Raw genomic sequence first — 72,089 nt, 5'->3', positions numbered from 1 at the left:
ATTAATGACTGGTCTAATAGTAATAATTTAAATAACAAAAACCATGGTAAATTTTTTTTTTCTTCTTTTTCTTTTTCATTTCTTTCTCTTTTCACTATAACTAGGTTTAGAAGGAAAATCCTCACTATAAAGTCCTGAATGGCCAGTTCACAACTCTATTCGGAGTCATTTCTTTCTTACCGCTCATAATTCTCTAAATTATTTTGCTGTTTCAAAAGGAAGAATATACCAGCCATTACTTTAGGTCGTCACGTGAAAAAAAGGGTAAAATACAGTCGATAAACTCTTTTACAAATAAAGTTGCTAATGATTTCTTTTCAGATAACAAGATCGATCATAAATGCATTCATCATTTAAAGCTGTCCAAAATATGGGAGTTTTACAAAATATATAGTGTCATCCAGAGCAAAGGTGTCCATAGTGGTGGCTTCAGCCACATGTATACAATCATCAAATTCCTATACATCAGGTCTACCCACATAAAAACAAAAGAGTAAACCTAACAGTCAGTCCTAGATACACCCACCCTCAAAAAGTATACAAAACTAATCCAAAAAGCTGTCCACTAGGATGAAGAGCCTCCGCTGATCGCCATCTCCCTCGGGCCACTATCCTCCGTAGAGTCTGCCTCAGATGCCGACATGACTTCCTCGGGAGAATCCACCTCGAGAAGTGGATCCTCATCACCCTCTAGAAAGTCAAGGGCATCCACAGCAGGCTCAGGAGGTAGCTCCTCCAGGTCCTCCTCAGGGTCTTCCTCAGATGACGTTACCTCGATCACTTGAACGGGCTCCACTAGACGATATGGTGTAGGCGTGGGTAGTATCCACTCCACCGTGCGCTGAAGCGTCCGTGCAGGTTCATCTGGATGCACCAAAGAAGTTGCCGTGAATCGAATGGTGCCCCGAAATCGGCACCTCGTGTTGCCTTCGAGGGTCTCCCAAACTCCCTCTAGGCACTCCATCTCTACTCGATCACGGATTAGCTACGCCGCCATCACGATCTACAAGAAAGAAAAGAAAGGGGTAGACTCTTTCACAAGAATCTAACTGCGCTGCACACAATGCATCTCATAACCACTACATGACGTTAAAAGGAGTATCTTGAGGCTTTTCATCTCTGGTAATCGATTACACAACCTTGGTAATCGATTACCAGAGGCTAAACTTGAATTACACAGCCTCAGGACATGAAATATGCAATAATACACTGTGTAATCGATTACACATGCCTGGTAATCGATTACCAGTGACCCATTCCTCTGTGTAATCGATTACACAGGCTGGTAATCGATTACCAGAGGCTCCCTAAGTTTCCTGACTTCATTTTCAAGCCTGGTAATCGATTACACCCCTTGGTAATCGATTACCAGAGACCATCTTAGCCTCCTGTCCTCAATTTTAAGCCTTGTAATCGATTACCCACCCTTGGTAATCGATTACCAGAGGCCACAATCCACATATTACACAAAATTCACAGCTGGCCAGCCACCACAAGCCTCCTTGCTTTGTGGTCTTGTTTTCCTTTTATCTGTTGACTGCCAGGAGCTCGCCTGTTTAGGTACATCACAGGTTCTCACTGACCGACTATGCCCGGGTTGGGTCGGGATTGGTCAAGCTTGGTTTTGGGCAATAGCACCCCACCTGACGTCCCCAAGGTCTCCTGACCCCCGCGACATATCTCCAGGTACCACTCTGTGGTCAACAATAAAAGCAGGAAGTTTCATCCTTCAACACTTCCTCATCTCAAGCTTGTAGGATTATGGGGTACCCATCACATGTGGTACTAGGTGGCGGTCGGGCGATGGTGCACAACAAGTTTTCCACATCCACAATGCGCGCATAAACCCACCATCCCCTGTTGCCCACCTCCAACTGAGCTCACGTACTCCCACGTAGCCCATATCCTCGTTTCTCTCAACACCGGGTCCCCATCAATCCTCTCAAGCTTCCACAACATCCAAGCAAAACAACATTCAAACAGCACAAGCTATCACAGCCAAGCAAAAGCAGAGCAAAGGCAGAAAACTCTGCTCAAACACCAACCAAAATCACAGCTTTTCTCACGTAAAGACCACAGTAACAATTCCTTCGATCCAATTCGTTAACCGTTGGATCGACTCCAAAATTTTACTGGAAGTCTATAGTGCATAAGCCTACATTTTGACTGTTGGGATCTACTAGCAAACATCCAGAACTCATTCTGCACTAGACTTTCCACAGCCAACCACACACAAGCATTTTTCTGCACAAAGCCAAAATTCTGCTGCACCTATTTTGACAGCAAAATTCTGCATAAGTGCAGATTTCGAAAATCCCACTTCCTCTCATCCAATCTTGCCCAAATCAATTCCTACAAGTCCCAAATCATGTATCAATCATGTCTAAACCAAAGCCAAGCTTTAAAGCACAGCAACACAGAATCTAGGTGTCCAACACCCCTCAATTCAAAGGCTTTTCTAGGTTTGAAAGGTGAAATTTAGAATGAGGTAAATTTGAAGCAAACTCTCACCTCACACAAGTCCATAACATCAATCTAAACTTGCCCAAACTGGATTTATACCTAAAATTCCACCAAATCAAAATTTGACTCTTCAACACCCAATTTTGCCCTAGAAATGGCTCTTGGTTCACTTTGGTCATCTGTTTTTCTCTCTAGCTCAGCCTAACCTTTCTCACATGTCCTAAATGACATTTCAAGCTAGTATTAACTCACTTTAACCTCCATTTACCACAGAATTCAGACTTAGCCTTCCAACTCTCAAAGTCTCACTCTTTTTCCACTCATAACATCACATTCTCACTTTCTAACCCTAGGTTAGTTCTACCCTTCATCTCTAACAGTTTTCCATCAGCAATTTCAGCATATAAACATCACAAACATCATCACAAAAACCCTAAAACAGAATGGGTATGTCTAACTCATCCAAACATGGCAATTTCAACAAGTTTTCAGCAAATGCCTTCACAAATAATCATCACACAGCAGAAAACTAACAAAACCACCCATCATATCTCCCAAAACCCCATACCCACGAAATTTAAGAGAGAAAGAAGTCCACCCAAACCTGAAATTTCGAAGTCCCACTCGTAGCCACGCACTTCACGACTCCAAAAATGCTCTCCTTTCATGATTTGGGGCAGAAATGGTGGCCAAAGGTTGAAGCTTTGCTTGAAGCTTCAATGGAGAATGAAGAAGAAGAAAGCTACGTGAGAGAGGGAGAGAAAAGGCTTCTGAATTTCTGCTTTGGCTGAGTGAGGAGAGAGAAAAGCTTTTTGGTTTTAAATAAAAAGGGTTTTCCCTTTTTCCATTATTTTATTCAAGCTCTGCCACATGTCCCTATTTGATTGGAGCAAAAAGGGTCCACTTTCTCTTTTTGACTGTGACCCATACTCAGTCACAAAAGTGGGGAAAATCTGACCTCTGAAGCGCTAAAATCCTGCCTCGGTTTGCGTGCCGTTTCAATGGTTCCAGTTTCTCGCGTTTCTCTGCGTCCGTCGGGGCCAGTTTTCGAAAGTAAGCAATATATATATCAAAACGCTCAGAATAAAACCCCGAGCGTGGTTCAGAGGTTGGTTTCGTTAAATTCTAAGTCGCACGCAAAACGATGATTTTTAACTAATTAATTAAGAATTAACCCATAACCTCTCAGTTATGGATTTCTCTTCCTTAATTAGTCTAACCCGCGTATCTTGCCCCCACTATTCCTACTTCTACCAAGAACATATAGGCATAGACACTGAATAATACATATATATATAATCATTCAAAATACATCGTTTCCAAAAATTCCGGATAGAAATTTCCAGGATGTTACAGGTGGTCGCTAAAATCCGTCGCTACATGATTTCTACTACTACTCTGGTTTGCCGCAAGCAAAAAATGGTCGCTAAGTCCGTCGCAAAACACTATTCACAGCAAAACACCCAAAACTGAAACAGGGGAAACGCTTAATAGGAAAACTGAAACAGAACACACACTAAACAAAATACCAGAACACTAAACAACACTAACACACATACTAACACAATACTAACAATTAAACATAGAACACAAAAAAATTAAACACCCAACGCTAGCTATTATGAACCTTTGGACACTGCTCCCCGGAAACGGCACCAAATTTGATCGAGGCCGTACCCGAATCAAATAAACATGAAAATGCAGTAACTAGGAAGTGATCCTAGGTCGTTTCCCAACGAGCAATGACAAACCAAATGTTCATAATATACTTGCGTAGTAACAGTAACGATTGGGGGGGGTTTGTTTGTTTTGTGATTAAAGAGCAGAATAAGTAAACTGGAATATGAAACTACTAATATTAAAAACGGGTTGTTTCCTCTGATTCAGAAGCCATTCTCTTATCCTGGGTCATGGAGAATTTGTCCCTAACAGTTAACCACTTAATCCAACCCTATTTCAATTTACTAAGCGAAAATCAACTTAGGGTTGTCAATACGTGATTAGGCACCACATACACCAGTTAGCCCTTCGTCCATTAAGCATGAACACAAGAGGCAATTAATTGAACACGAAGCGTGCACTGATTAATGTTCACGAATTTGGGTTAACTGGTGAAGGGAAAACTGCCAGGAAACCACATTATAAACGAAACCTCAAAGAGAGCTGGGCTTTGTCCTCAAAAGGAAACAACACCAGAATATTTAGCCTTCCATAGATTCAAACAGAAAATGTAAATGAAACATGAAGCAGAAACGTAAACGAACAGAAATGTAAATGAACAGAAACGTAAATGGGATAGAAACGAAAATGAAAACAGAAATGTAAATGAAAGTAGAAGAAGAAACAAGAACGAAATTGTAATTAGAAGCAGAAAATGTAAAATTGCATTACGTGAATAGTAGCATCAAAGCAGAAAACGTAAAACCCTAAAACAAAAGCTCTGAATAATGAATAGCATAACAGAATAGCCTTGCACGAATCCCAAGGCTGCTATTTAAAAAGAGTCACTCAAAGTCACTAGGCCCTATTACAATACTCTGGCCCAAAGCGAAATAAACACTGAACAACATAAAATAAAATTGCGAAATTTCCTAATTAGAAATTAACTAAGGTAAGCGCTGCTTTATTTGCCCTCTTCAAGTCTACAACCAAAATCCGGATTAAGCCCAATGTTTCATTAATTCCTGAAATTAGATTAAAAACATCCAATTAGCTAAATGAGCCCAAATAATAAAACTGCCTAATTAATTTACAATTAAGACCAATCAGTAATTAAAATGGTGCAAAAAGGGTCTAGAAAATAGAAGAAAATGATGGCACATCAAGTATCAATTGAGGTTGAACCCCGCTAAGTGCACCTTCGGGGTCAAGTCAGGAAAATTACTGGGTTTCATCGTAAGTCAGAAAGGAATAGAAGTGGACCCCGAAAAGGTAAAAGCCATCCTTGAGATGCCAAAACCACGTCCCGAGAAGCAGGTCCGAGGTTTCCTGGGGCGTTTGAACTACATTGCCAGATTCATAGCACAGCTCACCACTATCTCTGAGCCACTGTTCAAGCTCTTAGGTAAGAACCAATCCATCCACTGGAATGAGGACTGTCAAGAGGCGTTTGGAAAGATCAAACAGTGCCTCATGAACCCTCCCGTTCTTATGCCGCCGGTGCTCGAGAGACTTCTCATCTTGTACATGACGATTTTGGACGAGTCAATGGGATGCATGCTGGGGCAACATGACGAGTCCGTGAAAAGAGAGTGAGTCGTCTACTACTTGAGTAAGAAGTTCACGACCTGTGAAATGAACTACTCGCTGCTAGAAAGGACATGTTGTGCTTTAGTCTGGGCGTCCTACCGTTTAAGACAATACATGCTGAGCCATACCACCTGGCTGATATCCAAGATGGACCCGGTCAAGTACATCTTTGAGAAGCCTGCTCTCACGGGGCAGATCACCCGGTGTCAGGTTTTGCTATCCGAGTTCGATATAGTCTATGTCACCCAAAAGGCGATAAAGGGAAGCGCCTTGGCGAACTATTTGGCTCAGCAGCCTCTCAATGATTATCAACCCATGCATCCCAAGTTCTCGGATGAGGACATCATGGCCTCATTTGAAGAGAAGCTAGACAAGGACAGGGACAAGTGGATCGTGTGGTTTGATGGGGCGTCAAACGTTCTAGGCCATGGCGTTGGGGCAACATTGGTCTCTTCGGACAATCAATGTATACCTTTCACGGCCATGTTGGGGTTCGACTGCACCAATAACATGGTTGAGTACGAAGCATGCGCTCTGGGCATCCAGGCAGCAATTGACTTCAACGTCAAGCTACTCAACGTGTACGGACACTCGGTGCTGGTGATTCACCAGCTGAGAGGAGAATGGGAGACTAGGGATCACAAACTGATGCCCTACTATGCCTATATCAAGGAATTGGCTGAGTTCTTTGATGAGATCTCCTTCCATCACGTTCCCCAAGAGGAAAATCAAATGGCGGATGCGCTTGCCACTTTAGCGTCCATGTTCCAGCTGCCACCGCACGGAGACCTACCGAACATTGAGTTCAGGTGTCGCGGCAGACCCGCACATTGTTGTTTGGTGGAAGAGGAGTGGGACGGTAAGCCTTGGTATTTCGATATCAAGCGATATGTTGAAAGCAAAGAGTACCCACCGGAGGCTTCCGACAACGACAAGAGGACATTAAGGAGATTGGCAGCCGGTTTCTTCTTGAGCGGAAGCATACTATACAAGAGAAACCATGACATGGTTTTGCTCCGATGCGTGAATGCTAAAGAAGCTGAGAGCATGCTGGGGGAGGTCCATGAGGGCTCTTTCGGTACGCATGCTAACGGGCACGCCATGGCTAGGAAGATCTTAAGGGCGGGCTACTATTGGCTCACCATGGAGAGCGATTGTTGTCTCCATGTGAGGAAGTCTCACAAGTGCCAGACGTTTGCGGACAATTTCAACGCTCCGCCCTTGCCTCTAAGTTTTTTGGCCGCACCATGGCCATTTTCCATGTGGGAAATAGATGTGATCAGGGCCATAGAGCCCAAAGTTGCAAATGAACGTCGTTTCATCCTAGTGGCGATCGATTACTTCACCAAGTGGGTCAAAGCTGCTTCGTATGCTAGCGTCACGAGGAGTGTGGTGGTCAGGTTCATCAAGAGGGAGATTATCTGCCGGTATGGTTTGCCGAGGAAGATTATCACGGACAACGACACCAACTTGAATAACAAGATGATGGGGGAAATGTGCGAGGAGTTTAAGATCACACACCACAATTCCACACCCTACAGGCCCAAGATGAATGGAGCAGTGGAGGCAGCCAACAAGAATATCAAGAAGATTATCCAGAAGATGACCATGTCATACAAGGATTGGCATGAGATGCTCCTGTTCGCGCTACATGGTTACCGAACCTTAGTGCGCACATCAACCGGAGCAACGTCGTTCTCATTGGTATACGGAATGGAGGTTGTGCTGCCATTGAGGTGGAAGTTCTGTCATTAAGAATCTTGGCAGAGTCTGGATTAAAGGAGTCGGAGTGGGCCCAAGCACGTTTCGATCAGCTTAATCTCATAGAAGGAAAGCGTCTGGCACCATGAGCCACGGGCCTTTATATCAGAAATGAGTAAAGAACGCTTTTGACAAGAAGGTACGCTCGCGCAGGTTCAGCGAAGGGAACCTGGTACCGAAGAAAGTCTCCCAAGCCCTGAAAGACAATAGGGGAAAGTGGGCCCCAAACTACGAAGGGCCTTTCGTCATAAAAAGGGCTTTCTCCGGAGGGCCCCTTATGCTCGCCAACATGGATGACGAGGAACTACCTTCACCCGTGAACTTCGACGTTGTCAAGCGATACTACGCTTAAGACCTGGGGCAATTAAGGAAGTCGCTGCATGTTTTTATTTTCTGTGGTTTCCCTCAGGGATTCCTGTCCTCTGTAATTTTCTCATCGCAGTCTTTTAAAGAACATAGGACCCGAGCCCTTTTCGCTCAGTCCATAGGGGTGCCCCAAGCACTTAATTAAGACTGAACCAGACAAGTTTTTGCTAAAGAATCATTGCGTTTGAAAATACTCATGCATACGCATGTACATGCATATTCTGTTATCTTGTGATCGGGATAGGATCGTTTTAAGCAATGGTCAAATACCGCCCCAAATCCAATATAGAGATGAATCGAGGTAAGTGGTAGCGTGACCATGATGTGCTACGCATGTTATTTCCTGCTTTCAGGTACTCGGGGACGGGCACGAATGGACGCTAGGCCCGTGATCAACAGATCGTTGTCTCGCATCCAGCTCCGGACGATCAAGAAGCGCTATCGGGAGGCAGCCTAGTATCCTTTAAATTCCTACCTATTATTATTGTTGTTTCTTTAAGATGCTGATCGGGTGCCTAACTTACCCTAAGGGTTTCGAGTAAGCGAACACCGACCCATAGAGAGCGCGTATTTTCTTCAAAAAAAAAAAAGCACAGGGTTAGCTCGCCAGGGCGAGCACCCCCTGCACGAGGTAGATGAAAAGGGGCTGGGGGTGAGTTTTCTTCACCTAAAACTCCCCCCCCCCCCTCACTCAAGAACCCCATTGCTCATAGAAACAGCAGGAATAGCAGCCCCCCAAGCTTCCATTGTTGGTTTTTTGCTTCCCATTTTGACTTTAATTCACTCCTTACAGGTAAGTGCACTCCCCCTTAATTCTTTGGCCCTCCATTGATGTGTTTTAGTGCCTTAGTTGTTCAATCTTTGCCAATTTCATGAGACAATGTATGCTTGGATTTACAATTGTTTGTCTGCATTGGAGGGTTGTGTGGGATGGCCTCAGGCCTAATGTGGGTTCTAAAATGGTTGGGCACATCACATTGCCCCCATCCCCTTTGTTCATCATACCTAAGTTGTGCCCACCAAGTGCTCGGTGAAATGCCTCAATGGAATTTGGGCATGATTTTGTGAACTTTAGTTTGTGGGACTGACTTGTGTATATGGAAAGCTTGTAGAGGTTAGGATTAAGTGCAAAAATAAGGACTTAGACCTAGGAATCCAAGCCTTTGGTTTTGAGTGCAAGAAAGCATGAAAATGAGAGCATGTTGGCTAGGATTCCCTTTTTAGGCCAACACTTGGTTTGGGCTATACTGTGACATCCTGGAAATTTCTACCCGGAATTTTGTAAGTGTTACATTTAAATAATTATATGTATTATTCAGTGTATATATATATTCTTGGTAGAAGTATGTACATTGGGGGAAAGATACGCGGGTTAGACTAATTAACAAAGAGTAATCCATAACTGGACAGTTATAGATTAATTCGCAATTAATTAGTCTAAAAATTATCATTTTGCGTGCGACTTAAAATTTAACAAAACCAACCTCTGGACCACGCTCAGGGTTTCATTCTGAGCGTTTTGATATATATACATATTGCCTACTTTCGAAACGGGCCTCGACGGGTGCAGAGAAATGCGAGGAACTGGAACCAGAGAGGCGGCACACAAACCGAGGCAGGATTTCAGCATCCCAAAGGTCAAATTTTCCTCTCCTTGTGGCTGAGTATGAAGTCACATCAAGAGAAAAAGGTGGGCCCCTTTTTGCTCCACTTAAAATGGGACAAGTGGCATTGCTTTATGAGAAAAAAAAGGGAAAAGAAAATCATCTTTTTTATAAAAGCCAAATTTCTCTCTCCTTCTTCAGAAATTTCAGCAGCTCTTCTTCTCCCTTCCACGTAGCTTTTTCTTCTTCCTTCTTCTCCACCATTGTTCTCCATTAAGGCTCCAAAATCCCTCCTCATTTCTACTCCAAATTGCAAGGAGAAGCCATTTTTGGAGTCGTGAAGCACACCTCTACGTTGTGGGGCTTCAAATTTCAGGTATAAGTGGACTTCTTCTCACATGAAATTCGTGGGTATTGGGTTTTGGGGAGATATGATGGGTAGTTCTACTAGGTTATTGCCTTAGGGTAGTTATTTGTGAAGGAATTTGTTGAAATCATGCTAAACTTGACATGTTTGATGTGAGTAAAGCTACCCATTCTGTTTTAGGGTTTTATGATGATGCTTTGTGATATTTGTATGCTGAAATTGTTGGTATAAAACTGGTAGAGATGATGGGGAGAGTTAACTTAGGGTTAAATGTGAGAATGGTAGTGATGTGAGTGGAAAAGTGTGAGATTTTGAGGGTTTGAAAAGTCCAATTTGGGGTTAGTGGAAATTGGAGTCTAAAGTGAGTTGATCCTAGTTTAGAATGTCTATTAGGACTTGTAGGAAAGCTTGGAAAGAGCAAATGAGAAAAGGGAATGACAAGTGTGAAAGAAAAGAGCCATTTCTAGGGTAAATTGGGTGTTGAGAGGCCAAATTTTGAATCGGTGGAGTTTTCACCTTAAAACCAGTTTGAGCAAGTCTAAATCAATGTTATAGACTTGATTGAGATGAGAGATTACCCCAAAATTAACCAATTCTCATTTTCACCTTTCAAACCTAGAAAATTCACTAAATTGGTGGGTTTTGGATACCTATATTTTGAATTGCCTTGGTCTGAAGCTTGTTTTTGGTTTAAATATGATTTATACATGATATAGGACTTGTAGGATCCAATTTGAGCAAAATTGGATGTGGGCAAGATGGATTTCGAAATCTGCCCTATTTTGCAGAAAAATGCTATTGAATTGTGCAACAAAATTTTTCAACATGTGCAGAAAATGCTTGTGCATTGCTAGTCATGGGAAGAGTAGTACATTTCGGGTTTCAGGCATTTCTAGCAGATCCCAACGGTCAAAATGTAGATTTATGTACCAGGAACCTCCAGTAAAATTTTCAAGGTGATCCAATGATTAACGAATCGGAACGAAGAGAATGTTACTTGGGTATATGAGTAAGGAAAGCTGTGGTATTTGAATGTGTTTTGGACAGAGTTTTCTGCCTCTACCCTATTTTCTTGATTTAGGGTAGTTTCATGATATTTTGAATTGAATTGCTTGGATATTATGGAAGCTTGGAGGGGTTGATGGGGACCCGGTGCTAAGAGGAACGAGGTTAAGGGCTATGTGGGAGTGCGTGAGCTCAGTTGAAAGGTGGGCAACTGGGGATGGTGTGTTTATGTTTGACTTGTGGAACTGGGAGAGTTGATTTGCACCATCGCCCGATCGCCACCTAGTACCACATATGACGGGTGCCCCATAATCCAACAAGCTTGATGTGAGAAAGCGTGGAAGAGTTAGTCTTCCTACTTTTGTTTGTTGACCACAAAGTGGTACCTGGAGATATGTCGCGGGGGTCAGGAGACCTTGGGGACGTCAGGTGGGGTGCTATTTCCCAAAACCAATCTTGACCAATCCCGACCCAACCCGGCCATAGTCAGTCAGTGAGAACCTTTGACGTACCTAAACAGGCGAGCTCCTGGCAATCAACCAATAAAAGAACAAAGTCCACAAAGCAAGGAGGCTTGTGTGGCGGCTGGCCAGCTATGTATCTTGGGTGGTATCTGAAATTTAGAGTCTGGTAATCGATTACCATTCGTGGGTAATCGAATACAAGGCTTAAAAATGGAGACAAGATGTTAAATGGCCTTTGGTAATTGATTACCAATGGTGTGTAATCGATTACACAGAGTAACAGGGCACTGGTAATCGATTACCAGTTGGGTGTAATCGTTTACACAGGGAGATAGGGCACTGGTAATCGATTACCATTTAGGTGTAATCGATTACATAGTGTAATTTGTAGATTTCCATGTGCAAAAGCTGTGTAATTCGTGTTTGGGCACTGGTAATCGATTACATACTTTGGTTATCGATTACCAGAGAGGAAATCCATTGAGAGAGACCTTTTGACTATGCGTAGCGATTATGGGACGCATTGTATTGTTACCTGTAGTTAGATTTCTTGTGAAAGAGTCTACCCTCTTCCTTTTATCTATTGTAGATCACGATGGCAGCGCAATTGATCCATGATCGCATGGTGATGGAGTGCCTAGAGGGTGTTTGGGAGAACTTTGAAGGCAATGAGAGGTGCTGATTCCGTGGCACGATTTGACTCACTGCTACTTCATTAGTACATCCGGAGGAACCCGCACGCACACTTCAGCAGCCTGTGGAGTGGATACTACCTACACCTACTCCATATCGACTAGTGGAGCCAGTTCAAGTAATAGAGGTGTCATCCTCTGAAGAGGATCTTGAAGAGGACCCAGAGGAGTTACCTCCTGAACTTGCTGTGGATGATCTTGACTTACCTGAGGATGATGAAGACCCACTCCCTGATGTTGATTTTCCAGAGGATATCATGTCAGCATCTGAGGCAGACTCTACAGAGGAGAGTGGCCCTGGAGGGACAGCGAATAGTCACGACTCTTCATCGTAGCAGACGGCTCCTTAGACTAGGCGTACAAACTTTTTGTGGGTGGGAGTATCTAGTTCAAACTGCTAGGTTTACTCTTTTGATTTTTGGGTGGGTAGTCCTATTGTATAGAGATTTTGATGATTGTATATATCGTGGCTGAAGCCACCACAGTTGATACCTTTGCTCTGGATGTCACTATGTATTTTGCAAACTCCCATATTTTGGACAGTTTTAGATGATGAATGTAAGTATGTTTAATGTTGTTATTTGAAAAGGAAGTGTTAACAAATTCTATTTGAAAAGAGTTTACCGACCGTATTTTATTATCTTTCACGTGACGACCTAAAGTGATGACTGGTATATTTTTGAAAGAGAAAAATTGTTTGGAGGTTATGAGTGATCAGAAAGAAATGAATCCGAATAGAGTTGTGAACTGGCCATTCAGGACTCTATAGTGATAATTTTTCTTCTGAATTTAATTACTGTGAAAAAGAGAGAGAAAAGAAAAAGAAAAAAAAATTCCCATGGTTTTCTGCTATTTAATTTATTACTATTAAACCAGTAATTATTTAGGGACGCCACATATACCATGATGATTTCTTTGTACCTAGATGGTGTGAAAATGTTGTTCACCATGTACATTGGTATATAGAATAGGTAGCCAAGTGCTTTGCAAGTGTGCATCTATGTTGAATATGACACGAAAATGATTCTCAAAATAGGAATATATGACATGAAATTGCCTTTCAAAAATATGAATTAGTAATACAAAAATTGCCTTTCCAATGAATGTGTAACATGAAATTGCTTTTCAAATGAGTGTAAATATGTGTGAACGTACATAGCATGAAGCTGCCTCTCAGGTGTATGACCATATATGTGAACATATAGCAAAAATGTCGTTCAGATGAAGTAGATAGGTGGCAAAAATGCTTTTCAAATATGTGTTTATGTTTAAATAAGTAGGCAAGGTGCCTTGCAAAATATATATATTGGATAGTTTTGCATGTAGCATAAGAAAATTCTTTGCAAACGAAAGTAGGTGCATCTCATAAAATGTCGTTCACCAAAGGAAAGATGTGTGTAAATGTATGTATGTCCCAGGAAAACCCCCGCGTTAATGTGTAAGTTTTTCTTTTAAAATTCACGTTGATATTCGCGTTTTGTTGGAAAGAACTGTACGCTATTTTTGCTTGATTTGGCTTTTGTTTTAATTGGTTTTCTTGAACTAACTTCCCGAATGTTATTTTTTTCGTAGGAAATGGCTTCGAAGAAACTCTCCACGAAGAGGTATAGAAGGGACGCCACTGGAGAAGGCTCCAGTGCCACCTCAGAGTTTGATAGTCACCGTTTCCGGAGTGCCGAGCACCAGCAGCGCTTCGAGGCCATCAAGGGATGGTCATTCCATAGGGAGAGGCGTGTCCAGCTCAGGGAAGACGAGTACCCTGACTTCCAGGGAGAGATAGCTTGCAGGCATTAGGCACGGCTAGTGACCCCTATGGCTAAATTCGACCCGGAGATAGTCATAGAATTTTATGCCAATGCCTGGCCCACTAAGGAGGGGGTTCGAGACATGCGCTCATGGGTGAGGGGTCACTGGGTCCCCTTTGATGCAGATGCCATCAGCCAGTTCTTGGGTGACCCGTCGATTTTGGAGGAAGACCAGCAGTGTGAATTCAGCTAGAGGAGGAGTCAGGCAGACGATTTCGATGAGGAAGCCATCGCCCAGCAGCTGTGCATATCGGGGCAGGATTTCGCCTGGACCGCAACAGGGAGGCGGGTGCAAATCATGCGCACCAGCATGACTACCTTGACCCAGATATGGATGACATTGCTGCTCAGCAATGTCTTGCCTAGCAACCACAACTCTGACCTCCCTCTATCTAAGTGCCAGTTGGTGTATGCCATCCTGACACGGATGAGCGTTCACGTGGCCCATCTGATTGCTAATGCCATTTATTTGTTTGCAGGAATGGCGCCTACTAGGCACCCTCTAGACCTAGAGAAGTCCAACAGGGCCCTGGGGTTTCCGGCTCTGATCACGGGCCTCTGCCAGTCCTACGGAGTTCCTATCACCCCCAGCAAGGTAATCCGACCACCGATCGCTTGAGTCTTCATCGAAAAGTACTGCATGCCTAGGCAGGCGCAGGGTGATGCACATCAGGATGCGGGTGCACCACCGCCACCTCAGCTGGCCGATTCGGCTGGGCCACTGGGCGTGGAGCGTATCTACAGCATTTGGTTCGCCAGCAGGCGGCCAACCACCGTGGATAGTTGCAGATACACGAGTGTCTCTACCGGTTCAGCCTCAGTCAGCAGGGGCAGGGTTCCGCCTCTTTTGTATGCCCTACCCCGTAGCAGTTTGGGGCTGAGGTCGCATGGCCTGGAGATTGGCCCGATGCCCAGGCAGGGGAGGAGCCTGCAGGATCCCCCGGTGAGGCGGATGAATCCCGTATGGATGAGGATATGATGACCTGGTCGGTTTCTTGGGAGGAAGCGAAGCCACATGACCAAGGTTGCTGCACATTTTTGTGATTAACATTACTGCTTTCAGTTATTGTTTTTGTTGTCATCTAACATTACTGCTTTCAGTTATTGTTTTTGTTTCCGCTATGATCTGGCATTATGACTCTCAGTTATTTTGTCACTATTTTTTTTATTGCGACTTACGATTGCATTCTTCTCCGTTTGCTTTGTGATTTGACGTACATAGGCCGTGTGTGCCCTCATCCGCACGACCTTTTCAGAAAGAGAAAATAAATAACTAAAAATAACTTAATAAATGAAAAATAAATTTGGTTAGCTAAAAAGCCAACATGTTTTTGAAAAGAAAATAACTTCCAGCTTTTCTTTGAACAAAAATTCACCGATCAAAACGAAGGGTTTTTTGTTGGAAATGTGTATACACCTGAAGGGTGAATGCTGTGAAAATTTTCCCGAACGCCCCAAATGGACTCAGATGAATGCGTGAATTGATAAAAGAACATGTTTTGGGAGCACTGGGTTGACTAAAACTGGAAAAAATAAATCCTAAGCCCTAGTGTCACATGACCATAAAAACTTAATGCTTGAGTGTTCGCATGGGTGCATGCATGATCAGTTTTGCGTAAAATTTCCTAATCATCAGTGTTGCATGTGTATCATGGAAATAATGTGGGACATCTCCTTTATCCCTGAACTGCTGACCAAACCAACACTCTGACATATATCATGTCCAGTTGTTCTACAAGCCTTGAGCCAAAATCCAAACTCACCATAAACCTTGATCCAAGGTGAAAATGCCCATCCTTGCCTTTGAAAGCAAAAAGGAAAGAAAAGAAAATTCCCGGTCAAAGATTGGAAGAAAGCAAAAAGAAAAAGAAAGAAAATTCCCGATCAAAGATCGGAAGAAAACAAAAGAAATATGCAAAAAGGTCTTTGGACATACAATATCTGAACAATACAGAGTTGTCACCACCAAATAAGGAAAGAAAGGAAACCACGACCCGAAGTGGTCATCTCCCTTTGATTGCCAACCAAAATCCTGTGCGCTAGCGACTTTCTCACCCCACACTAAACAAAAACAGAAAAGGAAAAGGCCCAAACACTCAGAGCCAAATTCCTCACCGAAACACCATTCCCAAAAAAGTCCTATTGATCCGTGATCACGCACGTAATGTTTGATTTGATAGGAAATGATTCGCAAAATTAAGTCATAACATATCAATGGTTCGGAATTAGGATAAAACTCTTACCTGTGTGAGATTGATACACTTCGAGTGATTTTCTTCTATTCTGTTGGACCTAGTGTTTCCTCTAAATGGTCGTTTAGGAACGAACGCTAACATCCGAAATCTCATTTTATGGTTATGAGAAAATTTCATCAGCATACTCTCCTTCCCCAATAGACACATTGTTTTTCATCAAAAAATAATATGTTGCTCTGATCAGTTGGAGGTTTTGTTTCTTTACTAAAGCATGTTCGCATTTTAGTGAATGAACACCGAGACTATTTAGTCTCACGAAAGAAAGAACTAGGTAGGTCTGAGTTCCTCATCACGAATTGAGGATAAGTAGGAGCAAAAACCTCGCTTTTGTCAACCACCCCACCTTTTGCTATCGTGACCTGTGAGTCCGATGACATGCGGAGATACACAAGTGATTATCCGCACAAATGATTTCTGTTGATCCTAACTCGTGAAGTTAGGTGGCAAGCGGAGATACCCAAGTGGTTATCCTTATAAACACTCTTTAGCTATCCGTCAGACTCAGAGTCTGGTAGCATGCAGAGACTAACCTCGTCTTCTGCACCCTTTGTCAATCGGGGGCCAATGAACCCGTTGACACGCGAAGACTTACGTCGTCTTCTGCGCCTTATGTCATCCTGACCCGTGAAGTCAGGTGACGTAAGGAGATACCCAAGCGGTTATCCGTACAAATGGTTTCTATCATCCTAACCCATGAAGTCAGGTGACGTGCGGAGATACCCAAGTGATTATCTGCACAAACAATTTCTGTTGATCCTAACCCGTGAAGTTAGGTGGCAGGCAAAGATACCTAAGTGGTTATCCGTATAAACATTCTTTCGCTATCTATCAAACTCAGAGTCCGGTAACATGCAGAGACTAACGTCATCTTCTGCACCCTTTGTCAATCGGGGGCCAACGAACCCGTTGACACGCGGAGACTTACGTCATCTTCCGCGCTTTCTGTCATCTTGACCCGTGAAGTCAGGTGGAGTACGGAGATACCCAAGCGATTATCCATACAAACGGTTTCTGTCATCCTGACCCGTGAAGTCAGGTGACGTACGGAGATACCCAAGCGGTTATCCGTACAAACGGTTTCTGTCATCATGACCCATGAAGTAAAGTGACATGCAGGGGTACCGTATGGTTATCCGCACCTTTCGTCAACCAGGGGCAAACCAGCCTGTTGACGCGTAGAGACTAACATCGTCTTCTGCACCTTTTGTCACCCTGACCCATGAAGTCAGGTGACATGCGGGGGTACCGTATAGTTATCCGCACCTTTCGTCAACCAGGGGCAAACGAGCCCGTTGACACGCAGAGACTAACATCGTCTTCTGCACCTTTTGTCACCCTGACCCATGAAGTCAGGTGACATGCAGGGGTACCGTATGGTTATCCGGAACTTTCATCAACCAGGGGCAAACGAGCCCGTTGACGCACAGAGACTAACATCGTCTTCTACACCTTTTTTCACCCTGACCCATGAAGTCAGGTGACATGCGGGGGTACCGTATGGTTATTCACACCTTTCGTCAACTAGGGGCAAACGAGCCCGTTGACACGCAGAGACTAACATCGTCTTCTGCACCTTTTGTCACCCTGACCCATGAATTCAGGTGACATGTAGGGGTACCGCTTGGTTATCTGCACCTTTCGTCAACCAGGGGCAAATGAGCCCATTGACGCGCAGAGACTAACGTCATCTTCTGCACCTTTTGTCACCCTGACCCATGAAGTCAGGTGACATGCGGGGGTACCGTATGGTTATCCGCACCTTTCGTCAACCAGGGGCAAACGAGCCCGTTGACGTGCAGAGACTAACATCGTCTTCTGCACCTTTTTTCACCCTGACCCATGTGTCATACCCTAATTTCATCCGGGGACTATTGTTTGATGGCGTGCAACCTTTGGTTGACCGCTTCGAGGTACTTGGCACCCTTTGTTGCACAATACGTGAAGTTCCGAGACATGCCGGAAATCAAAAGGAAGCATTGTTACGCAATCCATGAAATTTCGTAACATGCCCGAAATCAAAAGAAAGTATTGCTACGCAATCCGTGAGTTTCTGTAACATTCCGAAAGCTAAAAAAGGAGTAATTACATGACCCATAAGGTTCTGTAACCTTACGGAAAGAAAACAAGTATCGTTACGAAATTCATAAAGTTTCGTAACGTTACGGAAAAAGAATCACCAAAAAAAGCAGAGGGGGTGTATTTAGTAAAAAAAAGGGTGCAAATAGCAACCAGGCCCACTTGGGCCTTCCAGGATATTCCTCCACAAGGAGGTTGCTTCTGGAGGAAGCAACCTGGCTCGCCTGGACGAGCTGGGTGGCAAGCTCCTCCCCTATTTTCCTATAAATAGGGGGAGGAGTGACGGAGAAAGGGGTTCAGCCCTTCTGGTACTTCGTAATCACTTAAAATTAGTGAGGAAAATTGTTACCGTGAAGAAAATCCAAGCCGAGGCGCTTCCGTAACGTTTCTGTAACGTTTCCGTGGGTGATTTCGCGAAGATTTTCAACCGTTCTTTGTCGTTCGTCATTCGTTCTTCGTCGTTCTTCGGTCTTCAACCGGTAAGTTCCCGAAATCGAACTTTTCAATTCATTCTATGTACCCTTAGTGGTCCCCACTTGTTTCGCGTACTTTTATTCTCGTTTCATTTACTTTCTGTACCCCCTTTTGACGTGTTTTAGTCATTTACTTAAGTCATTTTCTCGCCTAATCAAAAAATAAAATAAATTTTCACCGATCATTTGATTTGTAATATCCGTTAATTTCTGTGAAAATGAAATCCAACCGTTCGGTCATGCCGTAACCACGTTGGAAACCAAAAAGAGGTAAAACAATAATATAATAATCAAAAAATATCTTTTAGTAAAATAAACTAAAAAAATCAATCAGACATTTCTCTTTGGGATTTCTCTTTCTTAATTGAATTGACTAATAACTAAAGTGAAACTAAGGCTAAAATCAACTCGCAAAGTCAAGCTCGTCCGCAAAAAAAATCACTAAAAAGGATTTTAAAGGTTCGATACCTCAGTTTTTCTCACCAAGTAAAAATGGGTCATTTTAAGGTCCAACGCCTTAAAAGGACCTTCTTCCAAGTAAAAAGAATCGCTTGATTCGCCCTTTAGAAAGAACTACGTAGGTCTGATTTCCTCTTCGATGGAGGGTACGTAGGAGTAAGAGCCCCGCTTTTGTCGACATCAAAAATAAAAAAGGAATAAAAGTTTAGATACACAATTTCACACAATTCTAATTTAAGGTTGTTGTCCTTTGGGACAAACGTGAGATGTGCTAATACATTCCTCAAACGTAAATACAACTCCCGAATCTGGAATATTCTTCATGACCGGTTTCCTTCGGTTTTCCCGACGTTTCCCACAAATAAACGTTGGTGGCGACTCCGCGCATTTTCCTCCTTTGGAAGATGCACCCGTGAGCCTCGCCTCGCTCACCCGCAAAAGGGTAGGTTGCGACAGTTGGCGACTCCACTGGGGATTATTTTGTGAGTTAGGCCTATTTTAGGAAATTATGGAATTGTGAAACTTTGTGTGTGCATTTTTTTTTTAATTGTGTAAATATGATAAATGTTGTCTTTTCCACATTTTTACACCGCATTCTAAGCACCCATGGGTTTGAGTAAAAAGGGGCCCTATACTCGGGTTCATGGAAATCTAAGGAGTGGAGGTGGATCTATGGTCATTCTAGGTCTCCGACTTGCTTTATAATAGTGAAACCTCGTCTAGATCTTTCTCTCTTTATAATGTGTTGTCACTGGTATTCCATACCGCTACAATATTATTATCTTGAGTGATGATACCTCTAGAAATAGCCATGTGAGATATGGATCGTTGGGAGTAGTTATTAGAGACCCCTAGATATTATCCTATAGGTCCCAAAAATAGGGGCACGGAGCAAACACGCTACGTGCCATTTTAAACACTGCCATGCATATAACCTAAATGTCATGTATGGCTTTGCTGTATGATTATTTGTGGATATTGCCATATTGTGTACATCCCCGTGTTATGCTTTTGCGTGTCTGCATCATGTCGTCACGCACGTGTTGTATGTTGGTCTCGTGTTTTGTCATGGGAAGCCGGAAAATCCATATCACCTTCTTAAACTGCACACATGGGCACTGCACCCCTGAATGCGCAAGTAAGAAGAGATAATTTTCCAGGCCCTTGTGTCTGTGAATGCATTCATATCATGCATCGCATAAGCATCTCTTCATGGCATCATAATGAACATATCGTTCCTGCATTTGTCCGTTATCGTATTGATCGAGGCCGTACCTGAATCAAATAAACATGAAAATGCAGTAACTAGGAAGTGATCCTAGGTCGTTTCCCAACGAGCAGTGACAAGCCAAATGTTCATAATATACTTGCAGTAACAGTAACGATGGGGGGGGGGGGGGGTTGGTTGTTTGGTAATTAAAGAGCAGAACAAATAAAATGGAATACAAAACTACTAATATTAAAAATGGGTTGTTTCCTCGGATTCAGAAGCCACTCTCTTATCCTGGGTTATGGAGAATTTGTCCCTAACAGTCAACCACTTAATCCAACCCTATTTCAATTTACTAAGCGAAAATCAACTTAGGGTTTTCAATACGTGATTAGGCACCACATACACCAGTTAGCCCTTCGTCTATTAAGCATGAACGCAAGTTAGGCTCAGAGGCAATTAATCGAACACGAAGCGTGCACTGATTAATATTCACGAAATTGGGATAACTGGTGAAGGAAAAACTGCCAGGAAACCACATTACAAACGAAACCTCAAAGAGAGTTGGGCTTCGTCCTCAAAAGGAAACAACACCAGAAAATCTAGCCTTCCATGGATTCAAACAGAAAACGCAAATGAAACATGAAGCAGAAACGTAAATGAACAAGAACGTAAATGAACAGAAACGTAAATGAAAGTAGAAGAAGAAGCAAGAATGAACTCGTAATTAGAAGCAGAAAATGGAAATTTGCATTAAGAACGGAAACTGTAACAAGGGCACAGAAAAACGTGAAAACCTAAAACCAAAGCTCTGAATAATGAAAATAACATAGCAGAATAGAATGCCCTGCACGAATCCCAAGGCAGCTATTTAAAAAGAGTCACTCAAAGTCACTGGGCCCTATTACAATACTCTGGCCCAAAACGAAATAAACACTGAACAACATAAAATAAAATTGCGAAATTTCCTAATTAGAAATTAACTAAGGTAAGCGCTGCTTTATTTGCCCTCTTCAAGTCCACAACCAAAATCCGGATTAAGCCCAATGTTTCATTAATTCCTGAAATTAGATTAAAAAAATCAAATTAGCTAAATGAGCCCAAATAATAAAACTGCCTAATTAATTGACAATTAAGACCAATCAATAATTAAAATGGTGCAAAAAGGGTTTAGAAAATAGAAGAAAATGATGGCACATCACGTATTCCAGCGTCACATTTTGCATGAGTCATTGCATCATCATGCATATGCATTCTACATACTTTTTGTTCTACAAACTGCATACCTTTTGTTTTCATGCATGATCCTTGCATTTTCCTCTGCAAAACAAAAACAAAAAAAAAGGGAAGCATGAAAATTCACGCTGCATTCTCAGTTGCATATGTTCGGTACCATGAGCCAACCATGTTGGGATCAAAAACCCATTTCACTTAAAAACAAAATGATTGAACATGGTACCTAATGCATGGTTAACTAAGAAAAAATGTTTCTTCGGGCATCTCAATCTCATAATTACATTTTCCATGCATAACATGCGTATTCCCGAATCTTTCATCCCTAAGAAATGTTGTTGAAGTATTGGCGATCAAAATTGCCATTCCCTAGGTTATGGGGTTGAACCAAGCTCGTGCTTTTACGAAAAGGTTCATCGAGTCAAGTTGAAGTATGGAAGTAGCCATCTTGCAAAAAAAAATTGGGGCAAAAGATGGATCGTGTTACATCGCTGCTTCGTCTACTGCCAAACACATTTAGGACTGTCGATGTCCCTGTTACTTCCAGTTTCACCTTGACAAAGATGTCATGGACCATGTTGAAAATCTAAATTGATTCAACCCTATATCCTACATAAAAATTCGCAATACTTCAACTGTGCATCATTCGCATACATCCATGTTGTTCATTGGTCGCATTGCTCATTGCATTCTTTCCTTGAAAAAAAAAACAAAAAAAAAATTAATCATTGTTATAAAAAAAAGAAAAAAAAAACAACATGCTTTACGGCGCCCTTGCCGAACCTGTGCTAGCGCAAAAGTAATGGGTGAAGTAGAGGAGGTGCAAGAGCAGATGGAGGCCGACATGGAGGCCATGAAAGAGCATATGGCCGCAATGATGGAGGCCATGATGAGCATGAAGAAGATAATGGAAGCCAATGTGGTTGCAGTTGCCGCTACCAATGTTGTTGCTAAGGTGAACCCGATGCCCCCATCTGATCTCAACCAAATGAATCATCCAACCTCAGATATGGTGGGCAAAGATTTGGGAAGTACGGACGACCCCATTGTCGCAACCTACCCTTCGGCGGGAGGGCGACGCGTGACTCGCGGGATGCGTGTTCCACGAAAGGAATACGCGCGGAGTCGCCACCAACGTTTATTTGAGGAAAACATCGAAAAAACCGGAAAAGACGCGATCTACGAACTTTTAAGTGAAAGGTTCGGGAGTTGTATTTACGCACGGGGAAGGTGTTAGCACCCCATACGTCCGTCCCAAGGGACAGCAGCCTTTAATCGAATGTGCAAACATGACTTTTGATTTTTAGTTCCCTTTTGTGTCCTTATATCCTTTATACCCTTTTTATATTTTTCTCTTTTTGTGGTCGACAAGGGTGTTTCCCTTTGCTCCTACGTATTCCTCAATTTGCGATGAGGAAATCAGACCTATGTAGTTCTTTCGGAACAAAGTGTTTGGTTAAGTTGTTTTTGTCTTTTTTGCAAAATATGTTTTTATTGAACAAAAGGTCATTTAAGGTGTTGAACCATTAAACGGTCTTTTGATTTTGAAAGGGGAGAAACGTTAAGGCGTTGGACCATTAACGATCTCTTGTTATTGAAAGGAGAGAAACGTTAAGGCATTGGACCATTAACGATCTCTTGTTTTTGAAAGGAGAGAAACGTTAAGGCATTGGACCATTAACGATCTCTTGGGGTGGTCGACAAAAGCGGGGCTTTTGCTCCTACGTATCCTCCATGAGGAACTCAGACCTACGTAGTTCTTTCTTATCAAGTGATTCTCTTTTTGCTTAAGAGGTGATCATTTTAAGGCGTTGGACCTAAAAAAATGACCCATTTTACTTAGTGAGAAATTGAAATGGCAAACTTCAAAAGCCTATTTTTGTGGACGAGCTTGACTAGGCGAGTTGATTTTAGCCTTAGTTTCACTTTAGTTATTAATCAATTCGATTAAGAATGAGAAATCCCAAAGAGAAAATGTCCGATTGATTTTCCGCTTTATTTGGCTAAAAGATGTTTTTTTTATTATTATATTATTTTTTACCTCTTTTTGATTTCCAACGTGGTTACGGCACGACCGAACGGTCGAAATTCATTTTAATCGAAGTTAACGGATAATACAATTCAAACGTTCGGTGGAAATTTATTTTATTTTTAAGTTAAGCGAGAAATGACTTAAGTAAAATGGCTTAAGCATGTCAAGAGGGGGTATAAAAAGTAAACAAAACGAGAATAAAAATGCACGAAACACAATGTGGACCACTACGGGTACATAGAATGAATCGAAAAGCTTGGTTCGAGGTACTTACCCGTTGAAGATCGAAGAACGATGAAGAACGTCGAAGAACGGTCGAAACCTTCGCGAAATTCTTCACGGAAAACGTTACGGAAACGTTTCGGAAGCGCCTCGGCTTAGATTTTCTTCACGGAAACAATTTTTCCAAGCAAATTCGAAAGAGAGAGAAGTGCCTAAGGGGCTGAACCCTTTTCTTCTTCACTTCCTCCCCTATTTATAGCAAAATAGGGGAGGTGGTTGCCGCCCAGCTCGCCCAGGCGAGCTCAGCTCGCCCAGGCGAGCCAGGTTGCTTCCTCCAGAAGCAACAGCCTTCTGGAGGAATATTCTGGAGGGCCCAAGTGGGCCTGGTTGCTATTTGCACCCCCATTTTTACTAAGCACACCCCCCTCTGCTTTTTTTGGTGATTCTTTTTTCGTAAAGTTATGGAAACTTACGAATTTCATAACGATACTTGTTTTCTTTCCGTAATGTTACGGAACCTTGCGGATTACATAATCATCCCCTTTTTGACTTACGGAATGTTACAGAACCTCACTTAATTGTGCAACGATGCTTCCATTTGATTTCCGGTGTGTCACGGAAACTTACGGATTGTGCATCAATATTTTTTTGGTTTTTCGGCATGTCCTGGAATTTCACAAATTGCCTAATGATGGGTACCAAGCACCTCACAAGGACCAAAGAAAGGTCGCATGTCATCAAGCAAAGGTCCCCGGACGAAATTAGGGTATGACACCCATGATGTGCAAATTCAAAACCAGCACGCCTTCCCGCCATATGGCTTGCCTCCCAACTATACACCACCCAATTTGGTGTACACTCCCAATAAGGATGTCAATAACTCCGCTCCCATACTCATTGAAAGCCGACAACCTCATCATGTACATGTCTCTCAACCCATGGGGGAGGCACATGAAATTCCCCACCACAATCTAGCCGACTTCGAGCCTTGCCTCGGATATGCCACTGAAGGACAAGCAGTTGTTGATATACCCCTACAAAACACATTGGAGGGCCCTCGGTATCACCTACAACTACACCTCTTGCATTCCACAACAAGTAAAAACCCTCGTGCTATGGCAGAAATGGGAAAGTTGGATCATCTAGAGGAGAGGCTCAGGGCCATTGAAGGAGGTGAAGATTATGCCTTTGCTAACCTAGAAGAGTTGTTCCTAGTACCCAATATCATCACCTCTCCCAAGTTCAAGGTGTTGGACTTTGACAAGTACAAGGGGACAACTTGACCTAAGAACCATCTAAAGATGTATTGTCAAAAGATGGGGGCATACGCAAATGATGAGGAATTGCTGATACATTCCTTCCAAGAAAGTCTTACTGGGGTAGCTGTTACCTGGTACACTAACTTGTAACCTTCCCGAGTCCATTCATGGAAGGACCTAATGGTCGCCTTCGTTAGGCCGTGTCAGTACAATTCTGATATGGCTCTAGATAGGATGCAACTATAGAACATGTGCAAAAAGGAGCATGGATCCTTCAAAGAATACGCCAAAAGGTGGTGGGATCTGGCAGCCCAAGTGGTACCCCCAATGATGGAAAAGGAGACGATAATTGTGATGGTAGACACATTATCGGTATTCTACTATGAAAAGATGGTGGGCTACACACCTTCAAAGCTTTGTGGATTTGGTCTTCGCCAGTGAAAGGATCGATGTGGGTCTGTAAAGAGGCAAATTTAGTCATCCTGCTTGGACGAATGAGAAAACTGGGGCAAATGAAGAGGGTGAGGATGAAGGAGAAACCCATGTTGTGACTGCCATTCCTATATGGCCGAGTTTCCCACCAACCCAACAATGCCATTACTCAGCCAATAACAACCCATCTCCTTACCCACCACCCAGTTATCCACAAAGGCCATCCCTAAATCAAACCACAAAACCCACCTACCACACGACCAATGCTAAACACCACTTTTAGCACGAACCGAAGCACCAACCAAAAGGGAATTTTGCAGCAAAAAGCCTGTAGAATTCACCCCAAATTTCGGTGTCATATGCTAAACTTGCTCTCATATCTACTCGATAATTCAATGGTAGCCATAACCCCTGCTAGGTTTCCTCAACCTCCATTTTTCCAAGGATACGACTTGAACGCAACATGTGCATATCATGGAGGGGCCCTGGGGCATTCCATTGAGTGCTGTATGACCCTAAAGCATAAGGTGCAAAGTCTAAATGATATGGGCTGGCTGAAATTTGAGGAGAGTCGCTTGTTGAATCCTTACACTAACAAGCAACACCACACATGGGGCAATTTTGAAAGCTATTGTTAGATGCCTCTAATGACTCATCAGGATCTTCAAGTTTATGCCATTATTGTAAACCATAGTTACAATGCTAAATAAAATGGATAAATCTGACATCATTGTCCCTCATCCTCTCGTAATTACATCTTTGCTTCCGCTGGAATGTAGGTGCGAGCCATTGGTTTGTTTGCTCGAGCGACATGCGCTCCTGAGTGCTGACTTCCAAGACCGTTCAATCAGAGATTACTCGTCTTGCACGTTGGTGGGGGTGCCGTAAAACAACGAGTAAAGTTCAAAACAAATAAGTTTAAAAAAATAAGAGTTCAAAAAGAAAAAAAAAAGCATTTGATTGACTGTGTTTTCAAGACGTTCATGTGACCTCATTTTATCATTCCGGAAAGTTTGTCTTTTTAGAGAGAAGTGAGTTATCAAGAATAGGATGTTGGAAAAATGGCCTCAGTTACCTTAAGAAAGAGGGGAGTTGAATTAAGATACAAAGACTATTCCCCAATTAAAATTTCACTCTCTCGTTTCGGATTAACAATGCACCCTTAACATGAATTACTCAAAAGACAATTCGAAATAAACTTCTTCAAAGCAAAAGATAAATAGCAATAAATAAAAGAAGTTTAAGGGAAGAGAGGAATGCAAACTTGATTTATACTGGTTCGGCCACTTCCCGTGCCTATGTCCAGTCCTCAAGCAACCCACTTGAGATTTTCCACTCTCTTTGTAAAACTCCTTTTACAAAGTTTGAACCACACAGGGACAACCCTTCCCTTGTGTTCAGGAATCCTCTACAACAAGAGACCCACGGTCTCTTAATCTCTTTTCAGAAATAAGAAGAAGAGAAGAAGAAATCTCTCTTAAAAGAGATAAATTGTACAAGGAAGATCAATCAAAATTCCTTATTGAATATGTAATTGGTTGACCAAGGAATCTTTTTGAGAGGATAAGACATTTCAGTTCATAAAAACTCTTAATCTTTTGAGAGGATAAAACTTTTTTGGCAATGAAAACTCTATTTAAATTCGTGTTTCCAAGTCACCTTTGATGGCCATTCATAAACCATTTGAATACATGTGACTCTTGGAAAATATTTTCTGAAAATCCCCTCTGGTAATTGATTACAAGACTTGTGTAATCGATTACAGGCTTTAAAATTTGAATTAAAACGTTCAATAAACTGCTGGTAATCAATTACCATCCATGTGTAATCAAGCGAACCTAGGGGCAGATTAGAAGTTCTCACCCAATAGGTTCCCTGCTACAAGGTCATAACGAAAGACAACGATTGGTACCTCAAAGCCCTACACTGGGGCAATGAGGGGCATCGTGCATGAGCCTCAAGCGAACCTAGGGGCAAATCAAAAGTTCTCACCCGTTAGTGTTTTTAAACAAAAAAAAGGGGGGGACAAACCCTGACATTTCAATGGATTGATTAAGCATCAAAAAGCTCCATTGTCGTCACTCCAAAATGGTCAAGTGACTAAATCAAACAGAACAAACACTCTGAGGGAGTTCCCGGAGAGATTTGCAAAGATAGGATAAGGTTTCCTCTTTCAAAAGGACAGTCAATCTGTGTTTTCCAAAAAATTTTAATCAAAATCAAAATCACAAAATAGGGAAAGAATGTCATGAACATTGTACAACTTTCCATGGCATTGCATTATTTCATATGAAGTCCGCATTTACCAAATTTCACGACAAAGGTTGCATGCATCTACATCCCTAAGAATCATGTTGACTGCATAAATTTCCTACATCTGATATCTAATTTTTCGAATTTGGGATGATCGGCCCTCTCAATGAGTTAATCTCATGCTTTCTCATAAGGGTGGACCCTTGGGTACTAGTACCCTCACCTTCGGAGGACTACACATCCTCCCCTCCAAAGGACTACATGTCCTCGCCTTTAGAGGACTATACGTCCTTGCCTTCATAGGGCTATATGCCCTTACCTTCAGAGGGCTACACGTCCTCCCTTTCAGAGGGCTACACGCCTTTGCCTTTAGAGGACTACGCGTCCTCTCCTTCAGAGGACTACACGTCCTCCCTTTTAGAGGACTGCACGTCCTCACCTTCAAAGGGCTGCACGCCCTCGCCTTCAAAGGGCGACATGTCCTCAACTTCGGAGGACTGCACGCCCTCGCCTTTGAAGGGCTACGCATTCTCATTTTCAGTGTGTTCCATATCCACACCTTAAGAGAATTTAGGGTCCTTTGCCCTTAGATGCTTAACCGAGACTTGCGCTCCCGGTTAAGGGGCCAGTAGTTTCCTTTTATTAGTTCTTGGGCCACCCCCTGATATTAGAGGGCGACCAACTGTGCAAGCACAACCAGAGAGGGAGGCTATCATGCAGCTACTATACATACCGGGGCAAGATTTCACCCGTGCCGCTGCAAAGAGATGAGTGTGGATCATGCGCACCAACATGACTACTCTTACACAGATATAGATGACGTTGCTACTTAGCAACATTCTGCCCAACGACCGCAATGCCGATCTCCCCCTGTGGAAGTATCAGTTGGTCTATGTCGTTGCGGCATAGGTAAGTATGCATGTGGCTAAACTGATTTCTGATGCCATCCACTATTTGCAGGAATCGCACCCACAAAGACACCTAGTGGACCCGGAGAAGTCCAACAGGGCCCTGGGGTTTCTAGCTCTGATTACAGGCCTCTGTTAGTCCTACAGGGTGCCTGTTCCCCCCAGCAAGGTCACACCATCATGACATAGGGATCGTGCCTGCAAGACACCCAGTGGACCCGAAGAAGGCCAACAGGGTCTTGGAGTTGCCAGCTCTAATTACGGGCCTCTGTCAGTTTTACGGAGTGCCTATCGCCCCTAGCAAGGTCATCAGACCCCTACTAATCAAGCTTTCATCAAGAAGTACTGCGCCCCCAGGCAGGCGCAGGGCGAAACACCACAACAGCCTGGGGATGGCCGGCAGCAGACGCACCGCCACCTCAGCTCATCCACAATAAGGTTAGAGCGTTGCCTACGACACATGGCCGACCAATAGGCGACCAAGTCCGAAGCCAAAGGTAAGCAAAGTACTAGGTCCGTGACCGACAAGTCATAAGGCGTCCAGCTCAAGATGTTAAAGAAGCACTACTTGAAGGCAACCTAGTACCCTTTAAATTTCTGCTTGTTATTTAATCACCCTTTGTTTCTCGATTCATAGTAGGACACACCTAGTTGCTCATGATCCTAGGAATTTAAATAAAACAAGCACAAGCTCGGAAGGTAGTCATACCTCACAAAATATATATGTGTATGTTTAGGTAGCAAGATACCTTAGATATGCATGTATATAGCAAAAATGCCTCACAAATATATATGTGTATGTTTAGGTAGCAAGATACCTTAGATATGCATGTATATAGAAAAAATACCACACCAAAATATACATATGTTTAGGTAGCAAAATACCTAAAAAAAAACAGAAAACAGAAAAATAAGTTGTCAAGCTGAAAAGCCAACATGATTTTGAGAAGGGATAACTTCCAGCTTTTCTTTGAAAAAAAATTCACTGATCATAACCAGTTTTTGAAATAAAATGTTTGGAATACACCTGAAGGGTGAATGCTGTGAAAATTTTCCCGAACGCCCAAAAGGGACTCGGATGAATGCATGATTTGATAAAAGAACATATTTTGGAAACACTGGGTTGACTTAAATAGGGAAAATGAATCCTGAGCCTTAGTGTCACATGACCATAAAAAACTTGATGCTTGAGTGTCCACATGGGTGCATGCATGACCAGTTTTGCATAAAATTTCCTAATCGTCATTGTTGCATGTGTATCATGGAAATAATGTGGGACATCCCCTTTATCCCCGAACCGCTGGCCAAACCCTGGCATATATCATAACCAGCCGTTCTACAAGCCTTGAGCCAAAATTCCAACTTATCATAAACCTTGACCCAGGGTGAGAATGTCAATCCTTGCCCTCGAAAGAAAACAAAAGAAGAAAAGGAAAATTCCCAATCAAAGAGTGGGAGAAAGCAAAAAAGGAAAGAACATTCCCGATCCAGGATCGGAAGAAAATAGAAGAAACATCCAGAAAGGTCTTTGGACCAGACAATATCTAAACAATGCAGAATTGTCACCAAGTAAACAAGAAAAAGAAAGGAAACCACAACCTAAAGTGGTCCTCTCCTTTTGATTGCCAACCAAAATCCTGTGCGCTAGCGACTTTCTCGCCCCGCACTAAACAAAAACAGAAATGGAAAATGCAAAAACACTCAAAGCCAAATTCCCCACCTAAAAACCATTCCCAGAAAAAGTCCTATTGATCCATGATCTCGCATGCAATCTTTGATTTGATAGGAAATGATTTGCAAAATCAAGTCGTGACATATCTATGGTTCGAAATTAGGATAAAACACTTATCTGTGTGAGATTGATACACTTTGAGTGATTTTCTTCTATTTTTGTTGAACCCAGTGCTTCCTCTAAATGGTCATTTAGAAACGAAATGCTAACATCCAAAATCTCATTTACGGTTATGAGAAAATTTCATCAGCATACTCTCTTTCCCCGATAGACACATTGTTTTTCATCCAAAAAGCATATGTTGCTCTGATCAGTTGGAAGTTTTGTCTCTTTACTAAAGCATGTTCGCATTTTAGTGAAGAAAACACCGAGACTATTTTTAGTCTCACAGCTAGCAAGAACTACGTAGGTATGAGTTCCTCATCACAAATTGAGGATACGTAGGAGAAAAAGCCCTGCTTTTGTCGACCACCCCCACCTTTTGTTACCGTGACCCAAGAGTCCAGTGGCATGCGGAGCCACATGACCGTGGGATCCCCAAATTTGTATGTTCCATCATTTACCATTTGTGTATTATTATATTTTTATAACTTGAGGGACTAGCGTTTGTTTTGTTTTTTCGATTGTCTTTTGTTTTGTGCATACATTTTGTTTGGACTGTTGCGTTAGTGCTTACTTCGTTATTGTCAATAATGTTTGTTGAAATTCCGGAACCTTGTAGAGTTTTCCTTTAGGAACGTCGTCCTAAAAATAAAATGAACAAAAATCATGATAACACCAAGAATAGAAAAAAAGAAAGAGGTGTTGTGAACAAATGTCGTGTCTATATATAAAGAAAAGAAAAGAGTTTTTGTATGTAAAAAGTGTATGGAAAGATTTTGTGTGTGTATAAATAATGTGTGTAAGGAATGAGTGTATATAAAGAAATTTTTGTGTAAAACCACGAGTGTATATTGAAAAACAAAAAAGAAATTTTTGGACAGGAATAGGGTTTTTATAGACCATGTTGATATAAAGAGAAAGAGTTTTTAATGCGCGTGTGTACAGAAAAAGTTTGTCGTGTATAGGAATGTAGGTGTACAAAGAAAATCTTTTCTCATAGATCGTGATGGATGTATAGTTTTTGCGAACATAAAAAATGAACCAAAAAGAAAAAGAAAGAAAGACCTCGAAGGTTGGCATGTTATGGTCGTAGGAAGAATAAATCATTCATAGAGAGCAAACATATCTTTTGGAAACAAGGGACTAACGCTAAGAGTTTGTTTTCCAGAATAACCGAGATAAGAATGGATGGATTCGTTGAACCGATGAAAGAACATAATTTGGAAATATTGGGTCTACTTGTGTAAATCCCAAGCCTTAGTATCACAACACCATAAAATGGATGCTTGAGTACCCACCTAGCTTAGCCATGACTAATTTTGCACGTTGTTTCCAAATCATCATTGTTACGCGTGCCTCGTGGAAATAATATGGAAATTCAACCCGAGACCGACACCCTGACACATGAATTTGTTTTTCCCCAAATATCAAAGTCGGGCACGCATGACGAAAAGACCATGTTGAGATACAACCTTAATCTACTTTGAACCTTGGCCTGTGAAGAGAATCCTCATCCTTTCTCCGAAGAAAAAGGACAGCAGGATCTCATCAAGGGAGAGCGAATAACGAATGCTAAAATCCGAATTCCCAATCAAAGAAGAAGAGAAAATGAAAAGAAAGAAAAAGAAGAAATGAACAGAAAGAAAAGAAAAGGAAAAGAAGGATTCCCGATCAAAGATCGGAAGAAAGTAAAAAGGAAAAGATCTGAGGAAAACAGAATAATTCCCAATCAATAAAGGAAAGCAAGAAAGAAAACAGGGGATCTTCGGACCAGATAAATTTTTGGCGAAGTAAATAACCGCCAGCAAAGGGAAAGCCCATTTTTAAAGTGGTTCTTCCTTTGGGATTGCCATTCAAAGTCGCTCTTGACTGGCGATATCCCACCCCACATAAACAAAGAGGAAAAGACCGAAACACCCAGTAGGGGTATAGTGTTTCTCTAAAATATGGTGCTCTCGTGAATGATTTATTTTTCCTTGCTAAAGCATGTTCGCCTTTTAGGTGGAAAAAAACGGTGGACCATTCGGTCCTACCAACAAACCCTATCCGGAGCCCCATGAATTGATTGCCTAGCGTTGTTCATGCGTCCTCCACCATCAAGTCTGGAGCCCCACGAATTGATTGCCTAGCGCTGTTCGTCTATCCTCCACCCTCAAATCTTATTCGGAGACCCATGAATTGATTGCCTAGCGCTGTTCATGCGTCCTCCACCATCGAGTTTGGAGCCCCACGAATTGATTGCCTAGCGTTGTTCGTCTATCCTCCACCCTCAAATCTTATTCGGAGACCCATGAATTGATTGTCATTCATGCATCCTCCACCATCGAGTCTGGAGCCCCACGAATTGATTGCCTAGCACTATTCGTCTATCCTCCACCCTTAAATCTTATTCGGAGACCCATGAATTATTTGCCTAGCGTTGTTTATGCGTCCTCCACCATCGAGTCTGGAGCCCCACGAATTGATTGCCTAGCATTGTTCGTCTATCCTCCACCCTCAAATCTTATTTGGAGTCCCATGAATTGATTGCCTAGCGCTGTTCATGCGTCCTCCACCATCGAGTCTGGAGCCCCACGAATTGATTGCCTAGCGCTATTCGTCTATCCTCCACCCTCAAATCTTATCCGGAGCCCCATGAATTGATTATCATTCATGCGTCCTCCACCATCAAGTCCGGAGCCCCACGAATTGATTGCCTAGCGTTGTTCGTGTATCCTCCACCGTCCTATTCGGAGCCCCATGAATTGATTGCCTAGCGTTGTTCATGTGTCCTCCGTTATCAAGCGCGGAGCCTCCGGTGACTGGGAAATATGGTTTTTTGTTATTTTCCCGATTGGTTCCTTCGCCAAACATGTGTATATGTGTATATTATGTTATTGGTGTTTTTTGTTGTTTGTGTTTGTTTTGTGTTGTGCAAAGAAAGAAGAAGGAGAGACAGAAGTCGTCATAGAATAATCACAGAAAGGGCGAAGACGGACGAAATCAGTGTTTTATCTTTGCTTTCCTTTTATCTCCGATAAAAGGTAAGTAAAGAGGGGCAACTGTCATACCATAATTTCATCCGGGGACTATTGTTTGATGGCGTGCAATCTTTGGTTGACCGCTTCGAGGTACTTGGAACCCTTTGTTGCACAATACATGAAGTTCTGAGACATGCCAGAAATCAAAAAGAAGCATTGTTACGCAATCCGTGAAATTCCGTAACATGTCGGACATCAAAAGAAAGTATTGTTACGCATTCCATGAGTTTTCGTAACATTCCGAAAGCTAAAAAAGGAGTAATTACATGGCCCGTAAGGTTTCGTAACCTTACGGAAAGAAAACAAGTATCGTTACGAAATTCGTAAAGTTTCGTAACGTTACGGAAAAAGAATCACCAAACAAAGCAAAGGGGGTGTATTTAGTATAAAAAGGGGGTGCAAATAGCAACCAGGCCCACTTGGGCCTTCAAGGATGTTCCTCCAGAAGACGGTTGCTTCTAGAGGAAGCAACCTGGCTCGCTTGGGCGAGCTGAGCTCGCTTGGGTGAGCTGGGTGGCAAGCTCCTCCCCTATTTTCCTATAAATAGGGGGAGGAGTGAAGGAGAAAGGGGTTCAGCCCTTCTAGTACTTCGTAATCACTTAAAATTAGTGAGGAAAATTGTTTCCGTGAAGAAAATCCAAGCCGAGGCGCTTCCGTAACGTTTCCGTAACATTTCCGTGGGTGATTTCGCAAAGATTTTCAACCGTTCTTCGTCGTTCGTCGTTCGTTCTTCGTCGTTCTTCGGTCTTCAACCGGTAAGTTCCCGAAATCGAACTTTTCAATTCATTCTATGTACTAATCAAAAAATAAAATAAATTTCCACCGATCATTTGATTTGTAATATCCGTTAATTTCTGTTAAAATGAAATCCAACCGTTCAGTCATGCCATAACCACGTTGGAAACCAAAAAGAGGTAAAACAATAATATAATAATAAAAAAATATCTTTTAGTAAAATAAACCAAAAAAATCAATCAGACATTTCTCTTTGGGATTTCTCTTTCTTAATTGAATTGACTAATAACTTAAGTGAAACTAAGGCTAAAATCAACTCGCAAAGTCAAGCTCGTTCGCAAAAAAATCACTAAAAAGGATTTTAAAGGTTCGATACCTCAGTTTTTCTCACCAAGTAAAAATGGGTCATTTTAAGGTCCAACACCTTAAAAGGACCTTCTTCCAAGTAAAAAGAATCGCTTGATTCGCCCTTTAGAAAGAACTACGTAGGTCTGATTTCCTCTTCGATGGAGGGTACGTAGGAGCAAGAGCCCCGCTTTTGTCGACCTCAAAAATAAAAAAGAAATAAAAGTTTAGATACACAATTTCACACAATTCTAATTTAAGGTTGTGATCCTTTGGGACAAACGTGAGAGGTGCTAATACTTTCCTCAAACGTAAATACAACTCCTGAATCTGGAATATTCTTCATGACCGGTTTCCTTCAGTTTTCCCGATGTTTCCCACAAATAAACGGTTGTGGCGACTCCGCGCATTTTCCTCCTTTGGAAGACGCACTCGTGAGCCTCGCCTTGCTCACCCGCAAAAGGGTAGGTTGCGACACCATGAAGTCAGGTGACAGGCGGAGATACCTTATGGTCATCCACACCTTTCGTCAACTGGGGCAAACGAGTTCGACGGTATCAGGATGATGTTTGTCATCCGATTCTTGTTATTCTCAAAATTTTTGTAGGTTTTTACTCTCGTCGTCTGGAGACATTCAAGCCCAACGACGCACAAGATTCTTCTCTACTGGGCGGGGGGGCGATCAAGTTCGATGGCATGGGGAAATGTCGTGGTTCTTCCACTTTATCGCTTTCAAGACACTAAATTTTTGTTGACGCTTCTGATGCCTTTTCTTTCTTTCTGAATGACAGATTCCGCTGGTTGGGATATTGACCGGCCAAATGATGTTTCGCACGAACGAAATTAGTGTCTTATCTTTACTTCGCTTTTATCTCCAATAAAACATAAGTAAAGAGGGGCAACTGTCATAGCCTAATTTTGTCCGGGGACCATTGTTTGGTGGCATGCAACCTTCGCTTGACCGCCTCAAGGTACTTAACACCCATTGTTAGGTAATCCGTAAAGTTTCGCAACATTCCAGAAGTCAAAAAGAAGCATTGTTGCGCAATCCGTAAAGTTCCACAACATTCCAGAAGTCAAAAAGAGCATTGTTGTGTAATCCGTAAAGTTTCGCAACATTCCGAAAAGAAAATGGGTGTCGTTACGTAATCCGTAAGGTTCCATAACGTTTCGTAAAGGAATCATCAAAAAAACACAAAAGAGGGTATATTTAGTAAAAAGGGGGTGCAAATAGAAACCAGGCCTACTTGGGCCTTCCAGGGGGTTTGAATAGAAGGCGGTGCCTTCTGGTGGAAGCAACCCAGCAAGCCTGGGCTAGCTGAGCTCGCCTGAGCGAGCTGGGCGGCAACCACCTCCCTCTTTTCTCCTATAAATAGGGGAAAGAGGGCAGAGTAAATGGTTCAGCCCTTCTGGTATTTGAGGATTCTCTCAAAATGAGTGAGGAAAATTGTTTCCGTGAAAAAAATCTAAGTCGAGGTGCTTTCGTAACGCTTCCGAGATGTTTTCGTGAGCGATTTCGTGAAGATTCTTCACTGTTCTTCATCGTTCTTCATTCGATCTTTGTCGTTCTTCGGCCTTCAACCAGTAAGTTCTCGAAATTGAATCTTTCAATTCATTCTATGCACCCTTAGTGGCCCCCACTTGTTTCGCGTACTTTTATTTTCATTTTGTTTGTTCTCCATACCCCCTTTTAACGTGCTTTAACCGTTTATTTAAGTCGTTTTCTCACCTAATAAATAATCAAATGAATTTCAACTGATCATTTGAGTTGTAATATCATTTAATTACTGTTAAAATAAAATCCAACCGATCGTTCACGCTGTAATCTCGGTTAAACAAAAAAAAGGGCAAAATAATAATAAAATAATCAAAATATCTTTGAATAAAATAATCAAAAAAATCAATCGAACGTTTTTCTTTGGAAGTTTCCTTGAATGAATTGACTAAATAACCAAAGTGAAATTAAAGCTAAAATCAACTCACAAATCAAGCTTTGTCTGCAAAAATCACTAAAAAATTATTTTAAGGTCCAACGCCTTAAACGGTCCTCTTTGCTTTTATCGGTTAACATGGACCATTCAAAAGCATAAAATCAACCCATAACTTTACCGCTTTTGCAAGAATTACGTAGGTCTGATTTCCTCATCGCAATTGAGGATATGTAGGAGCAAAAGTCCCGCTTTTGTTGACCACCCCAAGAGATCGTTAATGGTCCAACGCCTTTAACGACTTTTGCTCGGTTAAAATCGATCTTGCAGAAAAAGATCAAAACAACTTAACCAACGTTTAGTTCTGAAAGAACTATGTAGGTCTGATTTCCTCATCGCAATTGAGGATACGTAGGAGCGAGGGAAACACCCTTGTTGACCACAAAAAGATAAAAAATACAAAAAAACACAAAAAGCATAAAAACACAAAAAGACATAAAAAAGGGAAAATAAAACATTTTGAAGTCATATTTGCACGCTTGATTAAAGGCTGCCATCCTTTGTGACGGACTTGTGGGGTGCTAATACCTTCCCCGTGCGTAAAAACAACTCCCAAACTTTTCACGATTAAAGTTCGTAGACCACACCTTTCCAGTTTTTTCGACGTTTTCCTCAAATAAACGTTGGTGGCGACTCCGCGCATTTTCCTTTCTTGGAAGACGCACCCGTGAGCCCCGCGTCGCCCTCCCGCCGAAGGGTAGGTTGCGACACACGCTTCCTGTGGATGATGCTCTCCTAAAACCTAAGTCAAGGTAGCAGGAGATAACATTGTATAGGCTTAGGGTTTAATCAATCAATAATTCATTCAGCTCAAACTGGGTGCAAGGGATAATTCATTCAAGCACGTGGTCAGCTTTTTGGCTAAGTGACTATCACAATCAAACATGGCCTTCATCATCCTCAATTTCATACATTCAGTCCATACTTTAGAGGTATGCCAATCACATGTGGTCAATGCATTCCTTCACAATCAATCTGACAAACTAACTAACATTTTCAGTCATAATTCCAATCACATGCTCATTCTCTTCTAATGGATGCAAGCTTGATCAAAACAATTCTCTAATTTTTCCAATCCACTCAAATCATACAATTGCTCATTCAAATCATTGGCAGACACTCATTTCATACAAAAAAATCCACTGCATATCATTTTCAACCAGTTCACTGTTCAAACAAGCTTTTATACAAACAATCAACTCAAAGTACTGAAATTTAAATAACTGAAATTTAAAGAACTGAAACAGAAACACTGAAATTTAAATGACTGAACATAAATCATAAAATAACTCAAAATACTAAAATGTTCAAAATGCACTAATTTAAATGTCCTGCTCTTGTGGTTGCTCCTATGCATGCTCATTGAGATCCAACACCGGAGCAGCTGGTGAATCCTAAGGGATAGGCTGCTCTAGCTCAGATGGTATGGCATCATCAGGTATAGGTACTGGGGATGGCTCTGGGATCTGGTCTGTGGAAGTCTCCTCCTCTTGAGCCATGTGTACACCTGCATCAAAATAAAAGGGCTCAGGAGGGGTGAGCTCATCCTCCCCCTCTGCTACTGTTGGCTCCTCTGGCTCAGGCTCTTGGGCTGTGGAGGCCCCACCCCCTCCAGAAGGAGAAGGTTGGGCTCCTAGCCAGGCCACCTATTCGTCAAACTCATCCATGCTCATGATGGATGGCAAGCCCAAGCCCTGAAGGCTCTGCATGATAATGCACTGCTCCTTGTGTAAGCTCTGGAGCATGGACTGCAACATCTGTGGTGTAAATACAAAGTCTGATGGTCATGCAAATAAAGAAGCTGGAAGCTGGAATGGAGATGGAGCATAAAGTGGTATCTGAGTAGATGTGAGAGGAATAGATGGAGTCTGAATGAGAGGTATTGGAGTTATGGAAGAAGAATGAGCTTCTATCTCTAGTGGTGCTGAAGTAGTGGGGACCTCTGATCTCTTACCCCTGGCCTTCCTTGGCCCTCTAAATGTCACGGTTGGATCATCTAGATTCCAACAGTTCTTCTTAATTTATGCCAAGTTAATGGCAGGGCTCAAGTTCTTCAGGGATCTAGAATTTGATTGGACTCCTCTAGCCTTGCATAGAGTTGTGATCAAGGCAGGGAATCCAAGTCTGGATGTATCATGTTGTGCAGTAAGGGAGATCTAGTACCCCAAATTCATATCCATCTTCATAATGATGCCATAAATTAATTTGGCTCTGTCTAAGGTGACATCAAATGTGTGGGAGGTAGCAATCAGGTTAGAGAAGGAAAGAACACCCCATGTTTGAGCTAAGGTCACTACAAGAAAAATGACCTATGCTTACGGATGCCTTTTTCCTACAGACATGAATTAGTGTAGGTAAATCTCAAAAATACTTCTACCTACAACTAACTAATGTAGGTAAAACTCAACTATTGGTACCAAACATTATTTGGTGTAAGTAAATTCATTTAAATTAAAAAAAAAACTTCTACCTACAATTACATTGTGTAGGTAAAACTCCAAAAAACTTGTGCCTATGATTGATTAGTGTAGGTAAAACTCAAAAGAATTGCTACCTACAAAATCACAATGTAGACAAAATTCTAAAAAACTTATACCTACAACTACGTGATGTAGATAAAACTTCATAGAACATGTGCCTATAATCAGTTGATGTAGGTATAACCTCAAAAGTCATATATCTACGACTGGTGGTGTAGGTAAAACTCTTTACGATTTAAATTTGAATACTAGTCTCTTATTTTTTTTAGTAAATACTCAATCTCAAAAAATAACCATTTAATTTAAATTAATTTTTAGTTAATAATTGTTCAAAGTTTTAAAGATAAAATATATTAATTAATAATATTAAATTTTAATTTAGATTAACATTATTTTTATGGATTAATTTAGATTAGCAATATTTTTTATGGCAATTTCTTGTTAGTTTCAGCAATGATATTCATTTCATCTTGAAATCAAACTCCAAAATGGCCACCAGCCCTTGGATTATGGACCGGGCCGGGTATTTTAGTCAAATCCACTTCAACACTCCGAAGAAAAAAAATGCTACTCCTTCCCATGCTTTCTCTCTCTCCCTCCTTCCCCTCTCTCGCTTCAAACCGTTATCTCCAATTTTGACCTCGTCGGAGCCGCCGCGTCTTTCGATGCGCTGCCGCGGAGTCCGGTGACGATGAGTTCACGGCAAAGTCGGGGTACCTATTCGAGCTGAGCGTGACGAAGGTGGATTCGCTGGGGGAATACCAGATACCAAAAATCGCAGCCGTATGCTCGCGGAAGCCTCTACTCGTGGCTCGCCGCTTGGTGCAAACCAGCATCGCATTCGGGAAGTGGTTCGGTCTCCGCTACATCGATACTCTCTTGGACCGCTCCGAGTCAATGTTTCAGGTTTCGTAACGCTTTGTTTGTTTCTATTTTTTTTATTTATTTTGGTGAATTCAGGTTTGGAGGAAGTAGGTTCGTGTTATTAGAGTTAACAGTGTTGAAGATTTTGTAGGAAATGATTAGTTGTTATAATTAGAATTAGAATGGAGGATTGTATAGGAACTGATTTGTTGTTGTGATTAGAATGGAGGATTTTCAAGGAAATGATTTGTTCTTATGATTATAATGGAGGATTCTGAAGGAAGTGGTTTGTGTTGTTGGAATGGAGTGTTCCGATTTTGGTATTCTTTTTTTTCTTTGTGTGTGTTCATTGAGCTTTTTAAACATGCAAACAATCTTCTGTTCTATTTTTCTTAATATGTTTCAATGATTTTATCATTTTTGTTTTTGTGCTTGTTCATAGACCCCTCTTTTGCTTTATTCATTTCTATAAATTGATTACCTTCCAAGGTTTTAAAATGGCAGTTAACGTTCTCTAGTAAATTTCATAAAATGTTGGTAATGTGATCGATACAATTGCAGTTGCAGTATTGGAAACCTACAAAAATGCAATAATTTGAGTTTTAGGACAGGGAATGCAAAGTGGCCAATGGATTGGACTGTTTTGAGTACCCTGCTATCAACTGCAGAAAACACAGTGCAGTTTTGACTGATTTTGGTGGTGTTAGTGATGGAAAAACATCTAACACAAAGGCCTTTCAATATGCTATTAGCAATCTCAGCCACTATGCATCTGATGGTGGAGCTCTCCTTGTTGTGCCACCAGGGAAATGGTTAACAGGAAGTTTCAATCTCACCAGCCATTTCACACTTTTTCTCCAAAAGGAAGCTACCATTCTTGGATCTCAGGTATTTTACTCCCTCACCCCTCCTCTTTTTTTTTAGATTATCAGACTACTTTCATGGTTTCACGTTGTAGAACGTGGTCAATTATGTTATGTTTAATATGATATCTTCTAGGCATGACACATGTGCACCCTATTATAGTGTAAAAATACATTACTCAAAGATACATAGCAGTTATTTCTTGTTACAATACATTATTAGAATTTGGTCACCTAACATCAAGTCATTAGCCTTTCTTTTCGCCTTTTTGCCTAACTATGATTTCTTGGCTGTTAGTTCAGCTGCATTTGACATCATAATCTATAGTTTTTTATTTTAATTTATTTTATGTTGATGCTTTTTGACCATGGACCCACATAAACAGGATGAATCAAAGTGGCCCACACTTCCTGTGCTACCATCATATGGCAGAGGAAGGGATGCTCCTTATGGACAAGGGTGCTAATATGAAATACCAGGCCTTACATGATCAAGATTATGTTCTTTGATCACATCCAGATATCTAATCTCACTTTGATCAATTCTCTATCTTTGTTTGTCCATCCAATTTACACAAGGTTTGACAAGAATTTTCATTTGCCTTGATGATTAATCTTAATGCACAGTATTTTCTTTTATTCTTATTATCCCCTATCTCTGCAGTGACATTATAATTCAAGGGCTGACCATTCTTGCTCCAATTGATTCTCCAAACACTGATGGAATAGATCTAGGTAAATTATTATTATTATTATTTCCACTGGCTTTCAGAGGAAAACATTAGATAAAAAGAAAAAAGGGAAAAAGCTATATGGGATTAACAATATACTGATAGGGAAATAATCAATGCTATTCCTAAATTAATATGAAATAAGTTTTAATCCTTGTTTTGTTGCTTTTATTAGGTTTAGCCTTCTCATAATTTCCTCTTTTTCTGTATGTTAAAAATACAATTTGGCTTTTTTCTAGTAAGATGTGAGGTGTCGAGTTTGATTTTTCTTAGACATTTGAATAACTGTTGGACACATTGGAGTTTAATAAAATGATTTGGATATATGATCTATGGAAATTTGATGTAATTGATGAATTGAGTGTTTAAAATGAATGCATTGAAAAACTAAAGGACTAAAATAATTACAGAAAAAAATATTAGGATCGTAAGCTTAATTAAGGCATAAATTTTTCAATGCTCAAAATCTTGAGAAGCAGTTCTCAATTTTTGTTGTTGCCTTTTGGTATAATAAAGTTGTTTTGGACACTATTGATCATGATAGGGACACAAATTTTTTACTTTGCTTTGATGAGAAAAAAGTGTCTATGATTTATCTGAAACTGAGCCATTTGCATTCTTTTTTGTTTTTTTTTTATTCCAATGACTATTTCAAGCAGCAAGAGGGACTCTCTATACCATCTGTTATGTAACTGTGTTAACGTGGTTCTTGCTGTAAATCATTGAATTTTTGCGGATTGAGTTTCTTCAAAATCAGAAGACTCGGTGTCGGTGTTGATTTACAATGGCAACTCTGTCCCATGCTGATTCTAGAAGAATGTATTCATGATGGTGGGACAATCACATTAGCCCCAAGAACTCGAAATGGCTCCAAGAGAATCTGACGGGTAATTCTGGCTTTGAAAACAATTCTGTTTAAGATGCTAACATATATAGTTCTTATTCATCACCTGGCATCTTAATGGTTTGAGATTAAATTGCACCCATTTCTGAAGAAAGAAATGCTTCTGTTAAACAGGGAACAAAATCTAATAGAGCAGTATCATTCTTCTTCTTCTTTCTAAAATCTAGTTTTAATATTTGTTTCTTATCGTAGTCTCATAGATAGTTACTGTGCTACCATCATAGTCTCATTGTTGGAGCACAAGAGATTAGGAAGAAAGGTATATATGCTCACATTTGTAGATCTCTTTTTGTCAAAAGGATAACAATGATAGTCGATATTAATTAGGAAAGTAGGAAAAGGTTGCAGCTAACAAAAATTATTTATAACTAGTTTTAATATGTCTTGTCATATATATATATATATATATATATATATATATATATTCCTCAATTATTAGCTAGGTTTAATTGTTTTTATCTATTTTGTTTGAATACATTTCATCACTCATTAAATTTTGTTGGTTGTTGTGGATTTGTTATCCCATGGAAGTACTATATATTTAATTTCGTTAATTTTTGTTGGGAAAAGTCTCTGATTCTTGTGCTTACATACATGATAGGAGTACCATGGACAGAAGAAGAGCACCGAACGTTCCTTGTTGGACTTGAGAAGCTGGGAAAAGGTGATTGGAGGGGTATCTCTAGAAACTATGTGACTTCAAGAACCCCAACCCAAGTCACTAGCCATGCTCAGAAGTACTTTATTCGGCTTGCAACCATGAATAAGAAAAAGAGACGTTCAAGTCTTTTTGACATGGTATATATATACATAGATCCATCATGATCAACTTCCTAATTATCTCATCTTATATCAATCACATATCCATATATATGTACTTAAATTAGTTTTGTTTATAATAAATTTTATACTTTTTCTGTTACTATATTCTAATTACTTAATTCATAATTAATTTAATTGATAACAATAAATTTATCTTAAATTTATAATTTTTTTAAATTATCATTATTATTAATACTTTTCTCTTAATTATTTACTAATATATTATTTTTTTTCTTTGAAAAATATTTGTAGTTTAAAAATAATTAATTTAAAAAATATTATAGTTCCAGTATTAGAAAAGAAAAAAACAAACATCATAGGAAGGGAGGCAATAAATAATTTAATTTTCTCGATACCATGTGATTGGATATCAATTATGGCAGGTTGGTAATGACATCACAAATCCAATTAGCAGCTCTAACTGCAAGTCTTCCAAATGTGAAATTGAGGATGATGTGACCTTGTCACTTGTTCAATTACAAGATACTAAATTAGATGAGCAGAAAGATAGTGATAAATATTGTGAAGCTGGACCAGCTGGTGCTGAACATGAAGTTGTGCCTTTGTGGCTTCATCCTCAGATGAAATCTTCAAATAATAATGTTGCAACAGTAGTTCCTGATCTGGAGCTCACTCTTGCAGTCTCCAAGGGCAAGGCTAAGACCCTACTAGGCCTGAACAAACACAAACAAAATCATCCCCAGATTCCTTCCTTCTTGGACCAATTAGCGTGACTTGAGCTATGAATTCTAGGGTTAATGTAGTTGAAGAGTTTTACCGTGCATAACGGGCATTGGCTGAGAGATATGATCACGCAACTGGAGTGATACGTCAGGCCCATCACGCTACCGGGTAAAGATATTGGAAGAAACTTGTGAATCTTTGCTTGGGGAGAAATTCACTCTTGCTGCTGAGAAAGCCACCTTGTTTTCTCAGTTACAAACCACAGTTGAGAAGCTGGAGAAGCTCTCAGAAAAAAAACCACCTTTTAGAAAGTTCACTATTTAATGTGAATTCTGAGCTTGAAGGATTAAGGATAAAGTCAAAGATTTTAGAAGACTCTTGTCTATTGTTTGACCATGAAAAGTCCAGTCTCACCTCTGATAAAGAAATGTTGGTTTCACAATTGAACATCACTCATCAAACTCTGAAAGATCTTGGGAAAAAACACAGTGAATTGGAATTGAAGCATTTGGAACTGAAAGGGAAGAGCATTCCAAAATTGTGCAATTGAATGACTGTCAATAGGCTGAGAAGGAATTACAAATTTTTGTTCTCCAAGAAGATGCAGATTACCAAAAAAAGGAATTTGAAGAGGAACTGGACAGAGCTGCACATGCTCAAATGGAAATTTTCATCTTGCAGAAATGTATCCAGGGTTCAGAGCAAAAGAACTTCTCCCTTCTAGTTGAGAGTCAGAGACTCTTGGAGTCTTCCAAACTGTCTGATAGATTGGTATCTAAATTGGAGAATGACAATGTTCAAAAGCAAGTTGATGTGAATTCATTATTTGAGAAAATTAAAATACTACGAATTGGATTGCTTCAGGCGTTAAAAACTCTTGATGCTAACAGTGAGCCTTGGTGTGATGGTATTATTGAAGAAGACCAGGAGCTTCTGAACCATATACATGGCAAACTTCAGGAGACACAAAATTCTTTTGTTAGCATTTTCAATGAAAGCTAGCAAGTGGCCATTGAGAATTCAGTTCTTGTTGCATTCCTTGGCCAGTTGAAATTAAAGGTTGAAAATATTTTGACAGAAAGAGATTCTCTTGATGAGGAGTTGAGAACCCAGTCTAAGCAGTTCTTGACATTGCAAGCAGAGGTACAAAAGATATTGGAGAAGAATCAGGAATTGAAGTTGACAATAAGCAAAGGAGAAGGGAAAATGGAAGTAATGACAACTGAAATAGTGAATCTATGCAAACAGTTGTTAGACTTGAAAGAGGATCACCAAAACATAAAGGAAGAAAGTTGCAAAACCTTTGAAGAGAAAAATTCCTTGATGAAAAGATTTTGGGACCTGGGTGAAGAGAAAAGTAAATTGGAAGAAGAAATCTGCATTATGATTCACGATACCATAGCACAATCCAATCTTTCTCTGCTTTACCAGAACATTGTCCTTGAAAAACTCCAGGCACTTAAAGAGCTAAGCAAAGATCTTGATAGACTTTGTTCAGTAAATACTGACCTTGAGGAGAAACTAAAAATAATGATGGGCAAATTGGAAGATGTACAAATGGAAAACTCAGATCTTAAAGAGTCCTTGATATTGTCAAGCAATGAACTAAAATTAGTTCAATCCGTTAATGATCAATTAAATTGTCAGATTAGGAATGGAAAGGAATTGTTGTCTCAAAAGGAAAATGAGATTTTGGAAGCAGCAAAGATGTTTAGCACTTTACATGATGAGAAAACAGAATTGCAAAGATTGGTGGAAGATCTGAAGAGCAAGTATGATGGAGCCAGGGTGATACTTGAAGACCAAGCTAGTCAAATTTTAAAATTATCCTCAGACAAGGATACTCAGGCTGCCACACTCTATACCAGACTGCAGATTTCTACTGTCAATGAGACATTATTTGAAGAGAAGGTGCATGAGCTAGCTGATGCATGTGAAGATCTTGATCGCAGAAGCAACTTTAAAGGTATGGAAAGTGAAACGCTGAAAGAAAGAGTTAACAAATTGGAAGGTGAAAATGGGAGATTACATGGTCATTTGGCTGCTTATGTCCCAGCTGTCAGTGCTTTGAATGATTGTATAACATCCTTGGAGATGCAGACACTTGCACATGCAAATCCTCATAACTACAAAGTATTAAAGGTAATTTACATGGTATCTTCAGTTGGGAACCAGCCACTATTTCATTTTCTATATTGATGTAATTTGTTTCAATCTTTGTTTCCAGGTTAAAGATTTGATGAATCACAAATATGCTGAAAGTGGTCCACAAACAGGTGAAGATCAGAATGCTATGGCAACAGATGCACTTCCAGGCTTCCAAGGCTTGCAAAAAAGGATCAGTGCAATTGAAATGGCTGTTAAACAGATGGAATGAAAGTTTCAAAACTAAGGATGAAATGAGAGAGATTCAAGTGTTAAAATCTGGAATCAGCCGGCGCCATGAAAATATTCAAGCAAGCAAGTATGTTGAACAAAAGGCAAAAAAATCAGTGTCAGATGTCCCTGTAGAAGAAATTGAAGTTCTGCCAAAAGACATCAAGTGTTATTACATCATGTTTGAACATATCTAATCCTAGGTTCTGGCCTTGTTTCTAAATAGTGCAGTTTTGTGGCATCGGTTAATAGGAAAGAAGGTTCTTGTGGTCTCAAGTGATGTTCATATTAAAGACTTTTACCTACAGTTAGGAAATGTAAGTAGAAGTTAATAACTTTTACTTACAGTTGAAGATGATAGATACATATTAAAGACTTTTACCTACAGTTAATAAATGTAAGTAGAAGTTAATGACTTTTACCTACACACTATACATAGTAGGTAAAACCTATAGTGAATTAGCCGTCATTATATGCCATCTCAAAGTTGAAGAAGAAATGTCTGTAGGACAAAGTCAATCATACATTTACCTACAGATTTTTTATTTATAGTGACAGTTTTTGTCCGTAGGTATAGGTCATTTTTCTTGTAGTGGGTGGTCATGTTCTTCCTCAGTATCTTCAACGGCTGCCCATCAGCATTTAGCTCGAATCCCCTCCCTAGGATATAGAGCTTAGCAGCCAACTCTTGAGGATCAAGCTTCAGGAGTGCAAACCTGGAATAAGCACACAAAATTTCCCCCTCTTCCAGAACTACTGGGGTCTTCAGGAATGTGTTCAGAGTATCCTCATCAAATTTCACTAGATAACCTCTCACCCTCACCTACTTAGGTGATTTATCCTCGGGGTCGTAGAGGTTAGCGTAAAATTCCTTCACAATGGCAATGTCTATGCTACTGTCATTAAAATCAATCAACTCCTCATCCCAGTGTCTTCTCTCGAGTTCCTCCTTGAACTCGTCAAACTCGATGTAATAAACTACCACATTCCTCTCTAGTAGTAGTTTCCTAGGCACCACAATATCTGTATACCTCTCCCAAGCTTCTTGAGATGTGAACCTGGATCTCTCACAATAGGTTATTTTCACAAAAACATAAAATTAAAATTGAAATTTTGACTGGGCGCTTAGCGCAACAGGCTGAGCTTAGCACGCCTTATGAAATTTTACTCAGGCACTAAGCGCAGTGGACTGGCGCTTAGCCTGAAGACATAGAAAATATTTTTTCTGCAGATTAAGCTTAGCACAGCAGCTAAGCTTAGCCTAAGTCTACAATTTTCGAAACAGAAGAGAGTTTGAGCTTAGTGCAGCATGGCGCGCTTAGCTCAGCCTCATCAGAATAACACTCAGGCTTAGCGCAGAGGGCGCGCTTAGCCTAACTACAAAAACTTAAAAAACAGTCAGAGAGTTGAGCTTAGTGTAGCAAGGCACTTAGCTCAACACATAACAAGGGCTTAGCGTAGCAGTTGCGCTTAGCCTTATTCTAAGGAAAACTTACAGAAGCATAGTGGCGCTTAGCCTAACATGTCAGGCTTAGCACTGAACAAAAATTCTAAAAATCTTAATGTCTGAACACTAGTCCCGCTTAGCACATAGACGCACTTAGCAGGCTTATCACTTTCGTTCATCAATAGGGATAAACGCGCTTAGCGCGAGATGGTCTGCTTAACGCGTTCATCTGGAAATCCAAAATTTTAACAGTAGCGATGAACAGGCTAAGCGCAGCAGGCACGCTTAGTGCGTCATCGCAATTTCCAAACAGAACCATAGGGGTCTTCACCCCTTTTAGCCACATTTCCCCTAATGGGCTTCTAAGTTACCTAAAATCCTACATTGACTAACCCTAAAGCTAGTAACCTTAACCTAACAACATACAACTAAGAAAACGAGAAGTCATCTATCCTAAGGTTTGAAGGATGAAAAATAAAAATGGAAATGTACCCACTTACTTAGGTTTTTCTTGAAATGAAGCAAGAAGATGCAGACAAGTAGTACACACGCAGCAGAAATACACACTTGCTCAAGGTTCACAAAGGCAGAAGCTGAAGGTATTTGGGGTAACACCCAAGTGCCTCAACCTTTGGTTTTTTTAAAAACTGAAAATCGTATGGTGCGCTTAGCGCACAGCTGCGCTTAGCGTGCCCATGTGACGTTTGAGTTTAAAACCCAAGCGCTTAGCCTAGCCTCATGCTAAGCCCAACTTGAAGTTGTAAGGTCCAGTGAGCATCTGGGGCTTAGCGCAGCAGGCTATGCTTAGCGCTTTTTGCAACACAAAAATTTTCTGCAATATGCACTTAGCCTGAGATGTGAGGCTTAGCATACCATCAAGCTTCAACTTATAGTGAGTAGTTCAGGCTTAGCGCAACAAGTGCGCTAAGCGAACTTCCAAGAATTCAAAAACCGTAAGAGATTGGAGCTTAGTGCTTCTTGCCCCGCTAAGCCCAGCTTAAAAGCTCAAGTTACAGAATGGATCTAGGGCTTAGCGCAGGACAGCGCGCTTAACGCTTCTACCATAAAATTTTTCCCGAGAAGAAGTAGTGCTTAGTGCATCATCGATGCTAAGCCCACTGCATAAGGTTTAATTACAGTGAAGATCTTGGGCTTAGCGCAGTGATGCGCGCTTAGCTGAACTATTCAGCCAACCAATCAGGGGTCTCTACGCTTAGCGCGAGCAAGCTCGGCTTAGCGCGTGAAGACTGAGCACTTAGCGCAAGGTGTGCGCTTAGCGGATAGACAATTGCAAAAAAATTCTAAGTCTTTTTCTGTCTATCTCTTAATACAAGCTTAAAACCCCTTGTTCATTACTAAACAAGCTGAAATTAATCACAATCACAAGCAAGGTATCCTAACTACATGCAAGAGATAAGAATGAAAATTAGAAAAGGGAAAGAAAAGTTGTGTTGCCTCCCAGTAAGCGCTCTTTTAACGTCACTAGCTTGATGCATCATCCTGTTATCCAGGATCCAATAGAGTTCCTACTTCAAGGACCTTCTTCTCATGTCTCCTTTCCTCCATCACATGCACTTTAAAACAGACATTTTGGCTTGGTGGATCTTTGTCCTCATGGAACAAATCAAAGCTGATCTTCTATGCCTATCTACAGTATCTTCTTTCCCATGTCCACCATGCAGCTTGCAGTAGACATGAATGGGCGGCCAAGAATGAGAGGAATGTCAACATCCTCTTCTATGTCTATGACAACAAAATCAGCTGGAAATATAAGGTGTTTAACCTTCACCAAAACATCTTCAATGACTCCATATGGCCTTGTGATGGAGCGGTCAACTAACTGGATGGTCATGCGTGTAGGCATTATCTCTATCTCTCCAAGTCACCGACACATGGAAAGAGGCATTAAATTGATACTAGCTCCCAAGTCTATAAGAGCTTTGCCTACAACGACCTCACCAATAGAACACGGTATCGTGACAACTCTAGGATCTTTGTGCTTGGGTGGGAGAATGAGTTGAATCACAGCACTATAGTTACCTTCCACAACAATTTTGTCACTATTGATGTACCGATTCTTCTTGGTTAACTTATCCTTCAAAAATTTGGCATAGAGGGGCATTTGCTGAAGTGCTTCTCCAAATGGCAAGGTAATTTCCAGTTTCTTGAAGATATCAAGAAATCTAGCCAAATGTCGCTCTTTATCTTTCCATGAGGGTACCAATGGATAAGGTACCTCCTTGCATTCAATAAGAGTGGCCTCTTTCTTTTTTTCTATGTTAGCCTCACTCTTGCCCTTCTTCTTCGCAATCTCAACAACCTTCTCTTTTTGTTTTTCATTTTTCAACTTTTCTTCTTCTTCTTCTTTTATTTCTTCTTCTTTTTCTTTTTCTTGACAGTCTCTTATTGGTGTCGCTCCTTCCTCATCACCTTCTGCTTCCTCAACAATTTCTTCAAGTTCAACTAAATCACCAACCAGTTCCAGTGTTGGTTCATCAGCCGACTATTGTTTAAATCCCTCCACCTTCTAATCAGCTCTACTTTCCTCCGCTTGAGTCGCTATTTTGCTTCTCGTCATCACAGCTTTGCACTCTTCTTTAGGATTTTTCTATGTTTTTGCTGTGAAGTTGTTGGATGGTCTTTCAGCTAACTGCTTTGCAAGCTGGCCCACCTGGACTTCCAGATTCTTAATTGCAGACTCGATGCTCTTTTGGTTAGACATTGACACTTGCATGAATTGAACTAGAGTCTCTTCCAGCTTTGTGGTTCGGTCATAGAGACTTGGCATCTGCTATTGTGGCCTTGTAGATGAACCACCCCGGTCTCTGTTGAATTGTTTACTAGGGTGATTTTGCCACTATCTTTGCTGCTGATACTGCTAATTGTTCTGAAATCCTGGAAATCCACTTGTATTGAAATTGCCTCTGGGCTTATTCCCCATATAATTAACTTCACGTGCAATGTGCTCTTCATAAGGGATGCAACATCCAGATTCATGAGCTCCACCAAAAAGTGTACATCCTACAACCTGCAAAATATAAGAATGTGAAGTTTGTGCAGAATGAAGCTGAGTTGGCAACTTACTGAGTGTTTCTGTTATTGTTTCTAGTTGCTTGGATAGCAACTTGTTTTGTGCCAACATAGTGTCCTGTGAGGTTAGCTCCAATAAGCTCTTCTTGGTAGGAATGTGGGCTCGGTCTCTCAAAATGCCAATGTCACTAGCAGCCATGCTTTCAATTAAGTCCATTGCTTCGTCTGGGGTCTTCATTATGATCTTACCCTCAGCTGAAGCATCCAAGAGCTGCTTAGATTGTGGTCTCAACCCATCTATAAATATGTTGAGCTGTATTGGTTCTAAAAAACCTTGAGTGGGAGTCTTCTACAATAAACCTCTGAATCTTTCAAGTGCATCACTCAACAATTCATCTGGTAACTGGTGGAAAAAAGATATGGCAGCTTTGCCTTCTGTAGTCTTCGATTCAAGGAAGTACTTCTTTAAGAACTTTTCTACTACTTCATCCCATGACTTCAGATTGTTTCCTTTAAAAGAATGAAGCCATCTCTTAGCTTCTCCAGATAAAGAAAATGAGAACAGACTCAACCTGATTGCATCCGCAGGCACACCCACCAACCTGATAATATTGTATATCTCTATATAGATGGCCAAGTGAGCATAAGGGTCTTCATTGGGTAGACCATGAAATAGATTATTTTGAATTAGTTGTATCAAAGAAGGAGGATATGTAATTGTCTAAGCTTGAACTTCTGGCTGTGCAATACTGGTGAAAAATTGTGGCACAGTAGAACTTGAATAATCCTCCAGGGTTACTCTTCTTAGCTCTTCAGCCATGATTGGATCTTCAACAGGTTCTATATGAGAATGCCCTACAATAGGAAAACTAGAAGATGCCTTGGAAGATCAAGGTTCTTCTTCTGGAGTTGCTGTTGCTTCTAAATACTGCAAAAAAAATTTTGATTCTCTCTGAATTACGCCTTCTACAAGTGGCATTAATCTCCAAATCATTGGGAATCAAATCACCTGCAGTAGATCTTCTTTGCATACAAGAAAACAGAACAACAATTATCCAGTTCAAAAGAACAATGAATGTACGGTAACTAAAATATGAACTAAAAGAATCAATGAATCAAAGAGAAAAATATAAAGCAATGTCGTAAAACTGAACTAAACTTTTCTAAAGAATCTAGCTCCCCAGCAACGGCGCCATAAATACTTTGTTGGATTTCCCCTGCAGTTACTTTTTGGTCAAATTTTTTCTTTATACAAATATGTTCAAGGGAAATTCGATTTGCCGGAAAGCGCACCGGATCGTCAAGTATTTAAAATTAAAACGGATGAATCCAAGTATCGAACTCATAGAACTAGTATTAGACGGGGTTAAATTCAAAAATAAGGCATTGTTCAAAGAAAAATTGATAATTGATGATTTAGAACAGAATTAAACTAAGTCTAAGCTAAAAACAGTAAAACTGCAAGTAAGTAAGATTGACAGCAGTAGGTAAAAATGTTGGGTCTTTCTAACAAACCAACTGATGTATATAAAGATGTTTCTCTAATCAATCATGATTTTGTGTTCTATATTGTAGCCTAAATTACTAATCCTCGATCCCTAGTTAGACTAAATCAATCCAAGCTTCGTCCTCAGATCCCTCTTGTTGGACTAGGCTTAATTTAGACAACCATCCTAGGTTTAGACTAACTTAAACTAAGCTTCATCCTCAGATCCCTCTTGTTGTACTAGACTCAGCTTAAATAGCTTTCGAAAGTTTAGACTAATTTAGCCTAAGCTTTGTCCTCAGATCCGTCTTGTTGGACTAGACTTAGACCAAACAACATTATTGTAATAGCATATTTAAAACCAAAACTTAATCCGCAGATCCCTCATTTAAGACTCAGTTTCAATTCTGCTTCATTCAAGTTCTAAGGCAATAGTGCATTTCCCAATGCTAAAGCCACCTAACAGAAGGTTCAGGCTAGGATATAAGCCTACATATGCCAACGTGAGGGGAAGTGCCCAAGAAAGGAGGGGTAGAAGCATGGGCCAGCCACAAGGACCGCAAGTGAAGGGGATTCCCTTATGTCACATCAACAAAAGCTTTGTCAGCACAAGTTGGATGTGTGAAGGGCGGGTCGCCATGATCCACGATGAAGTCCCCCAAGAGCAGCCAAATTGGGTGCGGTCGTGCCCTCCCAAATTCGAATTAGGGAACTGGCAAGTTGTCGAGCAACCCAAAATTTCCATGGCGAACATAATGTAGTTTGTTAGTCTTAACCCTATCGCTAGGCCTAGGCTTCAGGGTTTTCCCCCTGTTTAGGCTTGTCTTTTGCTATCAAATATATATAAAAATAATCTTTTGTCATTTGTTCTTGCACTTTCATCCATTCTTATTCGTCTTCATGTTTATTTTGTTGCGATCAAACGGTATAGATACCGAGGACCCAGACGTAGATTTCAAGCAGCTGGTAAACTAAGCTGAGGATGGGGAAGATGAGGATTGGAGGCTTCCCCCAGAGCTAAAAAGGATGGTCGAAAAAGAAGAAAAGGAAATGAAGCCACACCAAGAAAGGAGGGAAATTGTAAACTTGGGTGTTGGCGAGGAAAAGAAAGAGGTCAAGGTTGGCACGGGCATGACCAAACATATTCGAGATGAATTGGTAGCTCTGCTGCGAGACTACCAAGACATTTTCACTTGGTCATACTAAGATATGCCAGGTTTAAGCCCTGACATCATACAACATTGCTTACCTCTAAACCACAGGGTGTTCCCCGGTCAAGCAAAAGCTGCGAAGGATGAAGCCTGAGATGTGATGGAAGCTTGCTTGTGGGGCTTCTATGGAGGCTGGATCTTTGAAATTCAATGAGGTCCTTTAATGGTGATTTTCCACCATGGAGATGCAGCGGAAGACAAAGGAGAAGAGGTGAGAGGAGGCGCCATCCACTAGGGGATAAGCCATGGAAGAAGGATCTTCACCACTAAGATGAGCCTTGGATAAGAAGCTTGGAGAGGATGCTTCAATGGAGGAAAAGAAATAGGGAGAGAAAGAGAGGGGGGAGCATGAAATTGAAGGAAGAAAAAGGGAAAGAAGTTGAACTTTGAGTTGTGTCTCACAAGACTCTCATTCATCAAAGTTACAACAAGTGTTACACATGCTTCTATTTATAGACTAGGTAGCTTCCTTGAGAAGCTTTCTTGAGAAAACTTCCTTGAGAAGCTTCTTTGAGAAAACTTCCTTGAGAAGCTAGAGCTTAGCTACACACACCCCTCTAATAACTAAGCTCACCTTCTTGAGAAGATTCCTAAAGAAGCTACAACATAGCTACACACACCCCCTATAATAACTAAGCTCACCCCATGCCAAAATACATGAAAATATAAAAAAAGTCCCTACTACAAAGACTACTCAAAATGCCCTGAAATACAAGGCTAAAACCCTATACTACTAGAATGGCCAAAATACAAGGCCCAAAAGAAGGAAAAACCTATTCTAATGTTTACAAAGAAGAGAGGACTCAACCTTGGTCCATGGGCTCAGAAATCTATCCTGGGGTTCATGAGAACCCCAAGGCCTTCTTTAGCAGTTCTAGCCCAATCCTCTTGGAGTCTTCTATCCAATACCCTTGGGGGGTAGGATTGCATCATCCCCTCCACCTTGGAAAGGATTTGACCTCAAATCCCAAGTTTCTTCATATTCTGGGCCCCTTCCCTCGACACCTGTAAAAAGAATAAAAACATATGTATTAGTGGTGTTGGGCATGTTAGAGTAGGATAAGGTCTGAAAACCCATTTCATGGACATCTTCCCATGAGGGAACATTGTTCCTCACCAACTCAATGAGTGGTGCTACAAGTATAGAAAAATATGGGACAAACTTTTTGTAAAAGATTGTTAAGTCATGGCAGCCCCAGATTTCCCTTATACTTGGTGGAGTGGGCCAATCAGGAATGACCTTTATTCTCTTAGGGTCTGTGGGAACCCGTTGACCACTATTTAAAAAATTAAGGAAAGTAATGCAATAAAGCGTACCTTTTTCTATATTTTCATGTGTATTATTCCTTGAAAAAAATACGACAAACTTAAGGTGTCCCATATGAGCACCTAAGTTTGTATTAAAACCAAAAATAAGAACAAACCATCCTAATGAGTCCCTATGTACATGAATCATAAAGATATTGCGTGCATGACTGATTTTACAAAAGAGGGTCTCAACACTCAACGCATTCATCATATCACTTATTTTAGGGATTTGGTGCCTATTAATACCTATTTTGGGCACCAACAAAGTACAAGGATTTAAGCTCTTACGAACTAAACCCTCATCCAATAGCTCTTTTACTTGAGGAATAACCTCAAGCCCAAGAAGTGTGGCAATTCTAACAAGTGTCTTTTTACAAAGGAGAAGATGTGGAGGTTGTCTAAGAGGGGAAGTTTCTTTAATATTTGTCATTATTTCAAAATGACTTTCCTTCTTAGCTAACCTCATGGAGGAGACACTTACCTCCTTACACTCCTCCTTAATCATTAAAGGTTGTCCTTCTTTTTGGGGTAGATTTCTTCACTAGATTCTTCCTCTTTTGCTTCTTCACTTTCACTAGAGGAAGGTAAAGTAGTAGCCTCATCTTGGCTACAATAAATGTCTTGGCCCCTCATAATCATGGTTTTCTTGGTGGGGCATTGAGAAGTAATGTGTCCTCTTCCAAGACATTTAAAGCACTTCATGGAGCTAGTCTTCTCTTGCATACTAGCCTTAAGGGGTTGCTTTTCTATTGTCTTCCCCTTATCATATTTGGTCTTAGAAGGTGTCACCCCTAGGATGCCTTGGCCTTGGTCTTTCTTTGGATAAGAGTGAGAGCCATAAGATTTTGAAGTAGACTTCTTTTTAAGTTGTTGCTCTACCCTTATTTCCCAATCTAAGTTAGCCTCTAAGTTGTGGTTCTTTCTTGTTGGGGGTTTGAAAACAAAAGGTAAAAGAAACTATGGTTGAAACTGGCCAAAATAAACACAAAAAGAGGTGTGAAAGATAAGGTAAAAACTAATTGGTAAAAGACAAGCTATCTAGGCGGTTTGACAATGGAAGGTAAAGGAAATATGCTATGAAAGTAAGCAAGAAATGTAAACTAGGTTGTCATACCCTAATTTCGTCCGGGGACCTTTGCTCGATGACGTGCGACCATTCTTTGGTCCTCGTGAGGTGCTTGGCACCCATCATTAGGCAATTTGTGAAATTCCAGGACATGCCGAAAAACCAAAAAAATATTGATGCACAATCCGTAAGTTTCCGTGACACACCGGAAATCAAATGGAAGCATCGTTGCATAATTAAGTGAGGTTCCGTAACATTCCGTAAGTCAAAAAGGGGATGATTATGTAATCCGCAAGGTTCCGTAACATTATGGAAAGAAAACAAGTATCGTTACGAAATTCGTAAGTTTCCGTAACTTTACGAAAAAAGAATCACCAAAAAACAGCAGAGGGGGGTGTACTTAGTAAAAATGGGGGTGCAAATAGCACCCAGGCCCACTTGGGCCCTCCGGAATATTCCTCCAGAAGGCGGTTGCTTCTGGGGGAAGCAACCCTGCTCGCCTGGGCGAGCTGGGCGGCAACCACCTCCCCTATTTTGCTATAAATAGGGGAGGAAGGCAAGAAGGAAGGGGTTCAGCCCCTTAGGCACTTCTCTCTCTTTCGAATTTGCTTGGAAAAATTGTTTCCGTGAAGAAAATCTAAGCCGAGGCGCTTCCGAAACGTTTCTGTAACGTTTTCCGTGAGGAATTTCGCAAAGATTTCAACCGTTCTTCGACGTTCTTCATTCGTTCTTCATCGTTCTTCGATCTTCAACGGGTAAGTACCTCGAACCAAGCTTTTCGATTCATTTTATGTGCCCGTAGTGGTCCACATTGTGTTTCGTGCATTTTTATTCTCGTTTTGTTTACTTTTTATACCCCCTGTTGACGTGCTTAAGCCATTTTACTTAAGTCATTTCTCGCTTAACTTAAAAATAAAATAAATTTCCACCGAACGTTTGAATTGTATTATCCATTAACTTCGGTTAAAATAAATTCCGACCGTTCGGTCGTGCCGTAACCACGTTGGAAATCAAAAAGAGGTAAAAAATAATATAATAATCAAAAAGATATCTTTTAGTAAAATAAAGCGGAAAATCAAGTGGACGTTTTCTCTTTGGGATTTCTCATTCTTAATCGAATTGATTAATAACTAAAGTGAAACTAAAAGGCTAAAATCAATTCGCCTAGTCAAGCTCGTCCATAAAAAATAGGCTTTTGAAGTTTGTCATTTCATTTCCTCACTAAGTAAAATGGATCATTTTTAAGGTCCAACGCCTTAAAATGATCACCTCTTAAAGTAAAAAAGAATCACTTGATAAAAAAGAACTACGTAGGTCTGATTTTCTCATCCCAAATTGAGGAATACGTAGGAGCAAAGGGAAACACCCTTGTCGACCACAAAAAAAGGGAAAAATATAAAAAGGGTATAAAAGGATATAAGGACATAAAAAGGAACGTAAAAATCAAAGTCATGTTTGCACATTCGATTAAAGGCTGCCGTCCCTTGGGGCGGACGTGTGGGGTGCTAATACCTTCCCCGTGCGTAAATACAACTCCCGAACCTTTCACTTAAAAGTTCGTAGATCGCGTCTTTTCCGGTTTTTCCGACGTTTTCCTCAAATAAACGTTGGTGGCGACTCCGCGCGTATTCCTTTCGTGGAACACGCATCCCGCGAGTCTCGCGTCGCCCTCCCGCCGAAGGGTAGGTTGCGACAGTTGGCGACTCCACTGGGGACTGTTTTTAGAGAGTTAGGCCATTTAATTTTGTGCAATGTTTTACCGTGACTTACCCCTTTGTTGGTTTCCTTTCATTATGTTCTTGTGTATATAAACTCTTTGTTGCTTTTAGTGCGTTTTAAATGTATGCATGAAGTAAATATTTATTCATTTGATGCACACAAACACCAACACTATTTGCACACACTGTGAGTGAAAAAGGGCCCTATACCCGGGTTCATGGGAGCATAAGGAGTGGAGGTGAATCTGTGATCATGCTAGGTCTCCGACTTGCTTGATTACAGTGAACCCTCATCTAGAGCTTTTCTCTTTGAAAACCTATTGTTGCTAGTAGTCCCTACTGCTGCAATATGTTCTTCGAAGGGGATGATACCTCTAGAAATCATCAAGAGAGATATGACTACCTTGGGGATTATTGCTAAAAGCCTAGTTAGTTCTCTCCCTTATAGGTCCCTTAAATAGGGGCACGGAGCAAACACGCTGCGTGCCAATTTTCACACTGCCATGCATAAGTATCATATACCCGTTTGCTTATGTTCAGTGAATATTATCATACTATGTACATCCCCGTATTGTACCTTTCGCATGTGCATCATGTGCGGGTTCCGTCTTAATCCCCTCTCTTGGGCAAACCAACGGAGGGTCCGTGTCACCTTCTTAAATACATACGTTGGGCACTTTGCTACCCCAAGACGTTGTATCTAAGAAGGAGACAATTTCCCGAGCTCCCGTATTCATAAATTGCATCCGTGTCATATGCATTCCTTCATGCATTCATCCATTCCACCCATGATAGATGTCGGAGTTTTGATTCGCACTAGATTTTATTTCACTTTAGTAAAACATGGGATCAAGTCAAAAGCCTTCGCTTAAAAAGAGGTTTTATCAAGTCAAAATCAAGAGCTTAGAGGTCACCAGTTTACGAAAGTTGGGGCAATTAATGGGTCAACTTCAACGGCAAGCCTTCTGCAAAGCCTATGGTAAGATTTGGGACCTAGCTAGGGTAGAAGTCTCCATGGAACCAATTGCATCCCTTTCCCAGTATTATGACCAGCCCCTAAGGTGCTTCACATTTGAGGACTTCCAGCTAGTGCCGACTGTGAAAGAGTTTGAAGAAATCCTGGGATACCCACTGGGAGGAAGGAAGCCATATCTTTTCTCTGGGTTCTATCCCTCCACGACAAGAGTTGCCAAGGTGGTGAAAATCTCAGCACAAGAGTTGGACCGTGTAAAGCAAAACAGGAATGGGGTAGTCGGAGTACCAAGGAAGTGTTTGGAGGAAAGGGCAAAGGCCTTGGCAAATCAAGGCGAATGGGCTTTCTTTTATTGACATCTTGGCGGTTTTGATCTTTGGAGTTGTCCTCTTTCCGAATATGGAAGGGTTAGTGGACCTAGCAGCGATTGACGCTTTCCTCGCCTTTCATCATGGCAAGGAAAGCCCGGTCGTCGCCATTTTGGCCATGTATGACACGTTCGACCGGGGATGTGAAAAGAGCGGCGCAAGAATTGTTTGTTGTGCACCAACTCTTGGCTACCCCATGAGAGGAGCGCCATTAGACGAAAGCATCACGCCTTTCATCGCACAGAGTTTTAGTGACCACAACGCGAGGGTACTCCAAGGAGTTCCCAAGGCATGGGATGCGGCGTGAAGAAAGGACAAAGAGCTTAGGGGAAGCAGTAATGGGAGCATCGGCGGCTATCATAAGTGGCTGAGAGTCCGAACACAAGGATTTGATTGACTCCCAAATCTAAAGACTGTGAGAGACGATGAGGTTAAAGCTTTGGAAGAAAGTGTTGAGGTACAAGCCCTAAAGGCAGAGCTTGAAAGAGCCTGGGTAGTCGAAGAGAAGTTCAAGTCCATAGCCATCAAAGTCTGAAAAGAGTATGATGAACTAAGGGACGTCAATATGGCCCAGCTGAAGCCTTGGAACGAGAAACCAAGAAGGCCCAAAAGGAAGAACACGACCAAAACAAGTTTTGAGGGGCTTTATAGGGCAGCAATAGTGAGCTCAAGCTCCGAAGAGGTGAAAGGAATCATCACGGGTCAAAGGCATGATCTTGAAGGACGAGCTAAAGGCTTACCTTAGGTCGAAAAGAAATTTGTCCCAACAGTTAAAGCGAGACTGAAGGGAATATGTGGGCCATCATCGATAAGTGCAAAGAGAAGCTAAATCTAGCGGCGACTCACGAGCAAAGGCTAGAGGATGAGTACGCCAAGATATCAGTAGAAAGGGAAGCAAGGGAAAGGGTAATTGATTCACTGCACCAAGAGGCAACAATGAGGATGGGCCGATTTGCTCTTACTTTGAACAGGAGTCAAGAACTTCCCCCATTGCTAGCCAAGGCCAAAGCAGTGGCGGACACCTACTCCGCCCCCGAGGAGATCCACGGACTTCTCAGCTATTGTCAGCATATGATAGACTTAATGGACCATATGATTAGAAACCGCTAGGAAGTTTGTATTGTCGCTCAGATCTTGACTAGTTATAACTTTTTGAAAAAAATGAGTTTATCCCACGTTTTTACTCCAAAAATCAGTACGAATCAAGTCACTCCCGCATTTTATCTCTAGCATGCATTGTATGTTGGTCTCGTCCTTTGTCACGGGAAGCCGGAAGGTCCATATCACCTTCTTAATTGTACACATGGGGCACTGCGCCCCCAAATGCGCAAGTAAGAAGAGATAATTTTCCGGGCTCTCGTGTCCGTAAAATGCATTCATATCATGCATCGCATAAGCATCTCTTCATAACATCATAATGGACATATCCTGCATTTGTCCGTTATCATATTCCAGCCTCACATTTTGCATGAGTCATGGCATCATCATGCATATGCGTTCAACAAACTTTTTGATCTGCAAAATTGCATACCATTTGTTTTCATGTTTGCTCATCCTTGCGTTTTCCTCTACAAAACAAAAACAAAAAAGGGGGAAGCGTGAAACTTCACACTACATTCTTAGTTTCATGTGTTAGGCACCACGAGCCAACCATGTTGGGATCATAAACCCGTTTCACTTAAAAAACAAAATAATTGAACATGGTACCTAATGCATGGTTAACTAGGAAATGGTGTTTCTTCGGGCATCTCAATTTCATAATTACATTTTCCGTGCATAAGCTTAAAGTATGCCCGAGTCATTCATCCCTATGAGATGTTGTTGAAGTATTGGCGATCAGAATTGCCATTCCTTGGATTATAGGGTTGAACCAAGCTCATGCTTTTACAAAAAGGTTCATCAAGTCAAGTTGAAATATGGAAGTAACCGTCTTGCAAAATTGGGGCAAAAGATGAATCGAGTCACATCACTGCTTCGTCTACTGCCAAACATATTTAGGATTATTGATGTCCTTGTTACTTCCAGTTTCACCTTGACAAAGATGTCATGGACCATGTTGAAAATCTAAATTGATTCAACCCCATATCCTGCGTAAAAATTCGCAATACTTTAACTGTACATCATTCGCATACATCCATGCTTTTCATTGGTTGCATTGCTCATTGCATTCTTTCCTTGAAAAATAAAATAAAATAAAATAAAATGAACTTAATCATTGTTATCAAAAAGAAAAGGACACGCTTTACGGCGCACTTACCGAACTCGTGCTAGAGCTAGAGTAATGGGTGAAGCAGAGGAGGTGCAAGAGAAGATGAAGGCCGACATGGAGGCCATGAAAGAGCAAATGGCCACAATGATGGAGGCCATGATGAGCATGAAGAAGATAATGGAAGCCAATGCGGTTGCAATTGCCGCTACCAGCGTTGTTGCTAAGGTAAACCCGACGTCCCCATCCGGCCTCAAGCAAATGAATCATCCAACCTCAAATATGGTAGGCAAAGATTTAGGAAGTACGGGCGGCCCCCATGATGTGCAAATTCAAAACGAGCACGCCTTCCCGTCATATGGCTTGCCTCTCAACTATACGCCACCCAATGTGGCGTACACTCCCAATAAGAATGTCAATAACTCCACTCCTATACCCATTGAAAGCCAGCAACCCCAAACTGATCATGCACATGTCTCTTAAACTGTGGAAGAGACCCATGAAATTCCCCATCACAATCTAGCCGACTTCGAGCCTTGGCTCGGATATACCACTGAAGGGCAAGCAGTTGGTGGTATACCCCTACAAAACCCTTTGGAGGGCCCTCAGTATCACCCACAACTGCACCTCTTGCATTCCACAGCGGTTAAAAACCCTCATGACTATGGCAGGAATGGGAAAGTTGGATCATCTAGAGGAAAGGCTCAGGGCCATCGAAGGAGGTGAAGATTATGCCTTTGCTAACCTAGAAGAGTTGTTCCTAATACCCAAACATGGTCATTCCCAAGTTCAAGGTGCCGGACTTTGGCAAGTACAAGGGGACTACTCGCTCCAAGAACCATCTAAAGATGTATTGTCGGAAGATGGGGGCATACGCAAAAGATGAGAAACTGCTGATACATTTTTCCTGAGAAAGTCTTACTAGGACAACTGTTGCCTGGTATACTAACTTAGGAACCTTCTTGAGTCCATTCTTGGAAGGACCTAATGGTTGCCTTCATTAAGCAGTGTCAGTACAATTCTGATATGGCTCCGGATAGGATGCAACTACAAAAAGTGTGCAAAAAGGGGGCACGAATCTTTCAAAGAATACGCCCAAAGATGGAGAGACTTGGCAACTCAAGTAGCACCCCCAAAAACAGAGAAAGAGATTATCATAATGATAGTAGACACGTGACCGGTGTTCTACTATGAAAAAAATGGTGGATTACACACCTTCAAGTTTTACAGATTTGGTCTTCGCCAGCAAAAAGATCGAAGTGGATCCGAAAAGAGGCAAATTTGATCATCCTACTAGGACGACTGAGAAAACTGGGGCAAATGAAGAGGGTGAGAAAGAGGGAGAAACCCATGCTGTGACTACCATTCCTATACGGCCAAGTTTCCCACCGACCCAACAATGTCATTACTCAGCCAATAACAAACCTCCTCCTTACCCCACCACCCAGTTATCCACAAAGGCCATCCCTAAATCAACCACAAAGTCTGTCTACCGCACTTCCAATGACGAAGACCACCTTTAGCACAAACCAAAAAAAAACACCAACAAAAAGGAATTTTGCAGCAAAAAGCTTGTAGGGTTCACCCCAAATTCCGTTGTCATATGCTAAACTTGATCCCATATCTACTTGATAATTCAATGGTAGCCATAACCCTAGCCAAGGTTCATCAACCTCCATTTCTCCGAGAATACGACTCGAACGCAACGTGTGCTTGTCACGGAGAAGCCCCGGGGCGTTCCATTGAGCATTGTAGGGCTCTGAAGCGTAAGGTGCAAGGTCTAATTGATACGGGCTGGCTGAAATTTGAGGAGAATCGCTTGTTGAATCCTAACATTAACAAGCAACACCATACATGGGGCAATTCTGGAAGCTGTTGTTATGACTCATCAGGATTTTCAAGTTTATGCCATAAACCACAGTTACAATGTTAAATGATATAGATAAAATGGACATCCTCTCACGAACACATCTTTGCTTATTCAACTTCCACCGGAATGTGAGTGTAAGCCATTGGTCTGTTTGCTCAAGCAACCTGCACTCCTGAGTGTTGACTTCCAAGACCGTTCAATCAGAGATTACTCATCTTGCACGTTGGTGGGGGTGCCGTAAAACAACGAGCAAAGTTCAAAACAAATAAGTTTCAAAATAAAAAATAAAAAGGCATTTGATTGACTGTGTTTTCAAGTAAAAATATAGACGTTCATGTGACCTCATTTTGTCTTTTTAGAGAGAAGTGAGTTATCAAGAATAGGATGTTGGACAAATGGCCTCAGTTACCTTGAGAAGAAGAGGGGATTGAATTAAGATACGAATATTATTCCCCAATTAAACTTTCACTCTCTCTTTTCGGATTAACAATGCACATAGGGACAACCCTTCCCTTGTGTTCAAGAGTCCTCTACTACAATAGACCCACGGTCTCTTAATCCCTTTTCAGAAATAAGAAGAAGAAATCTCTCTTAAAAGGGATAGATTGTACAATGAAGACCAATCAAAATTCCTTATTGAATAAGCAAGTGGTTGACCAAGGAATCTTTTTGAGAGGATAAGACATTTCAGTTCAGAAATACTCTTGATCTTTTGAGAGGATAAACTTTGTGGGCAATGAAAACTCTCTTTAAATTCGTGTTTCCAAGTCACCTTTGATGGCCATTCATAAACCATTTGAATAGATGTGACTCTTGGAAATTATTTTCTGAAAATCTCCTCTGGTAATCGATTACAAGACTTGTGTAATAGATCACAGGCTTTAAAATTTGAATAAATTGCTGGTAATCAATTACCATCCATGTGTAATCGATTACACATTATAAATTTTGAATTCAAATTTCTAGTGACTGAATTAAAACATTTTAAACTACTGATAATCGATTATCAGAGAGCAAATCTCAATTTGAAAGGATAGAATTCCTTGGTCAAACCTTTTGTTTGTTTCAATTTGGAAACTTCTTCCTAAAGATTCTAAGAGATCAAACTTGATCATATATCTTGATTTTCTTGGATTCTAGTCTTGAATAAAAATTAGAAGCACTTGATCCTTTAGCATCATCAAGACATCAAAACATCTTGCTTCTACATAGGAGTCATTTGACTTAATCCATCAACTGAAAAATCCTTCAGCTATTTCTCGTCCTTGGAAAATTCTTTTTGCAAGAATCAATTGCGTCTTTCATTTTTCCTCACTACGAGGTTGTGAAAACAAGACAACAATTGGTACCTCTAAGCCCTACACTGGGGCAATAAAAGGCCCCATGCATAAACCTCAAACGAACCTAGGGGCAGATTAGAAGTTCTCACTCAATAGGTTCCCAGCTACAAGGTCATGACGAAAGACAACGATTGGTACCTCAAAGCCTTACACTGGGGCAATGAGGGGCACCGTGCATGAGCCTCAAGTGAACATAGGGGCCGATCAAAAGTTCTCACCCATCGATGTTTTTAACAAAAAAAAGGGGGGGACAAACCCTAGGATTTCAATGGATTGATCAAACATCAAACGACTCCATTGCCGTCACTCCAAAATGGTCAAGTGACTAAATCAAACAGAACACACACTCTGAGGGAGTTCCCGGAGAGATTTGCAAAAAAGATAGGATGAGGTTGCATGAATTATCACATCTTTCAAAAGGACAGTCAATCTGTGTTTTCCAAAAAAAATTAAATCAAAATCAAAATCACAAAATAGGGAAAGAATGTCATGAACATTGTACAACTTTCCATTACATTGCATTGTTTCAAATGAAGTCCGCATTTACCAAATTTCACGACAAAGGTTGCATGCATCTGCATCCCTAAAAATCATGTTAACTGCATAGATTTCCTACATCTAATGTCCAAATCTTGTGGATTTGGGATGACCGGCCCTCTCGATGAGTCGATCTCTTGCTTTCTCATAAGGGTGGACCTTGGGTACTAGTTACCCTCACCTAAATGAAAAACTCTACACGGTTCCGGAATTTCAACAAACATTATCGACAATAACGAAACAAGTACCGACGTAACAACTCAAACGATATGTATGTACAAAACAAAAGCCAATCAAATGTTAGTCCCTTAGTCAAACCAAAATATATAACAAGAAAAATGGAAACAAAAAGAAATATGGATCAAGGGATCTCCCAATCATGTGGCCCCGCTCCCTCCTAAGAAATCAAGTAAATCGGTCATCTCCTCGTCCTCGCGGGCCTCATTTGCCTCGTCGAGAGCCTCTGCTGGTGCCTCCGTTGGCGCCTCTCCTGCCCGGGCCTCAGGCCAATCTCCAGGCCATGCGACCTTCGCCTTGAACTGGTCTGGAGTAGGGCACGGAAAAGAAGCAAAACCCTGGCTCTGCAGGCTGAGACTCATCTGGTAAAGACAATCATGGGTCTGTAAATGAGCCCGGTGGTTGGCCGCCTGCTGGCGAACCAAATGCCGCAAATACTGCTCCGTATCAAACGATCCGGCTAGACCAGCCTGATGAGGTGGCGGCGCGTCTGTGGCCTGCGGAGCATCCCCCTGGGCCTATCTCTGTGTGCAATACTTCTCAATAAAAGCTCGGGTGATGGGCGGCCGAATCACCTTGCTAGGTGCGACGGGGACTCCAAACGACTGGCAGAGTCCTGTGATCAAGGCGGGAAATCCCAGGGCCCTGTTGGACTTATCCGGGTCCAGAGGGTGCCTGGTAGGCGTCATACCTGCAAATAGATAGATGGCATCAGCGATTAACTGAGCCACGTGAATGCTCATCCGTGTTAGGATGGCGTACACCAGCTGACACTTCGGCAGGGGGAGGTCAGAATTATGATCGCTGGGCTGGATGTTGCTGAGCAGCAAAGTCATCCATATCTGAGTCAGGGTGGTCATGTTGGTGCGCATGATCCGCACCCGTCTCCCGGCAGCAGTCCGGGAAAAATCCTGCCCCTGTATACATAGCAAATGGGCGATGGCCTCCTCATCGAACCCATCGGACCGGTTCCTCCTCTGGCCATACTCGCACTCCTGACCCTCTTCCAGCACTAAAGGGTATCCCAGGAACTGGCTGATAGCATCTGCATCAAACGGGATCCACTGACCCCTCACCCAGGACCTCATATCTCGCACGCCCTCCTCTGTAGGCCAAGCATTGGCATAAAATTTGAGGACTATGTCTGGATCGAACTTGGCCATGGGGGTAACCAGTGATGCCCACTGCCAGCGAACTATCTCCTCCTGGAAATCGGTATACTCGTCGTTCCTGAGCTGGACGTGTCGCTCCCAGAGAAATGACCATCCCTTGATGGCCTCGAAGCGCTGCTGGTGTTCAGCGCTCCTAAAGCGGTGACTGTCATACTCGGGAGCGGAACTGGTTTCTTCGGCCGCTTTATTCTTCCTGGATCTCTTTGAGGCAAGTTTCCTCGGGGCCATCTCCTGCGAGAACAAACATTTGGAAGTTAGTTTTACAAGATAATGCTTATCTTAACGCAAAAATGTCGTGTTAACCCCTCTGATTTAGACCAAACTCATGTAATCCATTTATGCAGACGCGCATGTGTAGAAAATATCCCATTACTCATGTCAACATACAAGAACATCTAACATATTCTAATTGCCATACACCTATATACATTCTGAAAAAGAAAACACACTTTCATGCTCAAAGTGTTGCATCAAACTTTACACCTAATTTATATCCTAAACATTTGCTATCACAAACTACCTACATACATTTGAAGTACACCATACAAATTTTTATTGTTTCACTCATATGTATTTATATGCATATTGGAAAGCTAATTACATCCTGCACATATTTGCATTCAAAAGGGCATTCCACGCTATCATACATTCATTTAGGAAAACAATTATTCATACTTGGCGAGGAATTTTATGCCCCTTATATTTACACATATATCTACACACCATTGAGAAGCATTTCCCACGTTACTTAGGTGCAAAGTACCAATCATGGGGCAGCCCAAATTCTTACAAGAAGTCCCTATTTTCATGCTTTTCTAATTCTAAAACCAAATTTTGGGTTCCTAGTCATGAGTATGTTTTCTTGCATTGAAGCTAAAAAGTTTGGGTTCCTAAGCTTGGGATTGCATTTGGGCATCTATTTTAACTTTCCTATGTTGTCTCTACATACATAAAACAGCCCCACCATCCCAATTTTGCAAAATCATATTCATACATCATTGGGGCATTTCACCGAGCACTTGATGGGCGCATGTTTGGACATAAATTGCAAGAGAATGGGGGCAATGTGGCATGCCCCATTGCTTCAGAATACAACATAGGCCTAAGGCCTTCTCATTCAAATCCCCAACTCCAAAAAATCAAGCATAAAAACAAACCAAAACTGCCCCACAAATATAATCACATTCTCACAATTTGGAGCACCAAAAGATGAAGAAAATACACCAATGGGAAGCTAAAACATCAAGGATTGAATACTTACATGTTGGAGTGAATAGAAACACCAAAAACGAAAGCAAAACGCGATCAAAAGTGGCTTAGGGGAGCCAGAAACGCAAGCCTTCGTGTTCTTTATCTTTTGAATGAGGGGGGGGGGGAGTTTTTTGGATACAAAAACGTTCCCCTCCCTCGTTTTTATAATTTGGGTGCAGGGGTTGCTCGCCCAGACGAGCTAACCTGTCATTTTTTTTTTAGGGGAACATTAACCATGTCTCCTCCTTCCCTATGGGTTAGCGTTTGCCCACTTGAACCTACTTAAATTAGAATTAGGTGTCGATTACTTATTTAAAACAAACAATAGTAAAAGAAACTGCGAATGCAAAGGATACTGGGCTGCCTTGCAGCGACGTTCTCTGCTTGTTTAGCGCCGGGAAGGGGCAACGATCGGTCGGTCGTGACCCTATCCCCACTTGCATCCTTCCCTATGTACCTGTAAGTAGGAAACAAAAAATCCAATGGCTAATCGTATCCGGTCATCGTCTTACCTTGGTTGATTTCTGCAGTCAACTTGTCTCGACTTCTAACCGTGACCTAAGAAGGCCCTGCCCCTGTTACCAAAAAATATGCATGTGTATGTGCATGTATGAATGTTCCTAATGCGATGACTTTCTTAGTGAAGGCTGGTTAGATTCATTTTTAGATAAGCGTTTGGGGCACCCCATACACCAAGCGAAGAGGGCTCAAGTTATAACAAATCTAAAACACAAGGTTTGAAACCAAAGGGAGGACTGAAACCTCGCCCATCTTTTCTTTTCAAAGAAACGAGACAAATACAGTGAATGGGAATCCCTAGAGGAAACCAAGAAGAACGAGAAAAAACTCAGAAATAAAAAACATGCAACGGTCCTCTCGATTGCCCCAGACTTCAAGCGTAATATCGTTTAACTACATCGGAGTTCACGGGCGAGGGCAACTCCTCGCCATCCATGTTGGTGAGTATCAGAGCACCCCCAGAAAAAGCTCTTTTCACCATGAAAGGTCCTTCATAATTCGGGGCCCACTTTCCTCGACTATCCTTAACAGCGTGGGACATCTTTTTCAGCACAAGGTTCCCCTCGTTGAACTTGCGCGGACGTACCTTCTTGTCGAATGCGTTCTTTACTCTTCGTTGATACAGACGCCCATGGCTCATGGCTGTCAAATGCTTACCTTCAATGAGGTTGAGTTGGTCGTAGCGTGCTTGAGCCCATTCCGACTCTTCTAGGCCGGATTCTGCTATTATCCTCTGAGAAGGAACTTCTACCTCAAATGGGAGTACTGCCTCCATCCCATAAACCAAGGAATACGGTGTTGCCCCAGTAGAAGTTCGCACTGAGGTTCCGCTTACCTTCAATGAGGTTGAGTTGGTCGTAGCGTGCTTGTGCCCATTCCGACTCTTCTAGGCCGGATTCTGCTATTATCCTCTGAGAAGGAACTTCTACCTCAAATGGGAGTACTGCCTCCATCCCATAAACCAAGGAATACGGCGTTGCCCCAGTAGAAGTTCGCACCGAGGTTCTGTATCCGTGCAGGGCGAAAGGCAACATCTCATGCCAATCTTTGTATGACACTGTCATCTTTTGAACAATCTTCTTAATATTCTTATTCGCAGCCTCTACAACCCTATTCATCTTTGGCCGATAAGGGGTAGAGTTATAATGCTGGATCTTGAAGTCCTCGCACATTTCCTGCATCATCTTATTGTTCAGATTGGTACCATTGTCAGTAATGATCTTCCTGGGGAGTTCGTATCGAAAAATCAGCTCCTTCTTTATGAATCTAACTACCACATTCCTTGTGACATTAGTATAAGAACCTGCTTCGACCCATTTGGAGAAGTAATCTATCGCCACAAGAATGAAGCGGTGACCATTCGACGCTTTGGGTTCGATGGCCCCAATGACATCTATTCCCCACATGGAAAAAGGCCAAGGGGCGGACATAACTTTCAGAGGATGTGGCGGAACATTGACATTGTCCGCGTATGCCTGACATTTATGACATTTCCTTACATGAGCGCAGCAATCGCTTTCCATGGTGAGCCAATAATAACCGGCCCTAAGGATTTTTCTGGCCATAGCATGCCCATTGGCATGTGTCCCAAAGGAACCCTCGTGCATCTCCTCAATCATGAAGTTTGCCTCTTTGGCATCTACGCATCGTAGGAGGGTCATGTCGTGGTTTCGTTTGTACAGGATGGTACCACTTACAATGAAACCAGTAGCCAATCTCCTCAACGTCCTTTTGTCATTGTCAGAAATCCCTGGTGGGTATTCTTTGTTCTCGACATACTGTTTGATGTCGAAATACCACGGTTTCCCATCCCGCTCTTCCTCTATTGCATAACAATATGCTGGCCTGCCTTGAGATTTGAACTCGATGTACGGCAGATCCCCGTGTGGGGCAAGTTGAAACATGGATGCCAAGGTGGCTAACGCATCAGCCATTTGATTCTCTTCCCGAGGTATGTGGTGGAAGGAAATGTCGTCAAAGTACTTGGCTAACCTCAAGATGTGAGTTTGATAGGGTATCAACTTCGAATCCCTAGTTTCCCATTCTCCTTTCAACTGGCGTATCACCAAAGCTGAGTCTCCATACACCTTGAGTAGTTTTACATCAAAATGAATGGCCGCCTGAACCCCGAGGGCGCATGCTTCGTACTCGGCCATATTGTTGGTACAATCAAAACCTAGCCTAGCCGTGAAAGGAATACACTGATCATCCGGGGATACAAGGACTGCCCCTACTTCGTGGCCCAAAGCGTTAGATGCCCCATCGAAGCAAACAATCCATTTGTCTATGTCCTCGTGCGTTCGCTTCTCTTCAAACAGGGCCATGATATCTTCATCTGGGAACTCAGGGTGCATCGGCCGATAATCCTGGAGGGGTTGCTGGGCCAAATAATCCGCTAAGGCACTTCCCTTTACCGCCTTCTGGGTGACGTAAATGATATCGAATTCAGATAATAGTACCTGCCACCTAGCGATTCGTCCCGTGAGGGCCGGTTTCTCAAAGATGTATTTCACGGGATCCATCTTGGAAATAAGCCATGTGGTATGGCTGAGCATGTACTGCCTAAGCCGATGTGATGCCCATACCAGAGCACAACACGTCCTTTCCAGCATTGAGTAATTCATCTCACATGCAGTAAACTTCTTGCTTAGATAGTAGATGGCTTGCTCCTTTTTCCCAGAATCATCGTGCTGACCCAACACGCACCCCATAGATTCGTCCAACACAGTCATGTACAGGAAAAGAGGTCTTCCTATTACAGGTGGCATGAGCACCAGGGGGTTTGCGAGACTCTGTTTGATCTTCTCGAAGGCCTCTTGGCAGTCACTGTTCCACAGGACTGCCTGGTTCTTACGTAATAGCTTAAAAATGGGCTCACAGGTAGGGGTGAGTTGCGAGATAAATCTCGTGATATAATTCAACTTGCCCAAAAACCCCCGAACCTGCTTCTCCGTGCGTGGTTCCGGCATTTCAAGGATGGCCTTCACTTTCTCGGGATCTATCTTTATCCCTTTCTGACTTACGATAAATCCTAGCAACTTCCCCGACTTTACCCCAAAGGTGCAGTTGGTTGGATTTAGTTTTAATTGGTATTTCCGTAACCTTCCAAATAGCTTACGCAGATTGACAAGGTGTTCGTCCTCAGTCCGAGACTTGGCAATCATGTCATCTACGTAGACCTCTATTTCCTTATGCATCATATCATGGAACAACGCCACCATGGCACGCTGATAGGTTGCCCCAGCATTTTTCAGCCCGAAGGCCGTCACTTTATAGCAGAATGTCCTCCATAGGGTGACGAAAGTGGTCTTCTCTACATCTTCGGGTGCCATCTTTATTTGATTATACCCCGAGAAACGATCCATAAATGAGAAAAGGGCGAATTTGGCTGTATTATCTACCAATATATCAATGTGTGGCAGGGGAAAATTGTCTTTAGGACTGGCTCGGTTCAAGTCCCGGTAGTCTACACACATTCGAACCTTGCCGTCCTTTTTCGGGACTGGGACAATGTTGGCCACCCACTCCGGGTACCGCGCCACAACTAAGAAACCTGCATCAAGCTGCTTCCTTACTTCTTCTTTAATTTTTAATGACATCTCGGGCCTCATTCTTCGTAACTTTTGCTTAATCGGGGAAGACCCAGGATTCAAAGGCAACTTATGCTGCACAATGTCGGAATCCAGACCGGGCATATCTTGATATGACCATGCAAAGACATCTTGATACTCTTCAAGAAGGGTTATCAAGCCTTGGCGGATAGGCGCGGTCATACCGGTTCCTACCTTACTTCTTTCTTTTCCTCCGTGGTCCCCAAGTTTACCAATTCGGTTTCTTCTTGGTGAGGCTTCATTTCACGTTCTTCCTGAGCGACCAACCTCTCCAACTCTGGTGACAGGACGTCCTCTTCCTCTTCCTCGTTTATCGTTTGGCTTATATCTCGATCAAAATCGATTGTCAAACCCTCATTGTTTGGATCCTCAAAGAATCGACTCTAATATCTATACCAAACAAGACAAAAGAAACAAAAACATGCAAAATGATATGAGAAAAGGTGGAACCGCAAGAATAGATGAAACAAGATCTCTTTGTTTATTTAATAAGGTAGGTTTCACA

The 72,089-nt window shown here is 41.6% G+C and overlaps 2 pseudogenes; both read left to right on the top strand.

Annotated features, from left to right (window-relative positions):
• The first annotated feature begins 14,416 nt into the window (after positions 1–14,416).
• Positions 14,417–43,279, top strand: LOC114397166 (annotated as a pseudogene).
• Positions 43,280–43,984: 705 nt separating this feature from the next.
• LOC114397600 lies at positions 43,985–46,653 on the top strand (annotated as a pseudogene).
• Positions 46,654–72,089: the final 25,436 nt, after the last annotated feature.

Source organism: Glycine soja, chromosome 18 (genome assembly GCF_004193775.1).
Source record: "Glycine soja cultivar W05 chromosome 18, ASM419377v2, whole genome shotgun sequence".
Taxonomy (NCBI): Eukaryota; Viridiplantae; Streptophyta; class Magnoliopsida; order Fabales; family Fabaceae; genus Glycine; species Glycine soja.
Note: the sequence above shows the minus strand (reverse complement) of the source record. Positions and strands in the feature narration are given on the sequence as shown.